The following is a 72,089-nucleotide window of genomic DNA, read 5'->3' on the forward strand; positions in this document are numbered from 1 at the left end:
ACACTTAGTGAAAACTATATTTGTAAGCTCAAAAACTGTGGAGCAAAATCATGCATGTAGAGAGTGAAGTCAAATATGTGTGTCTAAATTTTGAAACTAAGATATGTGCTTTTGTAATCTGTACAAAATCATAAACTAATTCAGGTTGTATACCAAGTTCAAAAATTTGGAACTTAAATACGACGATTGTGATCTTATGATTTTTGCATTGTTCAAACAATCTAAACTTGTTATGAAAATTTTATACGAGTACATTTCTACCCCATATCTGTGTGTTTAACATTTTCGTTAATTTCTGAAACTTACAAATATGTTTTCCACTTTGGTTATAAAAATTAAGTTCATATATACCTAGGTTCTATTGATGATTTCTATATTGATGTTTGTTTCTCTGAACCAAGATTCTTATGACTACAGTTCCGCTGCCGAATATTCTGTTTATGATGCTGCAGATGCATAAATTATCAGGATGGGAAGAGTTACAAAATGGAACTGAAAGTATCGGCTTCGTGTGTTAAGTAGCACCTGACATTTTGTGAACCTTTACTCACAACTTCCATACCTTTCCTCTTTGTTATTTAATTTAGGGATCGGCTTCGTGTATTAAGTAGCACCTGACATTTAGTGAACCTTTACTCACAACTTCCATACCTTTCTCTTTGTTATTTAATGTAGTATCGGCTTCTTGTGTTAATTAGCATACGGTTTCTAAATATGTTCTTTTTGTGGAAGAAGAATAATTGTTGTGTGTGCTACCAACAACTGAACAGATGAACAAATAAAGCTAACAATCTGGATTTGGCCTGTGTGTGGTTATGAGTATATACAAGTTGTTGCTCTGCACACCACGTCACTCTAGCGAGATGACTCTATCTCTTTTCATAAGTACAGAAATTTCGGGCATCAACGACAGCGGTACTGAGACGGAATGTCAAGAAAGGACCAAATCAATGGCTACTACACTGACCCGCCTATAAAATCTATTGACATGGCTAGAACCGACATGAAATGAAAGAGAGGAAGGTGGAAGCTGTTGTTGACTTGTGTTTTGTATATATGACCAAACTATTCTGAGCAAGTTTATATCCCTAGAAATTTGATTTGTCTGTTTTGTTTCTCTTATCTAGTATTCCAGTGCATTATCGCCAATCTAGGAGAAAAAAATATGTACAGCTATATGGTTATTTTCAAGTGGATAAAAAAAATAAAACATCCTTAACAAAAAATTTAGTTACTTTGCACATAGATGAACTCATTTATATTATTTGAATAGAAAATCTTTATTTTATACTTGTCTTCTTCCAATCAAAAATTTACAATCCAAATTTAATTTGGAGTTTAGTCACGAGCTCAATATCGCAGGGCATTCGATCAGCCAGACATGCTAAACAAATACTGGATCCGTGTACAATCCTATTAGATGGGAGGTTGATCCTCTCTAGAATACCACCTACTACTAAAAAGGCAAAATTTGCTTGCTTCTGGACCAAGCAATCAATCAGGCAGTGGTACAGAAGCATATCCATGATACATGTACTAGAGAGGACTTAGAATAAATAAATTTTATACTGAACTTTTGTATATTCATTTATGTCTCAGTTTTATTGTATTACAATCTCTATGAACTATAATGTTTTATAGCTAGTTGCCAATAGTTAACCATATATCAAAGTTGCTATTGTTCATAAGATTGTTTTTTCATATATAGTTGTAATGCATATCATTGAAAGTTTTGTATATAATGTGCTGAATTTAAATCATATGTTATTAAAAAGGGTTTCTTTTAATTAATATTCTGATTATTGTATATATTATAGTGTATATCTATGTAGGTATGTGTGTATGTGTTCATGTCTATTTTAATGTCTTTAAATATTGTAGTCGAGATATACAAAGCATATGTTCTAACAAATATCTTAATAGTGTCTTCGGGTGTATGATTGAACATATTTATGTCAACTTTTAGAGTATGAATTGCACCATTGATAAATGTGTCTTGCAAGTTGGGTTGTAGTAAATTAAATATATTTGAATGCTTTGTACATGGAATTAGAAAAAGTATTGATTGTAGTATTCGCCGACAATCTTGCCTGATATATGATTTACTTATTTTATATGCTCATCTACACCGCACTTAGCATCATCAGGGTGTATCTAGAACTTCATATCAATTTCTCAAATAAAAACTCATGCATAAAATTAAACATGTAAATCTAGTGACCATAAATTTGAGCACATCATGGAGAAGTCCACCAAAGAGAGAAAACAACCTAACTAAAACTCCATGTTGCTGATCGGATGGGTTGTGTTGCATACGTTGCTGTTTTGCTACAAGAGTGTTCGAAATGTTGAAAACTTTTTTCCTCAAGCTTTATAGATTCGCATAAAAATTGTTGCAAAGAATGTTACATGCTGACATGGATATACTATATCGGGCTATGAGCGTTGCTATCCTTGTTACAAAGCCCAGGAAGGTATACATGAAATCTCATGAAGAAGTTCAGAGGAATCCGAAGAAATCTCATTAGAAAGGATAAGCCTATATCGGTGAACCGACATGAACTGTAACTCGACCTCGAGGTGGACTCTAAGACCTAGCCCGCTATATAAGGGCTGGGAGGAGCCACCGAGGGGGACACATCGAATCAGAGCAAACACCCATGTAACCTTAGTTCCACATATTGTAATAGTAATATTCGTCGGCTGCCTAAGTTTAGCTGACCAGTCTGTTGATTCGCCGGTGTCCTCCTTTCTGAAACCCAAATCTATCATAATAGGCATTGACGAAGTTAACCCTTTGTCACATGCTGAAGAAATTTTGCATGAAATTGTTTCGTTGGTTAGACACACGAGATTTCTCCTGTAGCTGGATGGCTGGCCAGTTGGCTAACACCCCCTATCAGCCACCTGACGCCTAGCGAGTTGGCCCAAGTTTATATCCTAATTATTTTTTCATTTATGTTATTCTTATGTCCAATTTATTGTCACCAATCCAAAAAAAAAAAAAATCTTAGTGACCACATGGTTGTATTCAAATGTATCGAAATGGTGAGTTTATCTATCTTTGACTTGCTGATCATGTGTTGGACTTGTCTTCCTTCTCTTTGTTCTCCTTCCGGTTCCAATAAGTTTACGAGACGTCCTGGCATCATGCATGGCCAAGATAAAGAATTGATCTTAATTTGAGCCCTTAGAGGGAGAGTGATCCCATGTGGATTCCGCGCTTGGCTTTGTAAACGTTATTTGTGTATATACTATTCTTTTTACGCATAATCTATCTTAATTTCATTTTCTTCCAATCTAGGAAAAAAAAACTAGCAATTTGGCTCCCTCGGATGTTTGTTCTCTATATGACCAAATGTTCCCGGAGCAAGAGGTTTTTAATTCAGTACACACGTACAGTAGGAATACTAGCTCAAATGATGATGGTATTCAAATGGATAAAAAACATAAGTTTATCGTTAACAAAAACATGGGCCACCTTGCACATAGAGAAGCTCATTTTGTAGTCTTTGACTTGCAGATCCTGTGTTGGACTTGTCTTCCTCCTCTTTGTTCTCCTTCCGGGTCACAATCCGAACTTAATTTGGAGTTGCGCAGGTAGTAGATCACAAATTCAGCAGCAGTATCATGGAGACAGCCGGTCGGCCGAGGGTCTAAACAAATACTTACACGGTACAAGATCCCAATCAGGATCAGAAAGGTTGATCTCCTCTAGAATATCCCTGGTATAGAAGGCAAACTTTCCTTGCTCCTTGACCAAACAATTAACCAGACAACGAAAACAAGTGTGGTAATTCGAAGTACCACACAAGAAAGAAACTGGCAGAAAAAAAAGACAAGAATTCGCCTCTTGGGAAACAGGAAAGAATTGTTGCAGAGTAGACGAAAACTTGGAGAAGAGAAAGGAACTGCCACAGAAGGGGGAAGAGGATGGCTGAAGATGGATTTGACGACCGGGGCACCACCAACGCCTCTTCCCCCTTCCCTCCTCCTAAATGGCGACATCCTCCCCAAATCTTGCCTCCTCCTCTTCATTATTCCACCATCGGCCCCTCCTCCTCCTCCCCGGCCCCGCTCAAAACCCTAACCCTAGCGGCGGCGCCGCCGGCCACCATGGCCGCCGACTACCGCACCCCGGACAGGCTCCTCCCCTCCGCCGCGGCCGCCGCCACGGAGGAACCGTCCCAAGATCCGCCCAAGCCGGTCCTCGGCGTCGCGGGGCCGGCCGCCGCCGCGACCCACGACGGCCTGCGGTTCTGGCAGTACATGCTCGCCGGCTCCGTCGCCGGCGTCGTCGAGCACACGGCCATGTTCCCGGTCGACACCCTCAAGACGCACATGCAGGCCGCCTCGCCGCCCTGCCGCCCGACGCTCTCGCTGGGCGCGGCGCTGCGGGCCGCCGTGTCCGGCGAGGGCGGCGCGCTGGCCCTCTACCGGGGCCTCCCCGCCATGGCGCTCGGCGCCGGCCCCGCCCACGCCGTCTACTTCTCCGTCTACGAGTTCGCCAAGTCGCGCCTCTCGGACCGGTTCGGCCCCAATAACCCCGCGGCGCACGCGTCCTCGGGGGTGCTCGCCACCATCGCCAGCGACGCCGTGTTCACGCCCATGGACACGGTGAAGCAGCGCCTGCAGCTCACCAGCAGCCCCTACTCGGGCGTCTCGCACTGCGTCCGCACCGTCTTCCGCGACGAGGGCCTCAGGGCCTTCTTCGTGTCTTACCGGACCACGGTGCTCATGAACGCGCCCTACACCGCCGTCCACTTCTCCACCTACGAGGCGGCGAAGCGAGTCCTTGGGGACATGGCGTCCGATGAGGACTCCCTCGCTGTGCACGCCACTGCGGGTGCTGCGGCCGGTGCGCTCGCCGCCGCGTTAACCACGCCGCTTGATGTTGTCAAGACGCAGCTGCAGTGCCAGGTGAGGATCTTATGCAATTGTCTTGTGCGTCGCTCAAAGACGCAATCTTTAATGACGTACATAGCTGATTTTAGTAGGATCTTGTGCAATTGGTTTGTGCATGTCTCAAAGACACAATCTTTAATGACCCACATAGCTGATTTGAGTAGGATCTTATGCAATTGGTTTGTGCATTGCTCAAAGACACAATCTTTAATGACGTACATAGCTGAATTCAGTAGGTTTGTGTGGCTTGCTCAGCAGGAGGAGATATTTGTATGCCTCTGCTGTTGTTTCTTTCCATCTCCAAGATTATTGGAGTGGCTCCATAAAAAAAACAAATTTATGGAGTGACATTTTGAACAGTAAAAAATCTAGCTGCTCCGGTTCTTTAGTCTGTTAGTGACTCAGTGGTGATCACTGTTCTTATGCAATTGACCTGTGCATTGCTCAAAGACGCAATCTTCAATGACGTACATAGCTGACTTGTGCATCCGCTCAGAAGAAGGAGATACTTGTATGCCTTTGCTGTTGTTTTGTTCCATCTCCAAGATTAATGGAGTGGCTCCATAGAATAAAGATTTATGGAGTGACATTGAACAGTAAATAATCTAGATGCTCTATTCCTTTGGTCTTTGTAGTCACTTAGTGGTGATCACTGTTCCTATAGGGTGCTCTGTACTATTAATGTTAAAGCGTAGTACTAATAATATATGGAGAAACTTTACAGTCGTGCTAAGTGCTAACAAGCCAGTTAGATTGTAGACGACTCCAGGCTCAGGACTTCCATATCACTAGTGTAGACTGCTAGATATAGCGTGCGCTAATCATGGCCTCCCTAAATCTGCAGTCTTTTCACCGTGGATTTTCTCTTACAAACTTTTGGATCTGGGGTTTTATCTGTCTGAAGTGTTGTGGCACTTCCTGCTAGGAAAAATTGAAGCAGATTAGTATGAGCTCAAGGCGTAATTCTTTTGCCACCTTATCCTGGTTGTAATAATATATCACCAGTCAGCTGCTGACCTCTCAAGGATTTGAAATTTTGCTGAGAAGTTTAAATGGTTGGTTGCAAACGTTAATAATTGTAGTCATGGATTGCTTGAACCTTACATTGCTTGAATCTTAGTGCTAACTTAGTGTAAAATCAAAACATATGTGTAAACTCGAGGTGTAATTTTTTCGCCCTGGTTAAACGACATATCCACAGTGAACTGCTCACCTCACAAATTTTTGTTGAGAACTTCAAATTGTTGGTTGCGCACATGAATAATTTAGTAGTCATAACTTGCTCTGAACCTTAGTGCTAATGATATCTTGATATCCTCAGCTCCTCAGTATCATCTGTAGTACGTTAATAATTTTGTAGTTGTCAATTGCTTGAACCTTAGTGCTAATAACATCTTAATATCCTCTGCACCTCACTATCATCTGTAGTAATTCTGTTTGACATGGCAAGCAAATTATCTTGCACATACTTATGTGTTTGTAGATCGAGTGTCATATCGATCTATCACGGTTAGTTCGGGTTATTGATTTTTTACCTTTATTAATCATATGATGGGTTAAGACTATTGATAACTCACTTTAAAGTGTTATTCTTATGTTATATACATGTATTCTGTTGGGTTTCATATCTAGCCTACCCCAACTTGCTTGGGAAAAAAGGCTTTGATGTTGTTGTTGCGAGTGGGGACGTTTGGAGCGCAGGTGACATAGACCCCTTTTTTTTATCAATTCAAAAATGGTGTTTTGAAATTTCAAAAAATTCTGAGCAAAAATTCTGTATGTAAATAATATAATCTACCAACATGAAAAAATCTCTAACTCGAAATACTTTGTATTTGGGCTGCACAAAATGACAAAATCTGACCTCTAAATTAGTGAACAGGGCAAAATTTTAAACCTCAAAATGCTTTCGGATTTTTTCATTTTTTTAAGCCCAGAATATTAGGTACTTCTGGTTGAGATTTTGTATGTCGGTAGAGTACATCATTATCTACGTCCAGAATTTTATTTATTTATTTTTGAAATTTTGAATATGTTTCCAAATTTTGAACAAAAGGGGTCCATGCTGCCTGAGCTCTGAAGTGAATTTTTGTTGTTCTTGTATGTTACATCAGAGCAATTATCAGTAATCTTCTCCGTCTTCGGGAGAAACGGCTTATTAGACTCGCCCTCTATGTGTTCGACTAATCGTTGTTTACCAATATGAACCTCAATGGTCTACAGTGGTCCTGTCAGCCCACAACAAAGAGAGGAACACAAAAGATTATACCTGATGGAAGATGCAATTCATAGCCACCTTCAAATCTTCCCAGAACCTTGCACTTCTTGACCATCATGAGACCTCGGTGGGCTGTATTTATTGTTTAAATACCGACGGTATATTGTAGGCCATTTGGTACAACCATACAATAATGTCCTGAAACTCTTTTTATGTAGCTTACAGGTCAGGTTAATTATACTTTGAAACTAGATTTGCTAGTGATACTACTACACTTGTTCTCATCAGCTAACTATAAGTAGTGTACTGAAACTCTTCTTATGTGTGATCTAGTATACAGTTGCTTCTATATGTATCACGGAAATATCATTGACCAATAATGCTGTGCATATTGTCTCCCCATATTTTCAACTTCACTTTGAATGTATTCTTTATATTTTTAATATGAATATCGTTGGCCTACTTTCAAGGAAGTAACAGTGATCTTTGTTGTCCAGGGTGTATGCGGTTGCGAACGCTTTGCTAGTAGCTCTATAGGAGATGTGTTCAGAACAATTATAAAGCGTGATGGATATATTGGGCTCATGAGGGGATGGAAGCCAAGAATGCTGTTCCACGCACCTGCAGCTGCCATATGCTGGTCCACATACGAAGCCTCGAAGTCATTCTTTGAAAGATTCAATGAGAAAAGGAGAAAATAGTTGGAGCATTCTTTGAGGGTGCGTGTATTTTCCTTCGAAGTCAAGTACTTCCATACTGCGCTGTGCTTCCGCAGCTGACAGAAAGAGGCAGCGCCTGGACGAAGCTGTTGTGTGCAAGCAGAGGATCCGCGTGGAATGATGCGATGTGCATCGAGATCTGCCTAACGACGATCTGTCTGTACCTTGTATTTCTTTTCAGCTAAGTTATGTGTATCATTTTTCCAAGCCCGGTCTGGGGATAGAAGATGCTAGAAATAATTTCGCCCGAGTTTGATCTCAGCATATTGTTATGGCTTGCTTTGTGCCAGATTATTCATAAAATGAAAGGAGAATTTTGTTCTTGTTTTTTCCCACGGCCATATCTTGTGGTGAACTCTGATGTGTCTGAGATTTTGGTTTGATGTGTGTCTGGATAGTGGTGAACTGTGCTGTGTCTGTATAGTGATGAACTTTGATGTTCTTCACGAATACTCTGGCTGATTAGGCCGAACAAATGGTTTATTAACCGGTTACTTGAACACCTCATGAAAGCACCAGTGGTCTAGTGGTAGAATAGTACCCTGCCACGGTACAGACCCGGGTTCGATTCCCGGCTGGTGCATTTTTTGCAGTACGATTTTGCTGTACTTGACTAAATGCAACGAAATAGTTCGGCACAGGATAGGTCAACGCGTCCGAACCACGTCATATGCACATGGAACCTTATCATCCAAATGTATATGCATATTTGTATAGTGGCAGGCCAGGCTAAGCCGTTATTCCTGGTCAATGCGCTGAACAAGAAATTGCTCGGAGATTGCATTGGTCAATTGTAAAGGCAATTCCTTGAAATGAAGCTTACCTTATAAAACTCGTGAAATGGTCGCTACACGAAACTACAAGCCCTTCGTTCATCGTCTACGGAATGATTGCATCAATATGGAAACGGAATTGCCAGTTTCTCAGTAGACTGGGAACAAAGCTGATGTTCAACACTCTTTGTAGCATGGATTTACATTATGAATTTATGATTCATGTATGTAAATTGTAAGTTGGGTTGTAACTTAGATTTTTTTAGTTGTAAGTGAAGTTACAACTACAAAGAATATCTATAAACTGTTAGATTTACTTTATGATCCATACTAATGGCGAGTTGCAATATGGGTTGCAACTAAAATTCGATAATGTCATTATAGTGAGAAAGAAGATAGATTTTAGTAGACCGAAAACTAGTCACACTCATACGAAAATGTATGTGCCTATTCAGAGCCATGATATGGCAGGCTATGTTAAGTTGTTGGTCTCGCATTCTCGTCAATGTACCTAGAAGAGCAAGAAACTCCTCGGGGTCGGGGATCAGTCAAAATGAAGGTAACTTCGTGCAACGAGGCTTTTTTTTTAAGGATGTGATTAATTTTCAGTCCAATGAAAATTATTTTAATTCTCAGTTAGTCAATGTCATCTTATAATTTTATACTATGTGAATAAATTTTTTTTTTTTACTTTGCGAATTCTTTTTGGTACTGAAACTATTTTTCAGTTGCAACTCTATTTATAATTGAGAAATCTTAGTTGTAAGACTTGTAACCTTACTTTTTCTTTTCAGTTATATATATCCTTATTTGCAACTAAAAAAAATAGGTGTAACCCAACTTGTAGCTTCTAAGACGTTTTAATTGTGCTACAAATTTAACTGTTCTGGAAGTGAATGAGCTCTAACTTAATTTTCAGTCCACTGAAATTTAGCAAAACCATATATTAAAAATCTTTGAAAACATTCGCTTCTCTTTCCGTGGACCCTAGCTTCACGGAACAACATTTGGTCGTCACAATCTATATCGGCTACCTATATCGAGGGAGTATTATATATGGCCTTAGACAAGAGACAAGATTAAGGATGACAATGGGCAGGGTATGGTCAGGGTAGAGCAATACCATACCCATACCCGTATAGTTAATGGGTACAAACTTCTACCCATATCCGTATCCATTGGTATAAAACTTTACCCATACTCATATCCGGCGGGTGCCCGTACCCACTGGGTACCCGGTGGGTAGGTTAAATTGTACACAAGTCAATCACAATTTTATATTTATCGATAACAAATTTGATTAAAAAATTTAATTATTTGAACTCAATAACATGTAGTTGAGTATATAACAATTAATATAATATAAAAATCACATTCTCGTATTCTAACTCATAAGTCAACAAAAATAGACGTGTCACGTAAGAATTTGATAATAAACGAGCAGTGCATAGGTATACCCGCGGATATGAGGCTATGCCCATACCCTGCCCATGACTTAACGGGCAGGGTATGAGTACTACCCACGGGCATAAAAGTGTACCCATACCCTGCCCATGCGGGTATGGTAGCCGCAGGTACCCGCACCCGTGGGTAAAATTGCCATTCTTAGACAGGATGGAGTGTCAACTGTTGCGATTCAAAAGGGTAAGAGCAGAAGCGAGTACCGTACGTTCGTTACGTCCCATAGATGGACCGTCGAAGCAGCATGTCGTGAGCTAGCTGCGACTCTGCGACTAACTAATTCCATCGGAGACGCGTTTTCTTGGTCAAAACAACTCGCTGGTTTCTTCCCGCGATAACATCAGAAAACATTTCCTTCGCAATCATTCAACAACGATTGCCATATAACAGTGGCACCATACTGCAGTATATATACAGATGATCAAGTGTTCATCATTATCAACCGAAGTACACGTGGAAGATGTACACACAAGAAGGAAGCAGAAGAAATCAAGGCTGCCATGTAAATCCTAGTACCACTAGCAAAACCCTATCTTCAAAAACTCTGGAAACGGTCGCTTCTCTTTCCGTCGACGCTAGCTTCAGCAAACTACATTTTGTCGTCACAATCTATACGGACTTGCATATAGGCTGATAGGTACTTATTATAATTTATATATGCCCTCATATAAGAGATAAGATGGAGTACTTAGTGCAAGGTAAGTAGTTGGTGAATGAAGATCTGGTCTCATCTTTATCGAATAAAAGATCTGGTCTCGTCAGTTCTTGCAATTCAAAAGGGTAAGAGCAGAAGTGCCCTATCGTACCGTACGTCCATTACGTCCCATAGATCGACCATCGAAGTAAATTTGATAAAATTTCCAAATTCTTAGGGAAAATGAAAATGTTTCAGTAATTAAAAAATCATGAACTAACAAATCTACTCCCTCGGTCTCATTGAACTTGTGTGATGTTCCCGTAAAAGATCTCTTTTTCCGAGATTGGGCAAATTTAATGAAAATTTTCATTTCAAAAAAATGGAAAACAAAAGTAGGAATTGGAGCATAAATAAACCGAAAAAGTTTGACATAATTTAGGGAAGCAAATTATGTAGAAGATAAAGTTGAAGGGTTAAGCATATTAATTCTAGATTTGGATCCCCATGCAACATATTTTATACAGTCTTTGTATTTTGTGTAAAAATATAAAATAAGTAGTTTGTGCAACAGAGACATCAATAGTAAATGTCTTGTGCATTTTCCTCGTTAACTAGCTGCGAGTCTCCTAGTAATACCATCAAAGATGCGTTTTCATGGTGAACGAACCACTCGCGGTTTTCTTCCCGTCTGATTTTACTAATCCCACGATATTACCAGAAAGGGTATAACTATTTCTCAGTTGACTGAGAATTAACTTCGTCCTGAGTTAAATTATGTCATTAAATTTAAATTACAACTCATGTTGCAACTGATGACTAGCACAAATCACGAAGCAAATCTAACATTTCAAATAATTTTTCTTAATTGTATCTCCACTTGCAACCGAAAAATCACAGTTGCAACTCCACTTGCAATCGAAAAAAATCTAATTACAACCTAACTTGCAACTTATATGACCGAATCACAATGCAATCAACTGGTGCAGGATTTAACTAAACACGAACTAAGTTGTCAGCTCAGAACTAGCAAATCCCTATCAGAAAACATTTCGTTCGCAATCATTCAACAACGATTGCCATATAATAGTGGCACGGTACTGCAGTATATATACAGATGATCAATTTTGCATCGTTATCAACGCAAGTACAGCTGGAAGACATATACTACAGAAGAAGGAAGCAGACGAAATCAAGGCTGCCATGTACGCGACCAAGCCGCTGTCTCTGTTCAAGAGCCACCCGGAGGCGGCATCCCAGCCGCCGCCGGAGGGCTCGAACTCGGGCTACATCGTGGTGAAGGGCGACGACGACGGGGAGGACGGCGAGACGTGCTGCTGGGGGCAGTGTGGCGGGACACGCGTGCGGGACCTCCCGTTCCCGCAGGACCGCGTGCTCACGCTCCGCTACACGGAGCACCACGGGGAGAGCAGCACCACCTACACCGACTCCGTCGTCTTCGTTCCCGTCCCCGACGCGCCCCTCGCCTCCAACCGCTACTACGCCGTGATCGCCACGGGGAAGAACAAGGGGCTCGTCAGGACTTGCTCCAGCGAGGGTGACATGGCCGCTTGCTGCTTCTGCCGCTGCATCAGCGACGTGGAGCCGCGCCCGTTCGACCCCGCCGACGTCTACCAGCAGATCGAGATCGTCCAGCGACGTCGCGGGCGGTTCACGGCCAGGGCCGTTGCGGCCGACGGCTTCCCGCACTTCCTCTACCGCAAGAAGTACTGGCGCGTGTACGCCTCCAAGGCCAAGAACCACTTCGACCTCCGCGACGCGCCGGGCATCAACGCGGCGCTCCGGTCGCGCCAGCTCGCCGACGCGAGCCTCCCGACGGCGATGCCAACGGTTGTCGGGAAATGGTACTGCCCGTTCTATCTCATCAAAGAAGACTGCATGTCCCGGTCGGAGCAGATGGACCGCGGAGTGTTCTACGAGGTGGTGCTGGAGCAGCGCTGGGAGCCGGTCGGGGACGAAATCCATGGAGGATCGAGGCTGTGCAGCACGAGGGTGCTCTACTGCGGGGACGTGAAGGCGAGAGGCGCCCACCTGCACACCGACGGTTACGTGTTCTTCAGGGTTGGGCCCGCGCTGAGCGTGATTGTGCACGCGAGCCTGTGGGACAGGATGCGATGCGAGGCGTACAGGGGCGGGTGGGTCGACGAGGACGAAGAGGCCGGGAAGGTGGCCGGCCGGTCGGTGCTGGTGGAGAGGTTCGTGGTCAAGAGGATGGACGGGAGCGTGGTGGCGAACTTTGACTTTCTGCACTTCAACAAGGTCGGAGGAATGCAGACGTGACATCCCTGACTGCAGAAGTTTAGAGTATGTATATATGCACCCGTCTGAAAATCTTAAGCTTGTTTTGTGTGATAGTGTAGTACTTTATTTTTCCTAATGCTGCGACATGTTCCGCGAAAAAAGAAAATTCAGATGTGGGTTTCGCTGTTCAGACACGTTTTCAGTTTTTCTTACTTTTTGTAAGGAGTTGTTTGTATGTAAATTAAGATTTGTGTACTTGTGTACCACATAAATTCAGAAATGTTTCTCTCGGAAGAAGATCAGCAATTCAGAAATGTTTCTCTCGGAAGAAGATCAGCAATTTCCCTTGTGTACCACAAGGGAAAAGCTTTGCATGTTTCATTGATTAAGAAGAAGATTGCTGCCTAAGTGCGGAAAACCGGGTGAAGATTGTATGGTTCATTGATTAAAAAGAAGATTGTTGTCCAGTCGGCTCACTTCGGTGCTCGTAGTTGTTGTTAGGTGGTTTAAAGATCTATTTGTAATTTTAGTTATTTTTGGTATTCTTTGTACTGTTGTTGATGATGATTAATAAATCGGTGTTTTTTTAAAAAATGCGGAAAACCGGTTGAAAACCAATATAACTAGGGCGAAATCCACCCTCATCGTTGCTGGGACTAACAAAACAACAAATCCCAACCGCACAAACATAAACCAACGGGAGAGAAGAAGTCATGTCTACTATGAGAGGAGAAGTCGTGTCTACTATGAGAGGAGCAGACTTGGAACTCTTCCGCACCACCAAACTAGCCAGTCTCCTACCTCTACGGAAGAAAGAAGTCATGGTTGCTATGGGAGGACAGACTCTTCAGACTTCAACGGGGGTGAAGCAACAAGCTCTCCACACCAAAAAAAAAAAAAATCGGTTAACAACTTTTACCGGAGGGCACCGGAATTAATGGTTACCGCGAAATCTCGAAAATCTCATTAATTTACCGAACGAATTAATTCAAACAAATTTCACTAAAGTGGTTTCTAGGCAGAGCAATTATGCCCTCGCCCTTTCCTTCCGCCAGGTCGGGGTTCGAATCCCCTATATTTTTGTTGTTTAGCCATACAACAGATCATGTAAACCTTTCAAAATAAAATAGTTCGTGAGTGGAACTCGAATCTCCTACCTCTACCAGAAGAAAGAAGTCATAGCTGCTATGGGAGGGCAGACTCTTCAGCAGAGGTGAAGCAACAAGCTCTCCACAGTCCACGCAAAGCTACATCAGTTTGAGGATTATTTGCATGTAAATTAAGACTTGTGTACCACATGGTCCACATCTGCACATGCAAGGCCACCAAGGAGGCACGGGACAATCTTGACAACCTATTCATCGGAAACGAAAGCATTCAAAGCTCAAAGTTTGACGAGGTCAATACTGCCGGGTTCGTCATGAATGAAGGGAAAACCGCCAAAGACATGTACCAGCGCCTCACCACCCTCGCCGTGCAAATGAGGGACGTTGGAGCATCCTATGCGGATGAAAAGTGGGTGAAGAGGAAATTATATAATGCCCTCTTTCCATATGAAGAACCTAGGTTGAATGCCATCCGGCAAAAATTCTGACTACCGCAAGATGACATCCAATGAATTGCTTAGTCATGCTATAGACATCTCCAAGAAGAATGCCGATGAGCTTGTTACATGTGCCCACAACGCACGTAAGAGCAATCATGTCTTGAAGGGCAAAGTGTCGAAAGAAAGTGAAAGTGATGAGGGCCCAATGGATTGGTGATAACTGCAAGTACACAGATCAATTGTAGCTAGTTTCGAAATAAGAGTACTGAACCGCGAGGAGCTACTAGTTAAAGTCTTAATGCCCATTGCTACTATATATTAAAAGCTACTTATAAATATTTTTAAATCTCAAATAAAGTTGTTTTAAAATATTATTATAATTGGTTGTTAGAAAGTAAACAAAGCAATATGTAAAAGCGTAGTGAGAAATGGGTTGAAACTTAATAAGACAAAGTGTTCTCAGAGATTATTAGATCCACCTCTATCATTAGAATTCATGTTAATCAAGATAAAATATGCTTTTAAACATATTGTATGTGGAGAGAGCTCCATAACAAGATGCGCCCAGAAAGACATCGGTCATCTCATCTCTAAATAACCGCTGCGGCTAGCCTTATGCAAACCACATATTGACCATCGCAATTAAGGGTTTTACCGCATGGTTATCGATATGATTTTGGTGAGTCTCCCGTTATCCCCCTCTTCCATGTGTTAAAATGCTGATACGGTAATGTTACTTCTCGCCATACACTTTACCACACTTCAAAAGGTAGTTCCCTCTCGAGACCATAAGGCAAATATTACATGGTGCACAATACATAATATCAAGAGAGAGAACTAACACACATTAATAAATTAAAACCATAGATCATGTTAGATTCATCTCATATTCATGCTAGGTTTTCTCCATCTTCCCAAGCACAAAAGAAACTACTCACACATAGAAACAATCAAGAACATCATCATATTCTTATGGATGGGATGAAAGTAATGGTATGAATTCGAATACAAATCCACAATAGCAATCAGGATTACAACTATGGTTGAAGAAGAATGGGATCGGTGATGATGATGGAGATGCAGAGGTTAATGATGAAGGGGATGATGCCTTGTCCTCCGATGATACGTGTAGCATCCTAGATGATGTCTTCTCCAAAGTTCCTCCTCCAGATCTATCCCAGAGGGGGTGTTTCTGTGTTTTTGAAGCTGTGTGTCTCAGATCTCTCTGTCGTCTATGCGGGATGAAATTATTTGACGAGGTGGTGCTCCTGGTATGGTGTACGGGCAGATGGTACGGGCGGGGACCCCCCTTACCAATGCCCGCTAAACTTACTGGAACTTGTCCACGCATTTCCCTTTCACCCAGGTGCATGGTTAAGTGCTTAGATGATTTTTATCACGTCAAAATACCATAAAAATGATAGTTTTTATTAATATTTCATTGTTTCCTTAATATTTTAAGATCGTGCGTAGACAAGCATAAAAGGGTGCAGAAGCAAGGTAAAATATAAAAATCTTATTGCAACTCGTAATAACAGTGTAAACACAAGCTGAAAATGCACTCATCAATTAAGCAGCCGAATACGTGAAGTATAGTTACCATGAGCATATGGCGCTAGCGGCCAAGAAGTTTTTTGCGAGGCAATAAGGCAAGGGGTCCCAAGTCAAGACACTACTCCCTAAGAGACTGACCAAGAAAAATGCAAGATACTCTCCTCGAGATTCCTCAAGAAGCTTCTGAAGTGGCCCAAGAGAAGGGAAAAATTATAGGGCGGGCTATAATTGCGGTGACAAGAATCACTTCGTCGCCGATTGCCACTTTGAGAGAAAAAAAGAATGTTGGAAGGATTGTACTCAAAGACAAGTCCAAATCTCTCTCCAAGGGCTAGACCAAGTACTCCTCCACCAAGCACCTCGACAACAAGATCCCCCCTCCCCCCCCAACAAGAATATAATGGTCTTCGTGGCTGATGCGCGTGATTGACGTATTGTCTTTTCGTTCGACACGCGTCCGTTGGGAACCCCAAGAGGAAGGTGTGATGCGCACAGCGGCAAGTTTCCCTCAGTAAGAAACCAAGGTTTAATCGGACCAGGTGGGAGTCAAGAAGCACGTTGAAGGTTGATGGCAGCGAGATGTAGTGCGGCGCAACACCGGGATTCCGGCGCCAACGTGGAACCCGCACAACACAACCAAAGTACTTTGCCCCAACGAAACAGTGAGGTTGTCAATCTCACCGGCTTGCTGTAACAAAGGATTAACCATATTGTGTGGAAGATGATTGTTTGCGAGAGAAAACAATAAAACAAGTATTGCGAGTAGATTTGTATTTCAAGTAAAGAGAATTGGACCGGGGTCCACAGTTCACTAGAGGTGTCTCTCCTATAAGACGAACAGCATGTTGGGTAAACAAATTACAGGTTGGGCAATTGACAAATAAAGAGAGCATGACAATGCACATACATATCATGATGAGTATAGTGAGATTTAATTGGGCATTACGACAAAGTACATAGACCGCCATCCAACTGCATCTATGCCTAAAAAGTCCACCTTCAGGTTATCATCCGAACCCCCTCCAGTATTAAGTTGAAAGATCGAGATGTCGCCTAGAGGGGGGGGGGTGAATAGGCAATTACAAACTCTTGCGGATTTGTCTTGTAAGAATGCGGAATTAAACTAATGTTTAGTTTACAAGCACAAACCCTAAATATGCTAAGCTCAACTAAGTGTGACAATGGCAACTAGAGCTAAGCAAGATAGGCACAAGATATATGTAGCACAAGTGATAGCAAGATATATGTACTTCAAGCACGATGGCTATCACAAGGAAAGAGAGCTCGGGTATAGAAATAACCGAGGCACGCGGAGACGAGGATGTATTCCCGTGTTCCCTTGCTTTGCAACAAGGTACGTCACGTTTGGAGGGGTGGAGGTCCCACGAAGGATTCCCCACGCCACGAAGGCTCACCCTATTCTCCGAACCACACCCACGAAGGATAATGGCCCTTTCCTTATGGTTAGCTTTTCCTCCGCTCCGGAGATGGCAAGCTCCACAACCACTTCACAAGCTCCACGAAGGAGAAGTCCGGGCCTCTTCACAATCTTCTTGAAGAGATCACCGGAGCACCAATCACCAAGCCAACTAGGAGGTCACCCTCCAAGAGTAACAAGCTCACGGTCTCTCACTCGAACAAATCGTGGTGGAGAGCTCAACACTATGCAATGATGTAAAGCAAGAACACCGGAGGTGTTCAAGTCCTTCACACTCAAATCCCACCAAAGCAACGAATGCTAGGGTGAGATTGGAGAGGAAGAACAAGGGGAAAGTCAACCAAAGACTCCAAGATCTAGATCCCAAGAGATTCCCTCACTTAGAGAAGAATTGGTTTGGTGGAAGTGTAGATCTAGATCTCCTCTCTCAAATCCTCAAATATGAGCAAGAATCATGGGGGGGAACAAGAGAGAGAGAGCAACTTCTTCAAATGCAACAATGGAGGTGAGAGAAAGGGAAGAAGTAACTTGGCTCAAGGTGGAAGAAGCCTATTTATAGCAAAGGGAGAAATAGAGCTGTTGGGGAAAAAGACAGGAAATAAACAAAGGAAAACGGGCTGAAAAACGCTCTAAAAAGATGCCCAGCCCGGTTGCCGAGCCGGCTGACCGGCCTGGGCACTGAGGAGCCCGGTCGGCGGCCCGGTCCGACCGGCCCAGCAACCGGACTGGGCAGCGGCCGCGCTGGGCGGCGGATAAGGCCGGAGGCCGTGTGGGGCGAGCGGCCCAGTAGGGGCTTCGGCCCAGCGAGGGCAGCGGCGCGCGGGCGGGCAGGCGGCCGCGGCGCGCGGCGGGCAGGCGGCCGCGGCGCGCGGGCGGGCAGGCGGCCCATTACGCGCGGGCGGCGCGGAGGCTGCGGAGGCCGAGTGGGCCGGTGGGGCGGAGGCGGCCCAGGTGTGGTATCCGGTCGGACCGGGGGGCGCGCCGGGCGGGCCGGTCGGCCACCGGGCCTCCGACCGGTCACGGGCCCAATGGCCACTGGACACAGGCCGGATGGCACCGGTGCCAAGTCCGGTCCCGGACCGGGTGGGCCGGTTGCCGGTCCGGTCAGACCGGCCGGTCGGCTGGCCCCTCCTTTTCCTTTTTTTCTTTTATTCTTTTCTCCTTTTCCTTTAATAACTATTGCTCCCGAACTCCGAATCGCATGAAACCAATTTTGTTTGGAAGATAACAACAAATGCTATCTAATAGAAAGTGAAAACCCAAGAATCTGTAGGAGGGGATTTTATCATGAATATAAAAGGTAGAACCTTATATCATGAATAACCGGTAAAATCACCCAACCTCGAAAACGCAATAGAAGATGCATGTGAACTCCGTTTTCGATGAACTTGGGCTTGTTGTAAAGCTAGCAACAAGCTCAAGAACCTCACACCGAGAAATACCAAGAAGCAATAAGAATATGCAACGCATGCAAGGATTGAGCTCCCTAAGACGATGTGATCAAGTTAACCAACCGAAAGCCCCTCTTGATAGTGCGGCTATCTATCCTATAATCCGGTCTCCCATCAACCACCTCGAGACCGGTAAAAGGAAAACCTATCAAGGTCATACCTTTGCCTTGTGCATCCCATCACTTGATCATTGTCGCTTCGTGTATACTCACAAATGCTCCCCCACACACTATGATGGGAAAGGTTCATTGATGCACATCTTCACTATCACCAAGTGGACGGCAAGCTTCAAGCATGTGATCCACACAAGATGCTCATCTTGAACTTGCCCAACTCAACCTTGTATCTTCTCATACTCACTTAAGATAGATCATGGATAATATTGAGTTCCACATAAGAACTCCATCTTCATTTCTTCTTCTTGATCATATCACATATATATCTTCATACCGATGATCTTGATGCCAATACACAAGGTATATCTTTATCTTCATGGCATCCATACTTGAATCCAACACATGGAGAGCAAGTAGTACCTATGGAATATTCCTTCATATAAACTCAATGAAAACATTAGTCCATAGGGGTTGTCATTAATTACCAAAACCACACATAGGGGCAATGTACCCTTACAATCTCCCCCATTTTGGTAATTGATGACAATCACAATAAGAGGGTTTATATAATGAATATTAGGAACAAGTACGCAACTTATCCGAGGATAAGTTGTATACAAGAGGTTGTATTTGATATCGTCAAGTAACACAAAGCTACTAGCCCATATCAAAACCGGCTCTACTCACACAACTACAACAAATGCAAGAGATGTGAGTAGAACCAATATATATAGAGAAAACTCCCCCACAATGTATGCACGTGTGATGAACATGAATTCATTGCATATATTGTCAAGATTAACCTTTGGGGTAGTTTCCACTATATATACACAACCATGCAAGGCATATAGATATGGAATGCATGAGAGGCAAAACACTTAAGCACAAACCAAGCTTAAGTATAAAACCAATCCCTTAAACCCTCTAAACTTCTCCCCCATTGGCATCGATTGTCAAAATGGAAGAAAAATTTAGAAGGCCAATATAATGTGAGTTCCTCCCCAAAGTGTGCACTTCTCATAATTTGAGTGGAATCAAGTGCACATATCCAATGATGAATACTTGAAGGAAGTCAAACTATATTGAGGATCAAAGATTGCATAAAGATAATATGGTGAAGTGAGCTTCAACAAATAAAGGCAAGCAATCAAGGATCCAATTGGACAAACAAAGATATCATGATAAGATAGATATGGTGCTCTAAAAATAAGAAAGCTCCCCAAGGTTCGTGCACAATTTATAATGTTTGCATTTGAATACAATATGCACAAACATGGAATCCTCACTCCCTATATATCATTTAGAACACAACTAAGATAAAGAGAGTATGCTTATCAAGAACAACTTTAGTCCAACAATTACGAGATATGAGTGCAAGAAGGAAAACAAATAAACTAAGCACTCATAAATCTTCTTTACCAACAACACTAAAATCAAAATGATAAGAAGATGGTTGGCAAAGAACAAGGATATCAAGGTGATGGATTAGCGCTCTTATGTATATGAGTTTCTAAAGTGGACAAAGTGATCCATAAAGAAACATGCACACACAAGAGGTTAACAAAATAGATAAGACAAGATATCCAAGATGAAGTCATAAGATATACCAAAGGATGTTTGCTTAAGAAGCATATATAGCCTATGGCTCCAATTTTCACTTATGGTATATGAATGAACTTCAACCAAGTTAAATCTCAAAAACATCACAACTAACAATAAGGGAAGTAGAGCTAGTTGGAGTGTTTTGAGAAAGGCAACAAGTATCATAAATATGGATTTATTTCGCAATTTCATCAATATTGCACATAAGAGCTCTTTGAGGAATTGATATGCAATAAATTGCTAGAGGGCATATTTGGGTAGGTGAATCATAAACATGATGTATATATATATATTCCCAACATATGCATCTTCTCAAATTACTCAAATGTACAATAAGAAGTTTCGCTTTAAAAATGATTTTTCAAGAACCGCAATATTTTTGAAATAAATAATTTCATGCCAAGATACAACCTACAAGAGGTTGGATGCTATATGAGAGTGCATGAATAAGATACTTGTTACCGAGATGGCAATGGCTTGATGTAGTAGATAAGAGTTCATCGATCATCCTAGCTTGACTCCAATCCTCATATGGTGACAACACCTTCCTTATAGATGAGACAAGCCTCCATTGCATCTCCAATGTACCTAAAACATCATTCAAGTACATCTTGGTCCCCAAACTTATTGGGTCCAACATGGTTAGACTAACCACAATATATAGGACACACTCCATATAAACATGTGCATATTTAGATGAAGTTTGAATTTCATGCACATCTTAGCCATTTAGGATTTGATGGAGTATATCCTACATAATGGATCGAAAGAAAGCAAGCATGCTACAAGTATAAACAAATTACATATAAGCATGCACCAAAACTTTTAAAGATCCAAGAAAGATATACTTTGGACAAAACACCAAAGGAATTAAATAAGGCATAGAGGTGTCACAAAACAAATTTGTTGTCCAAATTATATCTAAGAAGCAAATCACAAAAGATTTGTTCAACAAAGTTCAACAAATGAACTAAGAAGATACCATTGAGCATAAATGATGAAATAAAGCAAACACGCTCAAAGATCTTATCTCATTCAACATATAAAGCATAGAAGAAGGAATGAGATAGCAAAACTCCCAAAGGAGCAAGGTTCGAACAAATAAACCAAACCCACTACACTTTTCACAATGGCACAATGTACCAGTAAGGAAAAGGTATGTATTCCAAAACAAACACTTTATATGAATCAAGGGGATTTATCAAAAGATTTTTCAAAGGGACAAGGAAGACATATGGGAGTTATAAAGATTTCTTGGAATAAAATAAGGAAGTAAGAAACAATCCAAGGTGAAGATGATCCAAAAATTCAACCACATACAAGGTTATCAATTGTCAAAGACAATGAGTATATTGGAAATAATTTCCGGTGGAGTATTGACAATGATAGTAAGGATCAACTTCACAATAAAAGGCATAGGATAAGTATATAGAATTATGCACTATGCACGGATGAAGATTCTTGATAACTTCAACTAGTCACACAATCACGCACGGCAATGATTAGAATAACTTGAAGCAAACGGTATCCCAAATAAGATATAGAGATATGTATTTGAGGAAAAACCGCACCAGGAATTTCATATTCAAACAAGAGCCCACAAGATGAGTAATAAAATATTTTTATTAGGAATGGAGCTTGTTTGAGCAAACATGCCACCTAGAAGCAAGATAATTAAGAGCATCAACTCTAAGTGGCATAACCTCATATGTTCACATTTTCTAGGCTTGTGATATGTACAAAACATATTACTCCCCCATAATGTGATAAGTCATTTCTTCTAAATAAGAGGCAACTAAAATTCAACTAGAGATGATTAATGGATATTTAGAATTTGAATTTCTCATGAGTATGGCACACCACATAGTGACTAGATAATCTTGCAATATCAATACTAAGTGGTGGTACCCATGTACACACATTTTAAAGAAAGAGAGATGCACAAAGCATATCACTCCCCCAAAATGGGATGTTCCATTAACCACTTCAAAGAGAGCCAAATAAGATATCATCAAGGTGCATTAGGCTCAAAACAATACACAAGTATATGGTGAGTCAAACAAACATACTTGAATACACAAGATAAGCAAGTAAGACACAACACATACATACACATATTTGGTACAAAACCAAACATGCAAAGGGGCAAGTAACTTACAACAAACATGAAGAGTTGAAGTATAAGTTACCGCAAAGAGGAACATTGGATATAAGATATAGATGATAATCCATACGACTTGGCTTGGTAAAAATATAATATATGAAGATCCCTTAATTCTTCATGAAGTAGCCAAGTCTCCAATGCCCTCCAATTGTACCTATTGATCAAGTTTGAGATTGTTGGTCCCCAACCAAGTTGGGTCCTAAGAGATTAGTCACAATAGGCTTGGCAACCCAAATGGTTCTTTTCTTGAAACCACTTTGAGTTCCAACAAACTTGGCAAACACATTGCCATCCTTATCCTTCCCTAGAGAATAATCATCATCAACAATTATAGGGTTAGATAAGGTACCACCTAAGCAAGAAGAAGCAAAGTGCCACTTCTCACGGCATAAGTAGCAAGTGTTCCCCTTTCTCTTCTTTATTGATTTCTTCTCTTGGGGAACATTATCTTGATTCTTCTTGGGAAGTGGCCTATCTTCAACTTGAGGTCGAGCATGATCTTGACCTTGACCTTGTGGCCGTTTCCCTTGTTGTTTCTCACTCAAGTGCTTCTTCTTCTTCAATGGGCATGATCTAACATGATGCCCTTCAACCTTGCACTTGAAGCAAACCAACTTGGCCGAATCCTTGACTTTGTCTTGGCCCTTCTTCTTGTTGCTCTTGCTCTTGGACTTGTTCTTGTTATTGGAGTTGAATCCAAGTCCACTCTTGTCATTGGGGGATTGTTGCACACTTAGCATCTTGTCAAGTGCGGATTTCCCTTCATGACGCTTTTCCAAGTCTTTCTTCAAAGAAAGGACTTGAGCCTCGAGCTCTTTTATTTCCTCTACATGGTTAGTAGAAATACAAGTACTAGAGGAAGTAGAAGCTTCATTGTTAGAGCAACAAGGCAAATCAAGTAATCCAACACAAGGTGTATCACTAGTTTGACTAGATGGATTACAAGGACTAGCACATGGCAATATAACATTTTGGGTAGAGATTGTGCTAATGTCCACATGAGGCTCACAAGATGTTACCTTAGTGACACTAGCCTCATGAGCTAACTTTAGCTCATCGTAGGAAGTTAGAAGATCCTCAAGAGAGTGTGGGAGCGTTTTATTGTTTTCTTCCAATTCCCTACAATTGCTAGTTAGCAACTCAAGTTGAGCCCTTAACTCAACATTCTCCTTTAAGATAGATGCTTCACAAGAAGTAGAGTTAGTAGCACAAGCATCAACAATAGTTTTCTCATTTTCATGCATATAGGATTCAATTTTTTGTGTAAGCATGAAATTAGTATGCTTCTCATCTTTTAGCTCATGCTTGAGGAGAGTGAATCTCATTTCCCCATTTTCAATATGGGACTCCAACTCCACTATGGTTTCCCTATATTTATTCAAGGTATCCATAGAGTGTTCGAGATAAGCACGAGCTTCTTTATTACCACGAAGAGAAGCATATACCATTGCCATATCATGCACCAAGGTATTATGTTCTTCATCATTATCATCATCATCACTCTCATCATTAGAGGATGTGTTAGGAGTCAAAGTAGGAGATACCTTTGATCCATTTGCCATAAGGCACATGTGCATACCGGAGGATGAAGATGGAGGTATTCTTGAATCCTCATTTGAAATCATGTCTTGATCCATAGAGTGTTCGGTTTCCTCTACATTGTTAGTCAACAAGCAACTAGAGGAAATAGAAGCATTTTGATTATGGGAGCAAGACAAGGCAAGCATATCCTCATGAGATCTATGTAAGCAATTTACACATGATATGCAAGAACTATCAACACAAGCATGTAGATTATTTTCAATGCAAGATGTGTTTAAGTCCAAAGAGGAACCATTGCAATGAGATAGAGATGAAGAGTCATCACTAATGAGCACAATATCAACATTGCAATTTCCCTCACCACTCACCATATCATTACCTTGTGTCTTGCAACACGTTGGTGAAGTGGAAGAAGATGATATATCATCACGGCCGGAGGTGGAAGCAACTTGGAGCTCTTCATGATGTGAAGGGGAAGAGAGCTCCTCGGAGACACCACCGACCAAATGAGAAATGGATCCACCAAACATTTCTTTAAGCTTGATCCACATCTCATGAGACGACTTTCGCTTTATATATATCAAGAACCTACGAAAATCGGGTCTCAAGGAAAATAAAAGCTCATTAGATACTAGAGCTTCAAGATGTAAGTTTTTCTCATCCTCTAAAGATAGATTTTGAGGATCCATCGGAGGAGAAAAGCCTACATCTAGATATTGCTCAATGTTTGGACACAAGGTCCGAAGATTGCAAAGCAAGCAATTTCGCCACAAAAGATAATTTGTGCCATCAAAGATAATTGTGTCATTGTGCACTATATTACTAGCCGACATCTTTACTCTCAAGGCGGTGAAGCCTTAAACAAGGAGAGACCTTGCTCGATACCAATTGAAAGATCGAGATGTCGCCTAGAGGGGGGGTGAATAGGCAATTACAAACTCTTGCGGATTTGTCTTGTAAGAATGCGGAATTAAACTAATGTTTAGTTTACAAGCACAAACCCTAAATATGCTAAGCTCAACTAAGTGTGACAATGGCAACTAGAGCTAAGCAAGATAGGCACAAGATATATGTAGCACAAGTGATAGCAAGATATATGTACTTCAAGCACGATGGCTATCACAAGGAAAGAGAGCTCGGGTATAGAAATAACCGAGGCACGCGGAGACGAGGATGTATTCCCGTGTTCCCTTGCTTTGCAACAAGGTACGTCACGTTTGGAGGGGTGGAGGTCCCACGAAGGATTCCCCACGCCACGAAGGCTCACCCTATTCTCCGAACCACACCCACGAAGGATAATGGCCCTTTCCTTATGGTTAGCTTTTCCTCCGCTCCGGAGATGGCAAGCTCCACAACCACTTCACAAGCTCCACGAAGGAGAAGTCCGGGCCTCTTCACAATCTTCTTGAAGAGATCACCGGAGCACCAATCACCAAGCCAACTAGGAGGTCACCCTCCAAGAGTAACAAGCTCACGGTCTCTCACTCGAACAAATCGTGGTGGAGAGCTCAACACTATGCAATGATGCAAAGCAAGAACACCGGAGGTGTTCAAGTCCTTCACACTCAAATCCCACCAAAGCAACGAATGCTAGGATGAGATTGGAGAGGAAGAACAAGGGGGAAAGTCAACCAAAGACTCCAAGATCTAGATCCCAAGAGATTCCCTCACTTAGAGAAGAATTGGTTTGGTGGAAGTGTAGATCTAGATCTCCTCTCTCAAATCCTCAAATATGAGCAAGAATCATGGGGGGGAACAAGAGAGAGAGAGCAACTTCTTCAAATGCAACAATGGAGGTGAGAGAAAGGGAAGAAGTAACTTGGCTCAAGGTGGAAGAAGCCTATTTATAGCAAAGGGAGAAATAGAGCTGTTGGGGAAAAAGACAGGAAATAAACAAAGGAAAACGGGCTGAAAAAACGCTCTAAAAAGATGCCCAGCCGGTTGCCAGGCCGGCTGACCGGCCTGGGCACTGAGGAGCCCGGTCGGCGGCCCGGTCCGACCGGCCCAGCAACCGGACTGGGCAGCGGCCGCGCTGGGCGGCGGATAAGGCCAGAGGCCGTGTGGGGCGAGCGGCCCAGTAGGGGCTTCGGCCCAGCAGGGGCAGCGGCGCGCGGGCGGGCAGGCGGCCGCGGCGCGCGGGCGGGCAGGCGGCCCATTACGCGCGGGCGGCGCGGAGGCTGCGGAGGCCGAGTGGGCCGGTGGGGCGGAGGCGGCCCGTGTGTGGTATCCGGTCGGACCGGGGCGCGCCGGCGGGCCGGTCGGCCACCGGGCCTCCGACCGGTCACGGGCCCAATGGCCACTGGACACAGGCCGGATGGCACCGGTGCCAAGTCCGGTCCCGGACCGGGTGGGCCGGTTGCCGGTCCGGTCAGACCGGCCGGTCGGCTGGCCCCTCCTTTTCCTTTTTTTCTTTTATTCTTTTCTCCTTTTCCTTTAATAACTATTGCTCCCGAACTCCGAATCGCATGAAACCAATTTTGTTTGGAAGATAACAACAAATGCTATCTAATAGAAAGTGAAAACCCAAGAATCTGTAGGAGGGGATTTTATCATGAATATAAAAGGTAGAACCTTATATCATGAATAACCGGTAAAATCACCCAACCTCGAAAACGCAATAGAAGATGCATGTGAACTCCGTTTTCGATGAACTTGGGCTTGTTGTAAAGCTAGCAACAAGCTCAAGAACCTCACACCGAGAAATACCAAGAAGCAATAAGAATATGCAACGCATGCAAGGATTGAGCTCCCTAAGACGATGTGATCAAGTTAACCAACCGAAAGCCCCTCTTGATAGTGCGGCTATCTATCCTATAATCCGGTCTCCCATCAACCACCTCGAGACCGGTAAAAGGAAAACCTATCAAGGTCATACCTTTGCCTTGCGCATCCCATCACTTGATCATTGTCGCTTCGTGTATACTCACAAATGCTCCCCCATACACTATGATGGGAAAGGTTCATTGATGCACATCTTCACTATCACCAAGTGGACGGCAAGCTTCAAGCATGTGATCCACACAAGATGCTCATCTTGAACTTGCCCAACTCAACCTTGTATCTTCTCATACTCACTTAAGATAGATCATGGATAATATTGAGTTCCACATAAGAACTCCATCTTCATTTCTTCTTCTTGATCATATCACATATATATCTTCATACCGATGATCTTGATGCCAATACACAAGGTATATCTTTATCTTCATGGCATCCATACTTGAATCCAACACATGGAGAGCAAGTAGTACCTATGGAATATTCCTTCATATAAACTCAATGAAAACATTAGTCCATAGGGGTTGTCATTAATTACCAAAACCACACATAGGGGCAATGTACCCTTACATAAGTTGCAAGCAACAGACAATTGCATTAAGTATGGTGCGTAATGTAATCAACAACTACATCCTTAGACATAGCATCAATGTTTTATCCCTAGTGGCAACAACACAACACAACCTTAGAACTTTCGTCATCTGTCCCGGTGTCAATGCGGGCATGAACCCACTATCGAGCATAAGTACTCCCTCTTGGAGTTACAAGCATCTACTTGGCCGGAGCATCTACTAGTAACGGAGAGCATGCAAGATCATAAACAACACATAAGCATAACTTTGATAATCAACATAACAAGTATTCTCTATTCATCGGATCCCAACAAACGCAACATATAGAATTACGGATAGATGATCTTGATCATGATAGGCAGCTCACAAGATCCGACAATGATAGCACAATGGGGAGAAGACAACCATCTAGCTACTGCTATGGACCCATAGTCCAGGGGTAGACTACTCACACATCACACCGGAGGCGACCATGGCGGCGTAGAGTCCTCCGGGAGATGATTCCCCTCTCCGGCAGGGTGCCGGAGGCGATCTCCTGGATCCCCCGAGATGGGATCGGCGGCGACGGCGTCTCTGGAAGGTTTTCCGTATCGTGGCTCTCGGTACTGGGGGTTTCGTCACGGAGGCTTTAAGTAGGCGGAAGGGCAAGTCAAGAGGCGGCACGGGGGCCCACACCATAGGCCGGCGCGGCCGGGGGTGGGGCCGCGCCGCCCTAGGGTTTGGCCACCCCGTGGCCCCTCTTCGTCTCGTCTTCGGACTTCCGGAAGCTTCGTGGAAAAATAGGCCCCCGGGCTTTGATTTCGTCCAATTCCGAGAATATTTCCTTACTAGGATTTCTGAAACCAAAAACAGCAGAAAACAAGAATCGGCACTTTGGCATCTTGTTAATAGGTTAGTTCCGGAAAATGCACGAATATGACATAAAGTGTGCATAAAACATGTAGATAACATCAATAATGTGGCATGGAACATAAGAAATTATCGATACGTCGGAGACGTATCAGCATCCCCAAGCTTAGTTCTCGCTCGTCCCGAGCAGGTAAAACGATAACACGGATAATTTCCGGAGTGACATGCCATCATAATCTTGATCATACTATTTGTAAAGCATATGTAGTGAATGCAGCGATCAAAACAATGTGTATGACATGAGTAAACAAGTGAATCATAAAGCAAAGACTTTTCATGAATAGCACTTCAAGACAAGCATCAATAAGTCTTGCATAAGAGTTAACTCATAAAGCAATAATTGAAAGTAAAGGTATTGAAGCAACACAAAAGAAGATTAAGTTTCAGCGGTTGCTTTCAACTTGTAACATGTATATCTCATGGATATTGTCAACATAGAGTAATATAATAAGTGCAATAAGCAAGTATGTAGGAATCAATGCACAGTTCACACAAGTGTTTGCTTCTTGAGGTGGAGAGAAATAGGTGAACTGACTCAACATTGAAAGTAAAAGAATGGTCCTCATAGAGGAAAAGCATCGATTGCTATATTTGTGCTAGAGCTTTGATTTTGAAAACATGAAACAATTTTGTCAACGGTAGTAATAAAGCATATGCATCATGTAAATTATATCTTATAAGTTGCAAGCCTCATGCATAGTGTACCAATAGTGCCCGCACCTTGTCCTAATTAGCTTGGACTACCCGGATTATCACCGCAATACATATGCTTTAACCAAGTTTCACAAAGGGGTACCTCTATGCCGCCTTGTACAAAGGTCTAAGGAGAAAGCTCTCATTTGGATTTCTCGCTTTTGATTATTCTCAACTTAGACATCCATACCGGGACAACATAGACAACAGATAATGGACTCCTCTTTTAATGCTTTAAGCATTTGACAACAATTAATTCTTTTCTCATTAGAGACTTGAGGATATTTGTCCAAAACTGAAACTTCCACCATGAATCATGGCTTTAGTTAGCGGCCCAATGTTCTTCTCTCACAATATGCATGCTCAAACCATTCAACTCAGTGTAGATCGCCCTTACTTCGGACAAGACGAACATGCATAGCAACTCACATGAAATTCAACAATGAGTTGATGGCGTTCCCGATAAACATGGTTATCGCACAACAAGCAACTTAATAAGAGATAAAGTGCATAATTACATATTCAATACCACAATAGTTTTTAAGCTATTTGTCCCATGAGCTATATATTGCAAAGGTGAATGATGGAATTTTAAAGGTAGCACTCAAGCAATTTACTTTGGAATGGCGGGAAAATACCATGTAGTATAGGTAGGTATGGTGGACACAAATGGCATAGTGGTTGGCTCAAGTATTTTGGATGCATGAGAAGTATTCCCTCTCGATACAAGGTTTAGGCTAGCAAGGCTTATTTGAAACAAACACAAGGATGAACCGGTGCAGCAAAACTCACATAAAAGACATATTGAAAACATTATAAGACTCTACACCGTCTTCCTTGTTGTTCAAACTCAATACTAGAAATTATCTAGACCTTAGAGAAACCAAATATGCAAACCAAATTTTAGCATGCTCTATGTATTTCTTCATTAATGGGTGCAAAGCATATGATGCAAGAGCTTAAACATGAGGACAACAATTGCCAAGTATCACATTACCCAAGACATTTATAGCAATTACTACATGTATCATTTTCCAATTCCAACCATATAACAATTTAACGAAGGAGAAACTTCGCCATGAATACTATGAGTAGAAACCAAGGACATACTTGTCCATATGCTACAGCGGAGCGTGTATCTCTCCCATAAAGTGAATGCTAGGATCCATTTTATTCAAACAAAACAAAAACAAAAACAAACCGACGCTCCAAGAAAAAGCACATAAGATGTGATGGAATAAAAATATAGTTTCGGGGAGGAACCCGATAATGTTGTCGATGAAGAAGGGGATGCCTTGGGCATCCCCAAGCTTAGACGCTTGAGTCTTCTTGATATATGCAGGGGTGAACCACCGGGTGCATCCCCAAGCTTAGAGCTTTCACTCTCCTTGATCATGTTGCATCATACTCCTCTCTTGATCCTTGAAAACTTCCTCGACACCAAACTCGAAACAACTCATTAGAGGGTTAGTGCACAATATAAATTGACATATTCAGAGGTGACACAATCATTCTTAACACTTCTGGACATTGCATAATGCTACTGGACATTAGTGGATCAAAGAAATTCATCCAACATAGCGAAAGAGGCAATGCGAAATAAAAGGCAGAATCTGTCAAAACAGAACAGTTCGTATTGACGAATTTTAAAATGGCACCAGACTTGCTCAAATGAAAATGCTCAAATTGAATGAAAGTTGCGTACATATCTGAGGATCATGCACGTAAATTGGCATAATTTTCTGAGCTACCTACAGGGAGGTGGACCCAGATTCGTGACAGCAAAGAAATCTGGAACTGCGCAGTAATCCAAATCTAGTACTTACTTTTCTATCAACGGCTTAACTTGGCACAACAAAACACAAAACTAAGATAAGGAGAGGTTGCTACAGTAGTAAACAACTTCCAAGACACAAAATAAAAACAAAGTACTGTAGGTAAAAACATGGGTTGTCTCCCATAAGCGCTTTTCTTTAACGCCTTTCAGCTAGGCGCAGAAAGTGTGTATCAAGTATTATCGAAGGGTGGTACTTCTACAGCGGGGTGCGGAGTTTTCTCAACCAGGCATAGTATATTAGATACATAAGTGATAGCATCTCCCTTTTCATTAGTTTTAGGCGTGCTACTCTCATCAAACAAATTTTCGGGAACAAGCCAAGCATAGTTATTTTCTAGCGCATCATTCATAGCTAGGAGCTTACATGGTATTGGTGCTTTGATCTCCCCACCATCATCAATATTATTAGTGTATCTTATTCTATCCATATCCATCTTTTCAAGGAGACTAACAAAATTAGTAGGAGAACCAAGCATATTAAATTTAGCAAAGACCTTTCTAGCTTCTCTTGCTAGACCACCAAATTCTATAAGAAGGGTTTCTAAAACAAAATCTTTCTTTTCCCCTTCTTCCATATCACCAAGTGTGAAAAACATGTGTTGGATTATAGGATTAAGATTAACAAATTTAGTTTCCAACAAGCGAACTAAATGCGCAAGCAGCAATTTCATAAGTAGGCGCAAGGTCTACCAAGTGTCTATCTTCAAAATTTTCAATGGTACTAACATGGTTGAAGAATTCTTCTATATTATTTATCCCAACTATAGACCCACGTCCTACCGGTATGTTCTTTGTGGTAAAATTAAAAGGAAACATGATGAAATAAGTAAAGTAAATGCTAGTAACTAATTTTTTGTATTTTGATTTAGTGCAGCAAACAAAGTAGTAAATAAAACTAAGCAAGACAAAACAAAGTAAAGAGATTGAGAAGTGGAGACTCCCCTTGCAGCGTGTCTTGATCTCCCCGGCAACGGCGCCAGAAATTTGCTTGATGCGCGTGATTGACGTATTGTCTTTTCGTTCGACACGCGTCCGTTGGGAACCCCAAGAGGAAGGTGTGATGCGCACAGCGGCAAGTTTCCCTCGCAAGAAACCAAGGTTTAATCGGACCAGTAGGAGTCAAGAAGCACGTTGAAGGTTGATGGCAGCGAGATGTAGTGCGGCGCAACACCAGGGATTCCGGCGCCAACGTGGAACCTGCACAACACAACCAAAGTACTTTGCCCCAACGAAACAGTGAGGTTGTCAATCTCACCGGCTTGCTATAACAAAGGATTAATCGTATTGTGTGGAAGATGATTGTTTGCAGAGAAAACAGTAAAACAAGTATTGCAGTAGATTTGTATTTCAGTAAAGAGAATTGGACCGGGGTCCACAGTTCACTAGAGGTGTCTCTCCCATAAGACGAACAGCATGTTGGGTAAACAAATTACAGTTGGGCAATTGACAAATAAAGAGAGCATGACAATGCACATACATATCATGATGAGTATAGTGAGATTTAATTGGGCATTACGACAAAGTACATAGACCGCCATCCAACTGCATCTATGCCTAAAAAGTCCACCTTCAGAGTTATCATCCGAACCCCTCCAGCATTAAGTTGCAAGCAACAGACAATTGCATTAAGTATGGTGCGTAATGTAATCAACAACTACATCCTTAGACATAGCATCAATGTTTTATCCCTAGTGGCAACGAGCACAACACAACCTTAGAACTTTCCGTCACTCGTCCTAGGTGTCAATGCGGGCATGAACCCACTATCGAGCATAAGTACTCCCTCTTGGAGTTACAAGCATCTACTTGGCCGAGAGCATCTACTAGTAACGGAGAGCATGCAAGATCATAAACAACACATAAGCATAACTTTGATAATCAACATAACAAGTATTCTCTATTCATCGGATCCCAACAAACGCAACATATAGAATTACGGATAGATGATCTTGATCATGATAGGCAGCTCACAAGATCCGACAATGATAGCACAATGGGGAGAAGACAACCATCTAGCTACTGCTATGGACCCATAGTCCAGGGGTAGACTACTCACACATCACACCGGAGGCGACCATGGCGGCGTAGAGTCCTCCGGGAGATGATTCCCCTCTCCGGCAGGGTGCCGGAGGCGATCTCCTGGATCCCCCGAGATGGGATCGGCGGCGACGGCGTCTCCGGAAGGTTTTCCGTATCGTGGCTCTCGGAACCGGGGGTTTCGTCACGGAGGCTTTAAGTAGGTGGAAGGGCAAGTCAAGAGGCGGCACGGGGGCCCACACCATAGGCCGGCGCGGCCGAGGGTGGGGCCGCGCCGCCCTAGGGTTTGGCCACCCCGTGGCCCCTCTTCATCTCGTCTTCGGACTTCCGGAAGCTTCGTGTAAAAATAGGCCCCCGGGCTTTGATTTCGTCCAATTCCGAGAATATTTCCTTACTAGGATTTCGAAACCAAAAACAGCGAGAACAACGAATCGGCACTTCGGCATCTTGTTAATAGGTTAGTTCCAGAAAATGCACGAATATGACATAAAGTGTGCATAAAACATGTAGATAACATCAATAATGTGGCATGGAACATAAGAAATTATCGATACGTCGGAGACGTATCAGTGACTCATGAAGAGTACTCATCCAGTGACGATGATGATGAGAAGAAGAAGAAGTCCACCAAAGAGGATGAGGGAGTGGCCCCCATCGCCATTACCACTCCCTCTATCTCGCGCTCGATGCTCTAAATGAGAACCTCGTCATCGGCTCTCCATGGTGCGTTAACAGTGGTATCTCCTTCTTCCAAACCCACTCTGACATATAACACTTCCAATATTATTGATGTTGAGAGCCTCACCGTAAAACGTGAGGTTGTGTGTTTGAATGTGTTCTTGAATAACATGCAAGGGGAGACCAAGAAACATGTTGAGGCTCTTATGGCTCTACTAGGTGAAGCACAAGACCTCCTTGAGGATAAAGAGAGGATTGAGAGGAAGGACGCCGATGAGATTGTCTTTCTCACTCAAGTCCATGAAGAAGAACACAATTTGAGGCTCACTCTTGAGGAGAGTGTTCTTAATCTAGAAGTGTCTAACAACCAAAACATTTCCGAACCCAGTAAGGAAAGATAACATGCTATTTCCTTAGTTAATGTGCTTAAAAATGAAAGGATTGCTTTCGATGTTGGCCACACCAAGCTACTTATGGACTCGGCAATCCTCGATGAGGCCCACAAGGCCTTGAAGAGAGAATTTTCTAGTCTCTCAAAGTCTTGTGGGCAACCTCAAACGCAAGCATCTAAGGAGAAAGAAGTTTAAGTGCTTGATTCCACTAACCCTTGTTGTGAGCACTTGAAGGATATTGATATTTTGTATGCCAAGATAGCGGGGCTTCTCACCCTCTCCTTAGCCAAGGAAGGCTCGAGCAATGAACGACTTGTGGATGATCCCAAGCCTAGGAGGAAGAAGAGAAAGAACAACAAGAAGAACAATAAGAACAAGTGTGTTGCTGGTGAGGCCGGTATCTCTAGCCCAAGGAGGGGTGGAATGCCCGGTCCCATGTCGTTCTTTGAAAGGTTCAATGTGAAAAAAGGAAAAAATAGTTTGAGCATTCTTTGAGAGTGTGTATTTTCCCTGAAGTCAAATATTACCTCAGTCCTAAAATATAAGCCATCTAAGAGAGCTAAATTAGCTTTCTAGGAAGTCTTATATTTCGGTACCGAGGTACTACGTCCACGTTCGTTTGTACGTCCGCAACTGACAGAAAGAGGCATCGCCTAGGGAAGTTGTTGTGTGTAGCAGAGGATCCGCTTTGGAAAGGTCCTCTGTACATTGAGACTTGTCTAACGACGGTTTGTTTGTACCTTCATTTGAGCTAAGTGTTTTAAAGCTATCTATTAATAGTCAATCATAGTTGTATAAATAACCCCAAAAGAAATAACAATTATAAATTGGTTTTTATATCACCTAGCGACAACTAGATGCACCAGCGTGAGCAAAAGCCCGCCGCTGTCCTCGCCCCTCTATCACCAGAGTTGGACAAAAGGTATTGTACTAAAATTTGTTGTAGTAGATAAATTGAAAGCCGCCCTGCTAAGCGCCAAATGACCATCACACCAAAGAAGCAACCATTGACAAAGATGAGATCCGTAAATCCGAAGAGACAAACATGAAACCACACCAATGGACACGAACACCGATAGGATTCTAGAAGATCTGTGCGACGCACAACTGCACACCCCCTCTGCCAACGCTAGATGCGCAACCGGAGTGAGGATAGGGCCTGGAGGACCTTATGTCGATTTCAAGATGTAGCCGGCGTCTCATCATCTCAAAGAATACATTGAAAAATAACTTAAACAAATAATGGGAACTCTCCCGCCAGTGAGAGGTCGTGGTCTTCCATGCATCCAAGGTCCCAAGGCCACGGGAGGCAGTGCTGGTAGGCGGTGTCGCCAGGGAGGGGGATAGAACCCTAGATGGGCTTTACTTCACGATCGCTTCGCTCGGTCTCTCTTGCGCCACGTACCAGTTTGGTCATGGCATTCTTTTTTTCCCCACCTATGTTATGTACCATTTATCTGAGCCTGGTCTGGGGATTGCAAATACTAGGAATAATTTTGCCTGAGTGACTCAGAATATTGTTATGACCTTCATGTGCCAGGTTATTCATAAAAAATGAAATAAGACTTTTTTCCCGTTTTTCCCACGGCCAAATCTTTTGATGAACTATGAGATTTTGGTGTTATGTGTGTACTAGTAGTGATGAACTTTGACATGTGTGATTGTGTGTGTGTGAATAATATTAACTTTAATGTTGTGTCTGCATACCGTACCCAGCCAGAATAGATAGCACAAATACAAGATAAAAAAAAGACCGTGGAAACTCACAAACATCCAACTAGTTCCTTTTAGATATTAGAGGTAATAAGATTATAGCAGATGGCGTCCTTACTGTAAACTAGTAAGCTAATTTCGAAATTTTTATATGCAAGCACCAGTGGTCTAGTGGTAGAATAGTACCCTGCCACGGTACAGACCCGGGTTCGATTCCCGGCTGGTGCATTTTTTGCAGTACTGTTTTGCTGTCCTTGACTAAATGCAACGAAATAGTGCGACGTGACGTGACCTTAAGCTAAACTATTTTCGCCACTACCAGTACTGCAAAAAAAAATTATTGGATAATGATTTGTGTCTCTTCCTTTTTTTTGCGAAACACAGTACAATCAAAGACGCTCATACATACGCATACACACTCACCCCTATGAACGCACACACGCACACCCTACCCCTATGAGCACCTCCAAGAGACTGCGTTGAAGAACTGATTCGGCGGGTCTTGAGATTGACGAAGTCACCACATGCGCCTCGCTATCGACGGGAACGTCGCCTCCCACTGAAGAATATTCCGCCTTTATGAGACACCAAAGTGTCAAATCTGGGATTTGAACTCTGGTGGGTTGGGGGTGCCACTGCCCTCCTAACCATCCAACCACATATTGGTTCTCATTTGTGTCTCTTCCTCGATGTCCTAAACTGCCACTACCAGGGTATCTGATTTGTTGGATAATGCAAAGGAAAATTTCGTGTACTGGCATGCACCAGAATCATGAACATGCATGCGCCAAGGATGTTGGAATTTTTATGGTTCCGTGAACTTGTTCCCTGTGCTGCTATGCACTCATATTTTTCTCCAGCTCGTTTGTAAGAGCATCTCCACTCGTTTGCCCTCCTCACGCTGAAATCCAGGGAAATTTACGTTCGGATTGGACGTAAATTTGGCGTGGGGAGGACTAGTTTCCCAGCCGCAATTTCAGGCGAAGACGCCGATCTAAATTTGAAAAACGAAAACTTGATAAAATACGGCTTAAAACGATTGAATTTAGACTAAATTTAATGATATTTACTATATAGAGGGTGAAGTTCATACATAGAGGTCGAATTCGAAATGGCGGTAGAACACCGTGTAGTCGTCGTCGCCGTCGCCGCCATCATCGGAAGGTGGCGCCTGGCTGCTGGTGCCCTGGCCGGGGTCTCCCCACCGGCCACCGTCGCGCGGCGGGGATGGCGAGGGCTTGTACCATTCGTCCTTAGACTCCTCGAGGTCGATGACGGGCACGGGGACGCCGGACGGAGGAGTCGCAGGTCGGCGGTAGCGAGCGACGTCGTCGAGGAGCCTCGCCTGCCGCTCCGCCTCCTCCTTCTCCCACTGCTCCCTCGACCAGGCGCATGGCGTTGTCGGCGGGGACGAGGTCCTGGAGGGACCTCACCATGACGGCCTCGAGGATGGCGGCGTCCTCGGCGCTTTCGGCCTCCTCCACCTTCACCTTCGCCGGCTTGCGCTTCCGCTCGCCGGAGGTGTCGGGTTCGCGCTTGGGGCGGAGCCGTCCTTGTGTCGTAGAGGGCTCACGGATGACGATGCCGCCGCCGCGCGCGCGGTTGCTCGGCGGGGAAGACGGCTCCTTTTTCAGCGGCGCCCATGATGGCACCGACCTGGAGATCGGCGTCGACCTCGACGCCGAACCTGACGACGAGGAACTGGCAGCCATGCGCCGTGGCTGCCAGCTGTTTACCCGGCGGCGGCTGGCCGATGCCCTCGACAGCGGGGGCATCGTCAGAAGGGGGAAGTTTCCGCCCTCGATGTGCTCGAGGACGGCCTCGAGCGTCCGTCCCGGCACGCTCCACCATCGCTTGCGTCCGGTGGTGTTGTTGCGCGGAGGCGGAGGCGGCGGACCGTCGTAGGAGGCGAGCTCCTGCTCCTAGCGCCGAAGGAAGTAGGAGTTCCACGCCGTGTAGTTGTCGGGGTGGTAGCGTGGCTCGGCGCGATCCTGGTCCGACAATGTTAGTCGGACCTCCTCGACGGCGACATCGAGGGCGCGCCCCTGGGGCGGCGGCGGGATTGGCACGCCGCCCGCGCTTATCCGCCACCCGCCGCCGGGAGGCCTCGTGTCCGGCGGGCAGGGGTACCCCGCCTGGTGGAGGAGGTGCCCCTCCCACGCGTGGAGCGAGCGGCGGGGAAAGCCGTTTGCTGGCCGCACCATCTTCGTCGTTGAACGCCATGGATCGCGTCGAGGGTCGAGGGAAGAGGAAGAGGAAGAGTGGTGCGACGCGTCGCGGCGAGCGGGGTATTTAGGCGGGGCTAGAGCCGGCGATTTAATGCCGCGTGGATGCTACACGTCCGCGGCGAGCTGACCGGCGGCAGCCTTTACTGCGCGCGGAAGACGATGCGTCTGCCGCTGACCGGCCGGGTCCACCTCTGCGGCGAAGACGAAGCGAAAGCGCGGGAGAGATTTCTCGGCGTTTCGCTCGCTTTCGCTTCGTCCGGAGTCCCCGAGCGCGCCTCGGGGACCGGGGATGGCATGGGCTCGCCGGATGGATTTAGGCCCAAATCCGTAGAAAAACAAGGAATCAGGGGTGCGACTGGGCCGAAATTCGCCGACCGGATGAGAAAAACGTCGCTCGGGGGCCTCTTCGGGGAGACGAGTGGGGATGCTCTAAGGCGCAGGATAGAGCCAACGTCAGGCGTACCCACATTAAACTAGCAGGTGTCACATGACACCAGGTAAATTCCATTTTATTTGATGTACAAGAGGGTGGCGAGGGAAGGAAGAAGCAGCAGGGAGGTGCTGGCGACTGGCGGCGCAACCCACGTGAACGGCGACGGCGGACGGCGGCTGGCGGCGATGGGAACAGGAAGAGACAACCTCTCCCGATGGACTCTGGGCCGCATGTTTCACACTTTCGGCCCGATTAGTTATAGGGAGCTGCGGTCGTTTCCCGGAGTAGCAGCCCTTTACATTGGCTCGTTCAGTTCGTGCGGATCCAGACGGTGAAGAAAGGCCCAAGCTGTGTTGCGGGACGATCAGCCAATCTTATCCGTCTATAAGTCTAATCGAACGGCTAACATTGCTAAATTACTGTGGTGGCTCATAGCTGGTTCAGTTTTACAGTTAACTAATTCTGTAGATTTCCAGTGTATGATACCCTCAGCTGTAGGTGAAAAATCTATGTGCTTCATACAATAACACCGGGTTTATTTTGCTCTGGATCCGCCCCATGGGATCGGATCATGGAAATGTATGTTGCATGTGCATATCGTGCCGTGAGCGTGGCAAGTCATGTTAAGCTGTCTATACGCTGAACAAGAAATACCTCGAAGATGCCAGTGGTCAAAATAAAAATGAAGGTAATCCATGGAAAAAAACTTATCTTTCAATACTCTGAAAAACGGTGGCTTCTCTTTCCGTAGAAGCTAGCTTCACGAAAGAAGCTTAAGAGAAGAAGCAGTGACAGTAACGTACACTTTACCTTGCGTTAATTATTACGTCCCACAGATCGACCGTCAAAGGAGCACTCCTTCCGATCATCAATAAACTTCTAACTTCATTTTAGATTAAAATTTAAAAAATAGAAAGAAAATGTGGCAACATATATGATAAGTAGATTAATATCACTAGATTTGTCTCAAAAAGTAGTTTATGATATACCAATAAGTATTCCCTCCTTAACTGGTTTTCATCAAAGTCAAACTGCGTTAACTTTGACAGGGGTGAAGCTGAAGCAAAGGTCTCTCTGATGCATATGTATACAATTTTCAACGTTTGAACCCTTGCTAGCTTGAATTATTGCCTCCCTGATGCACCTTTCTTTGTCTACCCACTGGTAGAAAAACGCTCATCTATACCGGTTCCAGAGGGGCATTCGTACCGGTTGCTCAACCGGTATAAATCATCCGGCACTAAAGGCCCCCCCCCTTTCGTACCGGTTGCTTACGAACCGGTATAAAAGGGTCCTCCACGTGGGCCACCAGGAGAGCTCGGGGCCAAGGAGCTTTGGTACCGGTTGGTAATACGAACCGGTACCAAAGGTTCCCACCCGCGGCAGGGAATTTGCTCGAATCTCTCGCCGCGGCGAGAATTGAAGTTTTAGGGTTTTGGAGGGGTTTAGGGATATCGCGGTTTGTTTCATATCGCGTCGATGCACCAGAAACGCCTTTGGGTTTAGGTAGTACATGAAGATCAAGATGATGCATAGCAAGTTGGTGCATACAATATAACACACATGTAATTGCATAAGATCGCAAATTAAGAAGCGTATGCATGAAGATCGATCTTCATGCATAGTGGTACTCTCCGAGGCGTACTCTATATATGTCTATTACATGTAGCATAGTGGTACTCTTCGATTCAACTATATATGTAACATGTACATCTTCATTCATAGTGGAACTCTGCGAACATGTACATCTTCATTCATAGTGGAACTCTGCGAATGGTGGTATGACTTCCCGAAGGAAGAATCCCGCCAATTCCTCGCCTATTGCTATGAAGCGGTCATCGATTGAGAGCTTGTTCCGCTTTCTTGACAACTTGTTGACTGCCAAAACCCACCGGCGGGCAGCGGCCTTGTCAACACCGTAGAGCCGGGAAGAGCCTAGAGCTGCGGCTGGCTGAGACCCCTCCGAGCGACGGCCCGCAATGCTCTTCTGGTCACACGCGGCGTTGCGAAGTGCAAGGGCGTGCCACCCGACCTATACCCGGTCGGGAAGGTGATGAGGATGCCTCGCTTAGTTTCTCCGCAGGGCATACATGTAAACGTTAAATACGAGCCTCGATCGGCTCTCGGGTTATCTCGTGAATCGGCTCAAAGAGCCGATCCACCCATGATCCGTGCGGGGTGCACGAATACTTGGTGGTCCTTCTTGATCAAGATAGAGCTAATGAGATCTACGACGATTTAGGGTTTTCACCGCATAATCGGATCATCCTACTCCAGGTTGGGCCTTGCGGCCACGCACGGTGCTCGTAAGCCGATCCTAAACAAGGCCAAAAAACCAACATGAAGTTGATCCTAGGAACATCCCGTTTAGGACTTGCGAACGCCACCCTACGTGCCACCGGATCCTCCCCCTTTGTAAGGCCTAACTATTGCAGATATTAAACTAATCCTTGTAGAACAAGGAGCAATCGTAACGGATCAGATCTACTAAATAATGATCAAGCGGGGTGCCGCCCCACACCCGAGACAGGCGTGAGGGCGGCTAGATATGCAAGGGTTGCACTACGTAAGCATGCTTAAACGAAGAACAATGCTAACCCTAACACATCTAATGATAACTACGTTGCTCGCCATCAAAAGCGCTTCGATACGAGCAACGCATGAACAACGTGGGGCTTGTGCTGCCTAGATCGCAAGATGCGATCTAGGCAGCATGTCGCTTACCTGATAGAAACCCTCGAGACGAAGGAGTTGGCGATGCGCCGAGATTGGTTTGTTTTGGGGTTGAACGTGAGTTGTTGTTTATTCCATAAACCCTAGATACATATTTATAGTCCAGGGGACTTTCTAACGTGGGAACATCCCCTCGTGCACGATACAAACTCTAACCCTTATCTAAAAGGGTAAACTACTAAATAAAGATACACGGGCAATTCAGCCCAAAACCCTTCGTGCCAGGCCGCTTCAGAAATCTTCCACATGTAATCTTCCAAGCCCGGCCCACCTCCGGATTTGTCTAAAATCTGGTGATAACACATGCTCCCCTCGGTTTTGGAAATAACATTTCCAAAATCATTATGCTTTCCCTTCGAAGGGTCATGTCGTGGCAGAGCAGAACCGTTACAGCATCCGTCATCATTATGCCCTGTCTTCTCAGCTTCTCCAAAAATTCTGACAGCTTTAGCATCGATCCCTCGGAAGCTGTAATGGCATTAAACCTTCACCAGATTTCTCATTATTTAACCGTGCCGACTGGTTAGCTCTCTCTATCCTCTATTCCATCCCAGCTATCGGCACCAAAAAACCCTCTCCTCCTGGTAGCAATGTCTTCCTCTTCCTCTTCCTTCTCAAAACTCTTCCCCCAATCTTCGCCGAAGAAGAAGAACGAGGACAGCCTCCACCCCGCAGGTGAATCCCTTCTCCTCCGACAAGGAGGAGAAAGAAGGAGAAGCAGCAAAGGCCAAGGCCTCCCTTCCGCCCAGCTCCCGCCGAAGAAGCGCCCCCGCATGTGGGCGGACAGCGAGGACGAAGATGATGACGAAGAGGAAGAGGAGGAGGATGACTCCTCCTCCTCCATCGGGTATCCGCCGACCAAGCGCTTCCGCTCCCGGGCGGACAGCGAGGATGATGATGATGACGAGGAGGAAGAGGCTCCGGCCAAGGGCCGGGGCAGCGACGACGAGGAGCTCCCCGGGAGCAGCGCCGACGACGTCGACGGCGGCGATGACGAGGACAGCGACGACTAGTAGTATAGGACTAGTAGTAGCAGGTGCACTAGGCACCAGATCCCTCTTTTGAGAGCCATCGGCTCTTTCTTGTAAAGCCGCTCCTTGGAATTAATGAAATTGTTCTTTCCATTCATCTTTTAATCGCCCCAATTTCATTCCTTCCGTTTGTCATGCTAAGACCGATAGCAACGCGTCGGACTTCTTTCCTTTTCTTGCAGCAACAGCACAGTCCAAGCCCTGTACTAGACGACAGCTTTTCCTTCCCAGTTCCTCCCTGAGACGACCATGATGCAGCCGCAGCCGAGGTGACTCTAATCGGCTCTTAAAAACAGGGCATCTTCCAGGCTTGTTGCCCCCCGAGTCTTAGCCGAGGCAAAAACAGAGCTATATGGACCTAGGCTCGATCATGTCTGAGGGAGCTCCTTATGCCGAGCTAGCCGATTAAACATAAATCGGCTTCCCAAAGCAGAGAGCCCTCAAGGTGAGCTGCCCCCCGAGTTTCTTCAGTTCCTGCCGGCCAGATAGGCTCCTTTCCTTTGATGGACCTGATGCAATCCATCCTTGACCCGATCCGCACGCCCATGCTGCTCCTGACATTGTTCTTGAAGAAATCTCCCTTGAGTCGATGGCCATGCATCGGCTGTTATATCCTTAAGTCGATGCCTGCTGCATCGGCTATGCTCGAAAATTTTCGAATTTTCACTTTTTGTTTTTACGGCCGACCTGTGCATCGGCCCCCATATTCCAATACCCATCGACAGCAGATGAGAGGCTTCCGTTGCATATCCTCGTATTTTATCTACCTGGGTGCCCCCCCGAGCCGATTCTGTTAGGAGAATTGATGGTATCGGCTCGTGTTGGATAACATGTTGAACCCAGGCAGAATGGTAGGTGAGGATAATTTTGGCCGATTGCTAGAATCGGCCTCCACGCTGCTTGCTCGTTGAAGGTTTTGTAAGTTCCCTTCATAAGTTTTTTGGGGCCGATCACAAGGATCAGCCTCTCCTGGTTTGCTCATTGGTTTGATCTTGCTACTTGGTCGAGCTGGATAAAACCAACCCGACCTCCGACTTGATGCGCTTGCCTGTCGTCCACCTTGAGTGCTCCGTAGAGTCGTGGAGCGCTACGCTCCGTCGGCAAGACGAGTACCATGTTTGTGCCAGCCGATGTCTCATCATCGGCTTTCCTCCGTTTAGGGCGCCACTCCATTTTCCGTGGACGACCCTCTTCATCCGGGGTTCGCTGAACCTTTGCAGCCGGATCAGGCCGTGCCTTCCTTAGCGTATGCGGTACAACCTCTCGGCTTCCTCTAGGCCGCGCAATCGCTGAACCCTGCGCTTTTGGGAACGGCTGAGTCCGTCAGGGCACCACCTTGGCCGGTGGTACCTATCTTCCTCCACTTCTCCCTCGTCTTCTGAATCTTCCAGATCTGCCCAACGAGGTGACTCAGCGCGTTTGCTTTGTGGCGGGAGAGGCCCTAGGCGCTTGAACACAGACACATTGGCTGCCTCCTTCTTTTTCTGATTGCATTCGGGCAATTGCCGATTGTGGGCAATCGGCTCATTCCTGAATCCCAGCAGTGTCTGAAGAAAGGGCAGTCCCAGTGTCTGGCGTTGTTATCTTGCTCCCTTGATGCTTCCGTGGCACAACGCTCGTGCTCCTCCTCATCGCGATTCTGCCGACGATATCTTCTGGCCTCCCTAGCCAGACGGTCTCCTCTATCATCATAATTGGACCGTCGGCGTTGGTCGCACTGACTCACATATTTGTTGAGGAGGTGATCAGAGAGGGGTCGCTGATATCTTATATTCTTCACCTCTCCCTCTGTGACATAGCGCTTGCCATCATGACGGAGCCGATCGCGTGGAGCGGCCTCCTCTCGTATCCTTGCTATGAGAGCAGACTGCCCTCATCTCCATCTTTGCCGCAGTGGTTTCCAGGTCCTACCATGTTGATGCTGAACGAGGGACCTGGCCGGCAACCTTCGGGGTAGGTGATTTCCACCATGTTAACGGCGGGGAAGGGTTGGGTGTCGACCTTCATGGCGTACTCGGTTGAAAATTAGCCGCCCCTTCTCTATCGCCGCTTGGATGTGCCGACGCCACACCCGGCGGTCGTTGGTGGCATGGGAAAGCGAGTTGTGGAACTTGCAGTACGGCTTTCCGTTTAGCTCCTTCGCCGTGGGGAACTTGAGACCTTCGGGAATCGTCAACTCGTTTCTCCTTGAGCAGGAGGTCGAAGATTTGTTCGGTCTTGGTCACGTCAAAATCAAATCCCCGGGCGGCCCCGGTGGCTTTACCCATTTGCGGGCCACGGGGTTCCCCCCGAGTCCACTCAGCCACTCGCTATCTCTTGGCCTCCCGCGAGCACTTCATCTTCCTCTCGTATCGACCATAACTATCGCACGCTTGAACTTGTCTTGGTACGAGTCGGGGTGGCGCTGTTCATATGCTCGATAGTTTCGAACCATGTGCGCCGGCCGAGGGATAATCTGCTTGGGAGGCCATGTCCTTGAGCTGTGTTGCAAGGCCTGCTATCGCCAACTCGATCGCTTCCTTTTCAGCTTATACGAACCGAATAACATCGGTTCCTAAGATTCCTGAAGCGCCGGATGTACTCGCCACCGTTTCCCCGCGCTTCGACGTAGTTGTGCTAGATCGGCAATGCCGGACTCGGAAGCTTCTGAATGGTATTGCATATGGAACTGTTCTTCCAATTGCTTCCAAGACTCGGATGGAGTTTGCCGGCAAAGAGGTGTACCATCCAAAAGCCGATCCCGTGAGGGACTGTGAAAAGAGCCTCACGCGTAGCTGATCCGACACTGAAGCCGGTCCTAGTTGCGCCAAATATCGGCCGATGTGCTCGATGGAGCTGGAGCCATCCGATCCACCGAATTTGGAGAAGTCGGGGAGCCGATATTTAGGTGGCAGCGGGATCATCTCGTAATCGTCGTGGTACGGCTTGGAATAGCCGATCGCCCTTCTTTTCGGCATCATGCCGAACCGGTCTCTCGCATGGTACCGATCCGATCCGCCGTGCTGGCCGTAGGAGTTGCACTCGAAGATTCGCCGGGGTGGCGTACTTGGCCTGCCATGTTTGCTTTTCCAGCTCCGAGCCATCTGCAGGAGCCGGGCTCGGGAGTTTCGTCGGCGTGGCGTATTTAGTTAGCCACGTCCGCTCCGTCGCCGACTTTCCTCCTCGCCTTCGCCGGAGTCCCCGATGTTGTGGCCTGGTTTGTGAGTGCCCGGTCACCACAATCCGGCACATACATGCACGCGTATCCTTGAGGGATCTCCTTAGGCGCCTCCATTAAGAACTCGGTAGTCACTAGGGTCGCCACCAATCCCGTAGACGAGGAATGCCGGTGTAGTCGGCACTTCAGCAGAGTGCTGCCAACGCATATGGCAGCGGTGGACGGGACTCGGAATGGCAACTCTCCTTGATGAGTCCCGAGAGCTGGTCCCGACGGCGAGTACCGGTGGCTCATGATCTCCTCGGATCACGCGCAGAGCGACACGCTCCAACACGTTGACCAAGTTCTCGGAGTGGCGGTGTAGTGAGTGAGCCACCGGGTAGTTGATCTCCTCGCCGCTGACCCCCGGTGCGTTCCTCCGACGGGGTAGAGAGGTCTATCCCATCGAGCGCACCTTGCGGTGAGAACCCCTTCCATCCGATGCCACCGGAACGGGTTCTCCGAAAAGAGCCGATGAGGTCGGCTTCGAGGGTAGCCTTGATCTCGTTGTATTGCTTCTTGAGGTCGTCGGGCGGATCCCCGTAGGTGATCGGGCGTGCCGTCCGCCATCTCGGATGTAGATGGCGATGTGGTTGATGTAGACGATAGTCCCACCGGGCGTGCCGTGAATGTGTTGACCGCCAAAACCCACCGGCGGGCAGCGGCCTTGTCAACACCGTAGAGCCGGGAAGAGCCTAGAGCTGCGGCTGGCCGAGACCCCTCCGCGACGGCCCGCAATGCTCTTCTCGGTCACACGCGGCGTTGCGAAGTGCAAGGGCGTGCCACCCGACCTATACCCGGTCGGGAAGGTGATGAGGATGCCTCGCTTAGTTTCTGCAGGGCATACATGTAAACGTTAAATACGAGCCTCGATCGGCTCTCGGGTTATCCCGTGAATCGGCTCAAAGAGCCGATCCACCCATGATCCGTGCGGGGTGCACGAATACTTGGTGGTCCCGCTTGATCAAGATAGAGCTAATGAGATCTACGACGATTTAGGGTTTTCACCGCATAATCGGATCATCCTACTCCGGGTTGGGCCTTGCGGCCACGCACGGTGCTCGTAAGCCGATCCTAAACAAGGCCAAAAACCAACATGAAGTTGATCCTAGGAACATCCCGTTTAGGACTTGCGAACGCCACCCTACGTGCCACCGGATCCTCCCCCTTTGTAAGGCCTAACTATTGCAGATATTAAACTAATCCTTGTAGAACAAGGAGCAATCGTAACGGATCAGATCTACTAAATAATGATCAAGCGGGTGCCGCCCCCACACCCGAGACAGGCGTGAGGGCGGCTAGATATGCAAGGGTTGCACTACGTAAGCATGCTTAAACGAAGAACAATGCTAACCCTAACACATCTAATGATAACTACGTTGCTCGCCATCAAAAGCGCTTCGATACGAGCAACGCATGAACAACGTGGGCTTGTGCTGCCTAGATCGCAAGATGCGATCTAGGCAGCATGTCGCTACCCGATAGAAACCCTCGAGACGAAGGAGTTGGCGATGCGCCGAGATTGGTTTGTTTTGGGGTTGAACGTGAGTTGTTGTTTATTCCATAAACCCTAGATACATATTTATAGTCCAGGGGACTTTCTAACGTGGGAACATCCTCGTGCACGATACAAACTCTAACCCTTATCTAAAAGGGTAAACTACTAAATAAAGATACACGGGCAATTCAGCCCAAAACCCTTCGTGCCAGGCCGCTTCAGAAATCTTCCACATGTAATCTTCCAAGCCCGGCCCACCTCTGGATTTGTCTAAAATCTGGTGATAACACAACTATAAAAAAATAAGATACAAATGAATACATGAGCTATGTGTGTGTGTGTGTATATATATATTCAAACCACAATGAAACAACTATTATTGAAACTCAGCACAACTTATGATAAGAAAACAAATTTGTGAATACTGTTTTCGTACCTCTTTATTTCTTTCATTATTCATTCTCTCGCTGACAATTCTGTGGATGTTCTCGCAAATGTAGAATCCACAGAGATCAGTCCCTTGTGGTTGTTGCGGGCATTTCTTTACAAGAATATAATTCAATCAAACAATAGTCAAGTATGATAATTAAAGGTGTGTGGACCTAGGTAGTACTACTTACTTTCGCCTTCCATCGCAGCTTCGGTGGCCATTCATGGGACTTATCTTCCTTGATGAAAGTTTCCCACACGCTGCCCGACAAAAGAAAATGCATAAAAGAGTTATCAATTAGTTCATAGCAGGAAATTAACGAAACAAACCGATAAGAATTAAAATTACCTTTTGAGCATTAAATAACAAGACAAGTATAGTTCCGGTTTTTTGCTTAGTGAGTCAAAGACTTCAACTTCTCCAATTTGCATATTGATGACGAGAAGAATAAAGTGAAATATACGCACGTTTAAATATGTAGTGTCATATATATAAGTCATTAGTTAAAATTTTGACATAAGGTGAGCAAAATATAATGTGTTATAAGACAGTAAGACTCACTTGAAGTTGTAAGGCCAAATTATTAGCCTTTTGTCATGTTGTCGCTTCAAAAACCTTAGCAAAGTCTCCGGTGTATCCTTGTTATAGACGGGATCTTCTATGGTTTTAACATGCATTGTGTGCGGGTCAATAAACCCAATGTTCGTGATTTCGTCCCTTTTGCATTCGAGCATCTTCGATCTGCATAATATAGCGCACAAAGGATTATAATCTGCGAGACAATGAACGAGCTGAGCTAAAGACTTCTCAAATTAAATAAATCACTTACGTACAATAGGAACCGATGATAGATTTGTCGAGAGCCCGGAGATTGTATAACTGGAAAAGCTTGTTGAAGTCAACGTTCACACAGTATTCCTGGAAGTAGTGCTCTTCACTAACTCGCACCATGATAGTCTCGATCCCTTCCTTTGAGGCATTAAGGTACCACGAATGCAAGTTACGCATACGTGTTGGTAGCTTCCTGAGATTCTCGACGAAATCTTTCCCTTGAACAAATTGATATGCTCGTTCAGCGAAGGCGTAATCGGTTGTGTCTTGTCGAGAACTTTCAACGGGCTTCCCGTCAAACACCTTGAGAGGGTCGACCGATTGAACGGGTTGTTGTCCGAGCTGGTAGACTTGGTGTATCCCTTTTATCTCCCTGATACCCGATTGAACGGGTTTTGTCGCCTCGATCATCTTGTCATACGACCTTTCAATAGAACGCCTATAGTCAGATGGCGGCGATGGTACAAGGTCATATAGATTCTCAACGGTACGCACAACTTTCGCCGGATCTAGTGTCTTCTCGAAAGGTATCTCTGGCACTTTCGGTGCAAAATTTTTTTCACCTCGGCCTCGAACGGCTTCCCGGTTTTCCTCGGGAGTTTTTTCCCAAGGTAACTTCTCAATGGGCGGCGAGTGCTTTCTCCTTTCTAGCTTTCTTCCTAGGCGGCGTACCGTTCCGCTTAACCGGACGCGGTCTTACGCGGAGGATATCGAGGTGGTGGACTCACACCGGGGTCCCTCTCGGGTAGGTGTGGACTTTGTCTGCTCACGAGGATCGCCACCGGGACTGCCACCGGGAGGAGTCGATGGCATTTGCTGCTCATGTGTAGGAGTCGGTGGCCTTTGCAAAAGGACGACGTACTTCTTCGGCCATAGGGCGAAACCGTGCTTGACATCGGCCGGTGTCCTCTCATCTTCACCTCTAGGAATATCAAGCTCCACTGTTTCAAAACCCGGAACAACTTCATCCACCCCGACACGAACACAGCCAGGTGGAATGGGCATATGATGGTGCATTGCTCCATCTTCACTTGGGTACACATAGCCGACCGCCACCTTAACGGACGCGGTCCCGAATAACATATGTAGCTCGCAATCTGTCTTCTCCGTGACATAATCCACGGGGTAGCTTCCTCCACACCCGTCAAGATGCGAGGAACCGACACCGCTTCTTCGCCGAGATGGGGCAGCATCGCCATGTGGATCCTGTAGAAACAGCGGCTGATCAGGTGCCCTCTGATTTCTCTCAAGAGCCTCCACCCTAGTTAACAATTCTGTTACAATGTCGGCGTCCTTCTTCTTCTTTCGCGAACGGCTTCTATAAGTGTCAGCGCTGTCCGGCCACGCTTCCTTCATGGTGAGACCTGGGCGAGCTCGTACCCGTCCAACGTGTTCAGGGTTCCCCAGAGCGAGTGTCGGCTCGTCATTCTCTCGATCGGGAATGTACTCTCCCTTTCGACCTTATTAATTGCATCTACAAGCTTCGGTACAATTGACTCAATTTTTTCCTTCCATTTTCCCTTCGCAACGATCAGCCCTGTCTTTGGGTCCAACCCTGCCCCATGAGCGAACAACCGAACTTGGACCGTTCGGGCCGGTCCCATGTCCGTGGAGTGATTCCTGCATTCATCGGTTTATTTTCAAACTCTGTCCACTTCGGAATGGCACTCTTGTAGCCACCGACCCCAAATGATGCGGAAGTTTCTTCTTTGAAGCATTTTCGGTATTTATCTTCGATCGGGACACAAAAGTAGACGATTGCTTATACCTCTTAAATGCGGGCCAGTGATCTTTTATCTTCACTAGATTACTGGATCTTTTATCATCGAATACTGGATCTTCTTCCTTATATTTGTCCCATAAATTTTTCTTCCAGGTCTGAATTGTATGGCCATCTTCTTCCATGTCCATTCCTTGACTTTATCCTTCTGGCCTTCCGTCATGTCTTCCGGTAGGCTGAACATTGTCAGTAGCGTGTCCCAAAGAAATTGTTTCAGCGTGTCGTTGACATAACTAGCACCACTCTCCGCGTTCTTCGGCTTATGCCACTCTTGAATGCTGATCGGTACATGGTCCCTAACAAGAACTCCGGATTGACTTGTAAATTTGCGGCGGTGCTCTTTCGGATGCTCCGGTTCACCATTAGCCTTGAATGCCGTGAGGGCTAACCTGCCCTCGCCCTTTAGCACCCGCGTCGGGCCTCGTTTTGATCTAACGGACTTGCTCGATGATCCGGAAGGCTAAAAGAAAAAATTATTCGTTAATAAGTGCAATACAAATAAATGAATGCATCTAGGGATGAACACAGACTAATTGATACATAGATATACACCTCGCCGGAGTTTGTGATGGACACTTCGTTGTCTTTTCTAACTTGTTCAGACTCAAGTCCCTCGCAAAAAATCATTCAGAAAGTCTTGGAACTCGTTGTCATCTCCATCGTCGGGTTCCGGACCACGGGCACTCTCATAGATCAATTTCTGCACCGCTTCTTCCCCCTCATCATCTCGGACGAAGGTGCCGTCCTCCATACCTCAATGTCACTACAAAATTAAGAAAGCAATTGTATAACAATTGAAATGAAGAAAGCAATAACCCTAACCCTAACACTCGGCGCTACTCGTCTCGCTCTTCTCTCTTTTTCTCGACCCTAACCCTAACACTCGGCGCTCCTCCTCTCGCAAGCTCACAGACGGCAACAACAACGGAGCGAGGCGACTATTTCTGCAAAGAAGGACCTCCCATCTAGGCGGCCTGTATAGGAGAAAATGCCCTACACTGCTCATGTTACCTGCATTTTGCCCTATCAATCAACAACAAAATTACCAATATGTACAAATTCTTTCCAATTGAAAGAAATTTAAGCTTGTTGGGCTCCTGCTGAGGGGGGCGGTGCGAGGCGGCGTGATTGGGGGCTACCTGCAGCGTGTGCGGCGGCCGGGCAGCGTGCTTGGGGGCAGCGAGCGCGAGGGCAGCCTCCCGTGCGCGACGTGATTGGAGGCGGCCTGCTTAGGGGCGACGTGCGCGGGGTGGCCTGGCAGCGTGCGGCGGCCAGGGAGGGGAGGGCGCGCGGCGGCCAGGCAGGGGAGGGCGCGCGGTGGCCAGGCAGCACGGCGGCCAGGCAGGGGATCGAGGGCGCGCGGCGGCCAGGCATTTCGTCGAACGGCTTGCCCGCGTGCGTGAGGGGAGGGCGCCAGCGGCGCCTGCCGGCAGTCGACGCGCGCGCGCGGGCTCCTCCCGGCGAGGCGCGCGGCGGCGAGGGAGGCGAGGCGAGGGAGGGCGGCGAGGGATCAGGAGCTCACCTCGGGTTGGCGGCGGCCGTTGTGGCGCGTGAGGCGCTGCCGGCCGGAGGAGGGGACGCCGACGTTGTGGCGCGGGAGGCGCGGGAGGGAGGCGAGGCGAGGGGGAGCGGCGGGTGACAACGGCGTGGTCTGGCGATGGCGAGGGGGAGTGGCGCGTGGCGACGACGGCGGACAGCGCGACGTGGTCTGGCGACGGCGAGAGGCTTCTGCGCGCGGCAAGTGTGTTGATTTGGGAAATTTTTCCCCGTGCGGCTAAGTGTGAAGGAGGAGAACCCCTTTGGTACCGGTTGGTACCACCAACCGGTACGAAAGGCCTTTCGTACCGGTTGGTGGTACCAACCGGTGCCAAAGGTTTTTTTTTGTTTTTTCTTTTTCTTTTTCTGTTTTATTTTCTTTTGCTGTTTCTTTGCTGTTTCTTTTCTTTTCTTTTTCTTTTCTGTTTCTTTTCTTTTCTTTTTCTGTTTCTTTTTCTGTTTCTTTGCTGTTTCTTTTCTTTTCTTTTCTTTTCTGTTTCTTTTCTTTTTTTATTTTCTTTTCTTTTTATTTTCTTTTCAATTTCTTTTCTATTTATTTTCTTTTCTGTTTCTTTTCTATTTATTTTTTCTATTGCTTTTCTATTTATTTTCTTTTGTATTTATTGTTTCTATTTCTTTCTTTACTCCCGCCACGACGCTGTTCGCGCGGGAAAGTTTCCCGCCCTGACGTCGCGCGGGAAACTTTCCCGCCACGACGCCGCGCGTGGGAGAAAAAAGGCGAGAAAGAAAGGGCGGGAATAAAATTTTATTACGATTGAACTCGAATTAAAAGTACATAGCTCAACTGAAAATTAAGATACATGGCCACATTTTACTGTTGGAGTCATTCAGTCATACTCCTGCCTAGCCCTATAATACTCGCCACTGTAGTCGTCGTAGTCGCCGTCATCATCGTCGCTGGCATCGGGGTCGCGGTAGTCGAACCTCGGCGGGAGAGCACGCGTGGGCTGGGACTGAGGGTAGCGCAGGCGGGGGCCACGGTAGGCCATGACGCCCTGGAGAGTCCGGTCGCGCCACCACAGCCGACGCCAGGCCTCGTTGAAGTTCGAAACCGCCCTCCTCGTGCCTGGCAAGCGCCCTCTCACGCCGATTGATGAAGAAGCTTTCCCAAGTCGGGCTATAGTCGGGATGCCACTGGGGATTCCTCCGCTGCTCTGGCGTGAGCTCGAAGTAGTAGTGGTTCGTGATGGCCATCTCGCGCGCCACACCTAGAGGGACCGGAGGGACCGGTACGCCTCCGACGCTTAGCAACCAGCCGGTCGGGACGCGGTAGCCCGGCGGGCAGGGGTAGTTCGAGGCGCAAAGCGCCTCCGCCTCCCGGGGGGTTAGAGATACGATGGAAGCCATGGGAGAGAATGATGAGGTTTGCAGATATGAGTCTAGATCTCCCATGGCGGAACTTGTCGAAGATGCCCTTGGTGCACACGCCCTATGGCATCTTCGGAAGTTCCGCCTCGGAAAAATTTCCCTGCAAGCCCGTGAAAGACTCCATCTCCTCTAACAATGTTGGGGAAAGGGTTGGGAAATCTCCCGTGGCGGAACTTGTCGAAGATGCCCTTGGTGCACACGCCCTATGGGATCTTCGGAAGTTCCGCCTCGAAAAATTTCCCCGCAAGCCCGTGAAAGACTCCATCTCCTCTAACAATGTTGGGGAAAGGGTTGGGAAATCTCCCGTGGCGGAACTTCTCGAATATGCCCTTGGTGCACATGCCCAATATATGGCATATTCGGAAGTTCCGCCTCGGAAAAATTTCCCTTCAAGCCCGTGAAAGCTACTTAACTAGTAAAACAATCCAACCATCTCCATTGTTAATATCTTACATACAGTAACATCATTACACAAAAGTGATTTCCATATTGAGATACACAAGTTATGATCCCTATATCTAGCTAGTCTTCCGAGTTTTCTTCGTCCGTTTCCCTTTCTTCCGATCGCGACGCAACCATGGACAATCTTCATTATTTAAGATGATGCTTGGGTCAATTTTTACCTTGAAGGGTGGAATATCATCAAACTTATTATAATCTTCTCGACATGTCTGTCTTGTCCTCTACTCCCACGATGTTTCTTTTTCCTGAAAGAACTATGTGCCGCTTTGGCTCATCGTATGATGTGTCCTCTTGCCTTTCTTTTCTTTTTTTTTCGGTTTGCTAGACATGTCCTTCACATAAAAAACCTGAGCCACTTCACTGGCTAGGATGAATGGTTCGGTGTCGTACCCTAGATTCTTGAAATCCACTGTAGTCATTCCGTCATCGCGGGTCTACCTGTACCCCGTCTTTCAGGTTGAACCATTTGCACCGGAACAAAGAGACCTTGAAATTAGGTCCATAGTCAAGTTCCCATATCTCCTCTATGTACCCATAATATGTGACCTTGTTCCCATTGCCATCTTCTGCATCAAAGCGGACACCACTGTTTTGGTTGGTGCTCTTTTTGTCTTGGGCGAACGTGTAAAATGTGTTCCCATTAATCTCGTTCCCTTGAAAAGTCGATATAGTCAAAGATGGTTGCTTGGCCAACAAGTACAGCTGCTCGTCATCGGTGACATTCATGAGACGTGTTTGCAACCAACCGCCGAAAGTCTTCATGTGTTCTCCAAAAATCCAATCTTCACGTTGCTCCGGGTATTTAGAGCGTAAGATATCCTTGTGTTCCTCTTTGTACGGAGCCACCAAGATGGAATTATGTAGAACTGTGTAGTGTGCTTGACTGAAAGAATGTCCGTCCATACACGTTGTTGATTTCTTTCCTAGCGTGCCTTTTCCACGCAGTCTCCCCTCATAGCGCGATTCAGGAACACCGATCGGCTTAAGGTCAGGAATAAAGTCAACACAAAACTCAATGACCTCCTCTCGTTCCATAGCCCTTGGAGATGCTTCCTTCTGGCCTAGCACGGTTATGAACGTACTTTTTAAAGACTCCCATGAATCTCTCAAAGGGGAACATGTTGTGTAGAAATACAGGACCGAGAACGCCAATCTCTTCGACCAGGTGAACTAGGAGATGTGTCATAATATTGAAGAAGGATGGTGGGAACACCAACTCGAAGCTGACTAGACATTGGACCACATCCTTCTGTAAATTTTGTAGAGTAAGTGGATCGATCACCTTCTGAGAAATTGCATTGAGGAACGCACATAGCTTCACAATGGGTACTCGAACATTTTCCGGCAGAAGCCCCCTCAATGCAACTGGAAGTAATTGTGTCATAATCACGTGGCAGTCATGAGACTTTAGGTTTTGAAACTTTTTCTCTGACATGTTTATTATTCCCTTTATATTCGACGAGAAGCCAGACGGGACCTTGATGCTACTCAGGACTTACGTGATGTTGTTTTGGAAGAAATCGACGATGCCCCAGGTACACATTCTTGTTTCCCAAATAATTACTGTCAGTCTCACCTAAACAGTGTGTGCATGCATTGTATCCCTTGTTTGATCGCCCCGAAATGTTACCAAGAGCAGGCCAATCATTGATGGTTACAAATAACAACGCTCATAGGTTAAATTCCTTTTGTTCGTGCTCATCCCACACAGGTACACCTTCGTCACGCCACAACTCTAAAAGTTCTTCAACCAATGGCCTCGGTACACATCAATGTCGTTGCCGGGTTGCTTCGGGCCCTGGATGAGCACCGGCATCATAATGAACTTCCGCTTCATGCACAACCAAGGAGGAAGGTTATAGATACATAGAGTCACTCGGCCATGTGCTATGGCTGGAGCTCGCTCCCCGAAAGGATTAAAGCCATCCGTACTTAGACCAAATCTTAAGTTCCTTGCGTCATCTGAAAATGACTTGAACTCTCTGTCGATTTTTCTCCACCGCGACCCGTCGCGGGTGTCTCAAAGCATCACATCTTTCTTACGGTCCTCTTTGTGCCATCGCAACAACTTGGCATGCTCTTTGTTCCGGAACAAACGTTTCAACCGTGGTATTATAGGAGCATACCACATCACCTTCGCAGGAACCCTCTTCCTGGGGGTGGACTCGCCCTCAACATCGCCAGGGTCATCTCGCTTGATCTTATACCTCAATGCACTACATATCGGGCATGCATTCAAATTCTCGTACTCCCCGCGGTAGAGGATGCGATCATTGATGCATGCATGTATCTTCCGCACCTCTAATCCTAGAGGGCAGACAACCTTCTTTGCTTCGTACGTGCTAGAGGGCAACACGTTCTCCCCGGAAGCATCTTCTTTATTATTTTCAGCAACTTTTCAAATCCCTTGTCGAAGTACCATTCTCTGCCTTCCACTCGCAAGCAATTCCAGACGTGGTACCCAGCTTTTTCCGACCATTTTCGCAATTTGGGTACAACAGTTTGTTGTGATCCTCTAACATTTTCTCCAACTTCAACCTCTCCTTTTCATTTCCGCAGCTCATCTTCGCATCAAGAATGGCCCGACCCAAATCGTCATCCGGGTCATCAAAAATCGGCTCATCGAAAATGGGCTCTTCTTCAGCTTCGTCTTCCCCCATTCTACTATCACCGTCTTCAGTGAATAAGGGATAGTTGTCACTATCCTCTTCTTCTTCGTTGTCTTCCAATATAACCCCTCTTTCTCCGTGCTTGGTCCAACAATTATAGCTGGGCATGAAACCGTTCTCCAGCAGGTGGACGTGAAGGGTCTTCGAGGTAGAGTAATCCTTCATATTCTTACAGGAACTACATGGACAATACATGAAACCATTCGACCGCCTGTTTGCCTCAGCCACGTTGAGAAAATAATGCATGCCATTAATGAACTCGGGATGGCACCGGTCACCGTACATCCATTGTCGACTCATCTGCATTTTATATGTATATAAAAAATCATTAAGTACACAACATCGTGGATATATGAGTGACCAACTTAATTAATATTCAAGTTCATCACATAAAACTAAGTTTTTTTATAAAAAAGAAGAGGCTCACCGAGGTTGTACGGTGCCGGCTAGGGGACGACGCTGGCGATCGACGGCGGTGAGGACTGGGATGATACTAATTAAAACCTACAAAATATACCATAATTTCAGCTCAAATTGATTATAAAAAAGTAAAATCCCTAACTTAGGCATTTCATCAAACACCTTGCTAGCACTAGAAAAATAGTACGAGTTAAACTACCAAAGAAATGAGCTAAATTAGGAACGCAGGAAGAAAGGATGATATTGCTAACCCTTGGATAGATGGAGGTCGTTAATCTTGTTAAAATGGTGGAGAAAAAATGAAAATTTGTTGGAGTGTGAGAGGTGCAAAAGTTTTAGAAATGTGAGAGAGATGAAAAAATGAGAATGGATCGGGGCGGGGGAGGGGCAGTGAGCATATGAGGCACCCTTTAGTACCGGTTGCTAACACAAACCGGTACCAAAGGTCCAACCTTGGCCCCACCCTCACCTGCTATTCTGGCCGAAGACCTTTCGTACCGGTTCCTAACACGAACCGGTACGAAAGCAACCGGTACGAATGCCTGAGCGTCCGAACCGGTACAAATGCCACCTTTAATACCGGTTCGTAAGGAAACCGGTATTAAAGTCTTAGATGGATGAGAGGTTTTCTACTAGTGACCCTGATGCATAGGCCCTATTAAGCTCATAAGCTGGACTAAAAAAATTCTTTGACCCTCATGCCTATGCATCAGGTATAGACTGTTGAGAGCTCCGCCCATGAACTTTGATCAACTTTATTGAGAAAATTATCTATATCTACAATACAATATGTATGATATAATAAAATATACTTCATGATATTTTTAGTGGTATTTGTTTGATATCTTAGATGTTTATATTTTTCATATAAACTTTGTTAAAATTTACACTGTTTGTATTTGAAAAAACCTAATACACATTATATTTGGCATAAAGGTAGTATGTTAATACTTATTGTTATTAGGTTAGTTACTCCCTCCTTTCACAAAAGCATGTCTCAGCTTTGTCTAAATTTACATTTATGTACACGCTATAACACGTTTAGATACACGTATATTTTGAAAAATTTAAGATATTCGGAGGTAGTATTAAATTTAAAAAGTTTCACTGGATTTCGTGGATACAGAGAATATGTCGTCAACTAGCTGCGACTAGTCCCACCAAAGACGCGTTTTCTTGGGTCACTGGACAATTCATGCGAACTTTCTTCCTGTGATTTTACTAATCAGCGTGATAAGATCAGAACATATTTTCTTCACGATCAGTCAAGATCGATTTCCATATAATACTGGCAAAAAAGAAGTCAAGATTGATTTCCATATAATACTGGCACCGTACTGCAGTATATATACACTGCTCATTGTTATCAACGCAAGTGCACCTGGAAGACATACACAGAAGAAGGAAGCAAAGGAAAGCAAGGCTGCAATGTACGAGACCAAGTCGCTGTCCCTCTTCAAGAGCCAACCGGAGGCAGCATCCCGACCGCCGCCGGAGGGCCGGAACTCAGGCTACCTCGTGGTGAAGGGCGACGAGGACGGGGACGACGACGAGACGTGCTGCTGGGGGCACTGCGGCGGGACGCGCGTGCGGGACCTCCCGTTCCCGCAGGACCGCGTCCTCACGCTCCGCTATACGGAGCACCACGGGCAGAGCAGCAGAACCTACACTGACTCCGTCGTCTTCGTTCCCATCCCCGACGCGCCCCTCGCCTCCAACCGCTACTACGCCGTCGTCGCCACGGGGAAGCGCAAGGGGCTTGTCAGGACGTGCTCGAGCGAGGAGGACATGACCCCGTGCTGCTTCTGCCGCTGCATCAGCGACGTGAAGCCGCGCCCGTTCGACCCGGCCGACGTCTACCAGCAGATCGAGATCATTCAGCGCCGTCGGGGGAGGTTCACGGCGAAGGCCGTGGCCGCCGACGGCTTCCCGCACTTCCTCTACCGCAAGAAGTACTGGCGCGTGTACGCCACCAAGACCAAGAACCACTTCGACCTCGGCGACGCGCCGGGCATCAACGCGGCGCTCCGGTCGCGCCAGCTCGCCGACGCGAGCCTACCGACGGCGATGTCAACGGCTATCGGGAAATGGTACTGCCCGTTCTATCTCGTCAAAGAAGACGGCGTGTCCCCGTCGGAGCAGATGGACCGCGGCCCCTTCTACGAGGTGGCGCTAGAGCAGCACTGGGAGCAGATCCACGTCGGCTCGAATCTGCACAGCACGAGGGTGCTCTTTGGCGGGAGCCTGGAGGCGAGGCAGGTGGTGTCGAGCGGCGCCGAGCGGCACGGCGACGGCTACGTGTGGTTCAGGGCAGCGGCCGGGCAGAGCGTGGGTGTGTGCGCCAGCGTGTGGGAGAGGATGAGGTGGGAGGAGTACAGGGGCGGGTGGGTCGACGAGGAGGAGGAGGCCGGGACGGTGGCCGGCCGGTCGGTGCTGGTGGAGAGGTTCATCGTCAAGAGGATGGACGGGAGCGTCGTGGTGGCCTTTGACTTTATGCATCTCAACAAGATCAGAGGAAAGCAGGAGTGACATCACTTACTGCAGAAGCGCAGAGTATGCACCCGTTAGAATATCTTCAGCTAATTTTGTGTGATAGTACTAGTACATATTTTTTTTCCGAAAGTTGTTATTTGTTCCAAAAAAAAAGTGTATTTTTTCAGATATTCTTCCTATTTTTTGAGGAATTTATTTGTATGTGAAAAAGGAGTAAGATTTATGTTTTTGTGTACATAAATTCAGCAATGTATTGTCACCTACATGTCCGATTTCGGGAACAATGTGTCATTTGGGTTGCCTGGACATCATTTTCTCAATCGGCTTATGTTCATATTTAACAAGTTCAGCACAAAACCATGAGCATATCGTTAAAGAAATGCATGTCATAGTACATGTTTAGACTCAAATTAATCGTGTCGTTCATCAATCCGGTACCAGCATGATCATAAATGATACATAAAAACAAATCGGACATTGAGTGCTCAATCAGTGCGAGAATTTTTTTTGGCATAAACTTATTCATATCACAAGCCTTCCTCATGTCGTCCATGATAATTTGTGGACCAACATTACATTGGCCTCCTCGGTGAACAACTTGAGATCACCTCCTTCACATTCATTGTCGCTCTCAACATGTCGGTTGAGGCCTTTTTCTATTTCGATCATGAGCTTCTCCTTCTCAATCACTGCCTTCTCGGCTTGTACCTCAATGAAACTCTTGAAGTGTTTATCTTCCTTTTGCTCCCTCATCTCACCTTTCTTTCCACTTGACACCTCCTAGACACATCATTTCAGCCAAGGATTCTTGAAATGAGCTTGATGTAGCAACACATTTTGCCGCATGTTTCTCAAACTTCCTTCACATCAGGCGTGCTTCTCCCCAGGGGCGGCATCTTAATCTACATTGCTTGTTTGGGAGAAATCATTGTTTGCACACTTCTTTTCATAAGAATTTTCATTGGTGGCTTTGGAGTTGAGTGAAGCGACGAGATATTTTCACTTGGGACACATATGGATCCTTGTCCAACTATGTATCAAGGTCAAGACTTTGTTGTTGTGCATCTTCTTGAAGAGAGATGAACCCATGGTCTCGTATAGGAAAAAAATACATGTATGGGATGCATACAACATAGGTAACAACTATAACATGGTAAATAAATCTAAACCCTACTTGGTCTGTCACTCCTATGCCACTCGTGGGCTTACTCTTTTTTAAGGGATTTTTTTTAGTAATTTTTACTATCATTAGGGAGGGATCAGTATAGTCTATCCCAAGCTTTGATTATATTCATACTACACCTAGGTGTAGTTACACCCACGCGTGTTTCTCATAATTTAGAGAGTATTTATCATACCGGAGAGTATGTACATGTAATATGAAGTATATAAGATTATTTCGGTAGTATATATATTGTTGGCCTTATGCCGGACCCCTATGTCAGTTCCAACAAAGTATGTCGGTCTTTGTTCCTTAGCGCCTTTCGAGCTAACCGAGTTAGGCCAAGTTTAGATCTTCCCGCCATGGCCTACCGACATAGGTATGTCGACAGGGTATGTCGGCATGGCTAACCTAGTCAGTTTAACCATTACCTGCAAAACAAGGTTTCCCCGACTTGCCCATGTAAGTCGGTCACACCGAGTTTAACCTAGTCGTTTAGGCCACCATCTTAGCCTACCGGGGGTCATCCACCGACAAGCTACAAGGCTTTGTCAATAAGGTGGTGACATCGCCAAAGTTGTTCAAAATTTGCGCAAGGTTGGAGATATCCGAATTAATGGGGGCCATGAAAATGGACGCATCATCGGCGTAAACGGAGGTCCAAAACCTAGCTCCTCTGCAGGGGAGGTGGCTAAGAAGAACATGCTCGGTGACGTCTTCAATGATGTGTTGGATGGGGTCAATAGCGATTTCGAAAAGCAAGGGGGAGAGTGGATCCCCTTGCCGTAAGCTGCGTTGGGTCATGCCATCGAGAACTCTTGAAGATGAGGTGCAAAATAGGGCTGTAAGCCAATAGCTGAAGTGTGGTGAAAATGCAAGGCGTTGAAGGAGTTCAAGAATATAATCTCAACATACATGGTCAAAAGCCGTCCTAATTTCGAGCTTGAAGAGGAGGGCCACTTTTTTTCCTACGGCGAAGCCGCCTAGCGTAGTTACAGGCAAACATGATGAAGCTGTCATGGAAGTTTCTAAACTTGATGAATTGGGAGAAAATATCGTTCATTCCAGGGGCCAAACAATGAGATAGGATTTTGGCCACAATCTTGACAAAGCTGTGGATGAGGCGACTTTGGATCTACGAAAATGGATGTTGGAAAAGTATACGCATGCGGCATGCCCATATAACGCCGTGATGGCGTGATCGTGACAGGCCACTAGGCTAGTTTTGAGCAGCTGTTTCTTCGGTCAATATTAGGCAAACACAAGAAACTCCTCGGAGATTCCAGTAGTGGTCAAACCAACGGTAATTCCTCGGAACAATCTAAGGATTTGCACAGACAGAGCCGCACAGGTGTGTGGTGTAGGAGTAGGAATTCTTGCTATCGAAAAGGATAAGAGCTGAAGTGGTAGTTAACATGTGTGCACTTTGTACGCTACGCCCGGCGCTTCTAGCTGCGACTAATCGCATCAAAGACGTGTTATCTTGTTCCGTGAGTAACTCATGCGAAACTTTCCTCCTATCAAATTTTTCGATATAGGGAATATGTTAATATCAGAAGATACTAATTACACCAACTGCAATAACGCAATGTCTTAATAACATTACGGCCAAAAAAGGAGAAAAAAACTAAGAAATAAAAATCCCGCTATAGTATCCTAGCCCTAGCAACAGTAATACATCCATCACCAAGACAACACCTAAAATTCAAACTCTTCAAAAGCAACGCCTCCAAGAAGAAAACAGTGCACCAACACCGTCGTCGCCCGATCGAATAACTTAGGTTTTTACCCTGAACATAGTCTTCGCTCACAAAACAATACCTTCAACAAGGACATTATCAGGCACAACCAGTTAAGGCCAGATCTTGGATTTTCACCCTGAAAGGTAAGACTACGAACTTCACATGTGATGCCGCCCCCACTTTCATACCACTATTGCAAAGTTTGGAACACCAAGCAAGCCCCAGAACAACGCAAAGACTTGAACCTCCATTGGCTAGTCCTCCAAATCCGGTCTTCATGATATTCTGTTCTTCTGACTTCACCATGGATCAGCTGTCACTTGGTGTCAACACAGAAAAGAGCTTCGCGTAGCACCCTCCAAAATCAAACGGCCGGAATAAAAGTATGGGCGCGCACGACTGAATACCATCGATCCAGCAAACTCCAGGCAATAGAAGCACTATTACATTCGCCGTCGGCGCCTTCCAGAACTCAACACTCCAGCCAGATCATGAGGGGCAGGCCTCAGACGGGTCTTCATCTTCGCCCAAGAGAGACCCTAGGACCACCGCCTTTATTCAGGTCGGGTCCCCCACGCCGGCGACCATCCCAGGTTGGCCATGGTTTCCGGCGGAGACACCAAGCAGATCGCGTAGTCTGAAGACACCGCACGCGCCTGGGCACCGCCGCAGCTGAAAGCCAGCCCTCCACAGTCGGCCACCGAGAGGTGAGGAGAAGGGGACCTAGGGTTTCCCCTTGCAGCCCGCCCCCACCCCTCCCTCCGTCTCCGGCAGGGCACTCCACCACCTCGTCGTCCGTCATGGTGTCTGATAACGCGTGAAGCACACGTCCGTTGGGAACCCCAAGAGGAAGGTGTGATGCGTACAGCAGCAAGTTTTCCCTCAGTAAGAAACCAAGGTTATCGAACCAGTAGGAGATGAAGGCCACGTGAAAGTTGTTGGTGAAGGATTATAGTGCGACGCAACACCAGGGATTCCGGCGCCAACGTGGAACCTGCACAACACAACCAAAATACTTTGCCCCAACTTAACAGTGAGGTTGTCAATCTCACCGGCTTGCTGTAAACAAAGGATTAAACGTATGCTCGTGGAGAATGATGTTTGCTTGTGAAGAACAACAGAGAACAGAGATTGCAGTTGATTGTATTTCAGATGTAAAAGAATGGACCGGGGTCCACAGTTCACTAGTGGTGTCTCTCCAATAAGATAAATAGCATGTTGGGTGAACAAATTACAGTTGGGAAATTGACAAATAGAGAGGGCATAACAATGCACATACATATCATGATGACTAATATGAGATTTACTTAGGGAATTACGACAAAGTACATAGACCGCTATCTAGCATGCATCTATGCCAAAAAGTCCACCTTCGGGTTAGCATCCGCACCCCTTCCAGTATTAAGTTGCAAACAACAGACAATTGCATTAAGTATGGTGTGTAATGTAATCAACACAAATATCCTTAGACAAAGCATCGATGTTTTATCCCTAGTGGCAACAGCACATCCACAACCTTAGAACTTTCTGTCACTGTCCAAATTCAATGGAGGCATGAGCCCACTATCGAGCATAAATACTCCCTCTTGGAGTCACAAGTATCAACTTGGCCAGAGCCTCTACTAGCAACGGAGAGCATGCAAGATCATAAATAACACATATATGATAGATCAATAATCAACTTGACATTGTATTCCATATTCATCGGATCCCAACAAACACAACATGTAGCATTACAAATAGACGATCTTGATCATGATAGGCAGCTCACAAGATCTAAACATGATAGCACAAGAGGAGAAGACAACCATCTAGCTACCGCTATGGACCCATAGTCCAAGGATGAACTACTCACGCATCAATCCGGAGGCGGGCATGATGATGTAGAGTCCTCCGGTGATGATTCCCCTCTCCGGCAGGGTGCCGGAGGCGATCTCCTGAATCCCCCGAGATGGGATTGGCGGGGACGGCGTCACAATATGTTTTCTCGTATTATGGCTCTCGGTACTAGGGTTTTCGCGACGGAGAGTTTATATAGGCGGAAGGGCAGAGTCAGGGGGCTCACGAGGGGCCCACACCATAGGGCGGCGCGGGCCGCTCCTTGGCCGCGCCGCCATGTGGTGTCGCCACCTCGTGGCCCCACTTCGTATCTCCTTCGGTCTTCTGGAAAGCTCCGTGGAAAATAAGACTCTGGGCTTTTATTTCGTCCAATTCCGAGAATATTTTCTGTGTAGGATTTCTGAAACCAAAAACAGCGAGAAAACGAGAACCGGCGCTTCGGCATCTTGTTAATAGGTTAGTGCCGGAAAATGCATCAAAATGATATAAAGTGTATATAAAACATGTGAGTATTGTCATAAAACTAGCATGGAACATAAGAAATTATAGATACGTTTGAGACGTATCAAGCATCCCCAAGCTTAGTTCCTACTCGCCCTCGAGTAGGTAAACGATAACAAGGATAATTTCTAAAGTGACATGCTGCTAACATAATCTTGATCAATACTATTGTAAAGCATATGAGATGAATGAAGTGATTCAAAGCAATGGTAAAGATAATGACTAAACAACTGATCATATAACAAAGACTTTTCATGAATAGTACTTTCAAGACAAGCATCAATAAGTCTTGCATAGGAGTTAACTCATAAAGCAATAAATTCTTAGTAGAAAGTTTTGAAGCAACACAAAGGAAGATATAAGTTTCAACAGTTGCTTTCAACTTCAACATGTTTGTCTCATGGATAATTGTCAACACAAAGTAATATGATGAATGCAAATAAGCAAGTATGTAGGAATCAATGCACATAGTTGACACAAGTGTTTGCTTCTAAGATAGAAAGAAGTAGGTAAACTGACTCAACATAAAGTAAAAGAAAGGCCCCTTCGCAGAGGGAAGCAGAGATTACTCTTGTGCTAGAGCTTTTTATTTTGGAATCATAGAAACAATTTTGTCAACGGTAGTAATAATTCATATGTGTTATGCATAAGACATCCTATAAGTTGCAAGCCTCATGCATCGAATACCAATAGTGCTCGCACCTTGTCCTAATTAGCTCGGATTTCCATGGATTCTCATTGCATTACATATGTTTCAACCAAGTGTCACAAAGGGGTACCTCTATGTCACCTGTACAAAGGTCCAAGGAGATAGATCGCATTTGATTTCTCGTTTTTGATAGATCTCAACTTGAGGACATCCGTACCCGGAAAACATAGACAACAAATAATGGACTCCTCTTTAATGCTTAAGCATTCAACAACAGATAATATTCTCATAAGAGATTTGAGGATTAATGTCCAAACTGAAACTTCCACCATGATACATGGCTTTAGTTGGCGGCCCAATGTTCTTCTCTAACAATATGCATACTCAAACCATTTAATCATGATAAATCACCCTTACTTCAGACAAGACGAACATGCATAGCATCTCACATGATATTCAATAAAGGTGTAATAGTTGATGGCGTCCCCAGAAACATGGTTACCGCTCAACAAGCAACTTATAAGAAATAAGATACATAAGTGACATATTCAATACCACAATAGTTTTTTAAGCTATTTTCCCATGAGCTATGTATTGCAAAGACAAGGAATGAAATTTTAAAGGTAGCACGCAAGCAATTTACTTGGAATGGCAGAGAAATACCATGTAGTAGGTAGTTATGGTGGACACAAATGGCATAGGTTTTGGCTCAAGGTTTTGGATGCACGAGAAGCATTCCCTCTCAATACAAGGCTTTTGGCTAGCAAGGTTGTTTGAAGCAAACTCAAGTATGAACCGGTACAGCAAAACTTACATAAGAACATATTGCAAGCATTATATGACTCTTCACTGTTTCCTTGTTGTTCAAACACCTTTACCAGAAAATATCTAGACTTTTAGAGAGACCAATCATGCAAACCAAATTTCAACAAGCTCTACAGTAGCTTTCCACTACTAGGTTCAACACTACATGATGCAAGAGCTTAAACATGATCTATTTGAGAACTCAAAACAATTGCCAAGTATCAAATTATTCAAGACAATATACCAATTACCACATGGAGCATTTTCTGTTTCCAACCAAATAGCAATGAACGAAGCAGTTTTCAACCTTCGCCATGAACATTAAAAGTAAAGCTAAGAACACCAGTGTTCATATGAAATAGCGGAGCGTGTCTTTCTCCCACACAAAGAATGCTAGGATCCGATTTTATTCAAACAAAAACAAAAAATAAAAGCATACAGACGCTCCAAGTAAAGCACATAAGATGTGACGGAATAAAAATATAGTTTCACTAGAGGTGACCTGATAAGTTGTCGATGAAGAAGGGGATGCCTTGGGAATCCCCAAGCTTAGATGCTTGAGTCTTCTTGAAATATGCAGGGATGAACCACGGGGGCATCCCCAAGCTTAGACTATTCACTCTTCTTGATCATATTGTATCATCCTCCTCTCTTGATCCTTGAAAACTTCCTCCACACCAAACTCAAAACCAACTCATTAGAGGGTTAGTGCATAATCAAAAATTCACATGTTCAGAGAGGACACAGTCATTCCTAACACTTCTGGACATCACCCAAAGCTACTGAAAGTTAATGGAACAAAGAAATCCATCCAACACAGTAAACGAGGCAATGTGAAATAAAAGGCAGGATCTGTCAAAATAGAACAGTCCGTAAAGACGAATTTTTTAGAGACACTTAACGTGCTCAGATGAAGAAGCTCAAATTGAATGAAAGTTGCGTACATATCTGAGGATCACTCATGAATTTTCGCTGATTTTTCTGAGTTACCTACAGAGAGATCTACTCAAATTCGTGACAGCAAGAAATCTGTTTCTGCGCAGAAATCCAAATCTAGTATCAACCTTACTATCAAAGACTTTACTTGGCACAACAATGCAATAAAGTAAAGATAAGGAGAGGTTGTTACAGTAGTAACAACTTCCAAGACACAAATATAAAACAAAAATTGCAGAAATAAAACAATGGGTTGTCTCCCATAAGCGCATTTCTTTAACGCCTTTCAGCTAGGCGCAGAAAGTGTAACTCAAGTATTATCAAGAGATGAAGCATCAACATTATTACCAGGGGTTTTGCGCCTACCCTTCTTACTCTTATTCTTACTCTTTGGTTTAGGGAATATATGACCGCATCTGTGTGTAGAGGAAAATTTAGAGTACCTTTCCCCACATCTATGGTTGCTCCCAGGAGTTTCAGCAGGGATCTTCCAAGTGTGATTTGTCCTGTCCCTACACATTCAATAACGAGATAATCAGTGGATACCGTTCTTCCAAGAAAGGTTGTGAACACACCTTCAGCTATTCCCTAGGAATTATAGTAGAGTTATCAGTAAGAGTTATTCCTTCTCCTCCTTCAGTAAGTCCCCATAGTGTCAAAGATTCATAAATACTTTTAGGCATAAGGCAAAACTCAGTCATAATATCACAACGGGCTTAAAAAGTTTTGCCATCAACATCAACTTTAATAGTAGGGTCCCACATTGAAGGTTTAGAGTTTACTGGAACATAATCAAAATGCTCACGAATCCGACTATACCCTTCTTTTAAGCAAGATATATTTGTCTCGAGAGTGTTTAATCTATTATAAATACTAACAAGAGATGAATCAAAATTATTAGCTGAGCTAGATGATGCAACCAATTTTTTTATGGCATTAAAAGCTTGATCCCCATCGCAATGAAGGAAATCTCCTCCTACTAAAGCATCCAAAGCATATCTATAGCGAACAATAAGCCCAAAATAAAAATTACTAAGAAGCAAACTTAGAGTCATTCTATGTTCAGTTTTACCATAAGAATCAAAAATTCTAGACCAAGCTTCTTTTAAACTCTCCTCACTCCCTTGTTTAAAAGTAAATATCAATTCCTCGGGTGATGGAGTAACAAGTGCAGGACTAGACATGATAACAAAATAAAGTAAATGCAAGTAACTAATTTTTTTGTGTTTTTGATATAGAGAAAGCAAACAAGACAAATGAAATAAAGTAAAGCAAGTAGCTAATTTTTTTTGTGTTTTTCATATAAAGAAAGCAAACAAAACAGGAAATAAAATAAAGTAAAGCAAGACAATAAACAAAGTAAAAAAGATTGGATGTGAGAGACTCCCCTTGCAGCGTGTCTTGATCTCCCGACAACGGCGCCAGAAAAAGAGCTTGATAACGCGTGAAGCACACGTCCGTTGGGAACCCCAAGAGGAAGGTGTGATGCGTACGAGCAGCCGTTTTCCCTCGGTAAGAAACCATGGTTATCGAACCAGTAGGAGATGAAGGCCACGTGAAGGTTGTTGGTGAAGGAGTGTAGTGCGGCGCAACACCAGGGATTCCGGCGCCAACGTGGAACCTGCACAACACAACCAAAATACTTTGCCCCAACTTAACAGTGAGGTTATCAATCTCACCGGCTTGCTGTAAACAAAGGATTAAACGTATGGTGTGGAGAATGATGTTTGCTTGTGAAGAACAACAGAGAACATAGATTGCAGTTGATTGTATTTCGGATGTAAAAGAATGGACCGGGGTCCACAGTTCACTAGTGGTGTCTCTCCAATAAGATAAATAGCATGTTGGGTGAACAAATTACAGTTGGGCAATTGACAAATAGAGAGGGCATAACAATGCACATACATATCATGATGACTAATATGAGATTTACTTAGGGCATTACGACAAAGTACATAAACCGCTATCCAAGCATGCATCTATGCCTAAAAAGTCCACCTTCGGGTTAGCATCCTCACCCCTTCCAAGTATTAAGTTGCAAACAACGGACAATTGCATTAAGTATGGTGCGTAATATAATCAACACAAATATCCTTAGACAAAGCATCGATGTTTTATCCCTAGTGGCAACAAGCACATCCACAACCTTAGAACTTTCACGTCACTGTCCCGGATTCAATGGAGGCATGAACCCACTATCGAGCATAAATACTCCCTCTTGGACTCACAAGTATCAACTTGGCCAGAGCCTCTACTAGCAACGGAGAGCATGCAAGATCATAAACAACACATATATGATAGATCAATAATCGACTTGACATTGTATTCCATATTCATCGGATCCCAACAAACACAACATGTAGCATTACAAATAGATGATCTTGATCATGATAGGCAGCTCACAAGATCTAAACATGATAGCACAAGAGGAGAAGACAACCATCTAGCTACTTCTATGGACCCATAGTCCAAGGATGAACTACTCACGCATCAATCCGGAGGCGGGCATGATGATGTAGAGTCCTCCAGTGATGATTCCCCTCTCCGGCAGGGTGCCGGAGGCGATCTCCTGAATCCCCCGAGATGGGATTGACGGCGACGGCGTCACAGTATGTTTTCTCGTATCGTGGCTCTCGGTACTAGGGTTTTCGCGACGGAGAGTTTATATAGGCGGAAGGGCAGAGTCGGGGGTCTCACGAGGGGCCCATACCATAGGGCAGCGTGGGCCCCTCCTTGGTCACGCCGCCATGTGGTTTCTCCACCTCGTGGCCCCACTTCGTATCTCCTTCGATCTTCTGGAAAGCTCCGTGGAAAATAAGACTCTGGCCTTTTGTTTCGTCCAATTCCGAGAATATTTTCTGTGTAGGATTTCTGAAACCAAAAACAGCAGAAAACAGGAACTGGCGCTTCGGCATCTTGTTAATAGGTTAGTGCCGGAAAATGCATCAAAATGATATAAAGTGTATATAAAACATGTGAGTATTGTCATAAAACTAGCATGGAACATAAGAAATTATAGATACGTTTGAGACGTATCAGTGTCCCCGAACCAAGGCTAGGCGCCGCCATCGAGGTCCCCAACGAAAGGGCCGCGCTCCGGCCCAAGGAAGACGACCCACGCCCGACCTCCTCGCGCGAGATGACGAAGAATCCCCACCGCCGCCGGCCGGCCTTTGCCAGACCGCACCCCTGGCGGCGGCAAGGGAGGGTAGGGGGAGAGGGGGGAGACGGTGATGGCAAGGTAGAGTTCCCCCTTTCCGCCACGCGGGGGCGGCTCGGGAGGAGGACGCCAGATCTCCCTACGATAAGATCAGAAAACATTTTCTATCATTCAACAACATTTTTCATATAAGTATTAGCATAGTATGTACATAAAGGATCAAGCAATTGATCAATGTTATCAATGCAAAGACAAATACAAAGGGTGTCATGTACTCTAGCAAGCCGCTATCTCTCTTCAAGAGCCACCCGGAGACGGCTCCCCGGCCACCACCGGAGGGCCGAAACTCGGGCTACATCATCGTGAAGGGCGACGAGGACAACGATGACGAAGAGACGTGCTGCTGGGGGTCGTGCGGGGTGACGCGCGTGAGGTACCTCCCGTTCCCAGAGGACTGCGTGCTCACGCTTGTTGGAGATATGCCCAAGAGGCAATAATAAAATGGTTATTATAATATATCTTTGTGTTTATGATAATGTTTACATACCATGCTATAATTGTATTAACCGAAACATTGATACATGTGTGATATGTGAACAACAAGGAGTCCCTAGTAAGCCTCTTGTATAACTAGCTTGTTGTTAATAGATGATCATGGTTTCGTGATCATGAACATTGGATGTTATTAATAACAAGGTTATGTCATTATATGAATGATGTAATGGACACACCCAATTAAGCGTAGCATAAGATCACGTCATTAAGTTATTTGCTATAAGCTTTCGATACATAGTTACCTAGTCCTTTCGACCATGAGATCATGTAAATTACTTATACCGGAAAGGTACTTTGATTACATCAAACGCCACTGCGTAAATGTGTGGTTATAAAGGTGGGATTAAGTATCCGGAAAGTATGAGTTGAGGCATATGGATCAACAGTGGGATTTGTCCATCCCGATGACGGATAGATATACTCTGGGCCCTCTCGGTGGAATGTCGTCTAATAGCTTGCAAGCATATGAATGGTTCATAAGAGACCACATACCACAGTACGAGTAAAGAGTACTTGTCATTAGACGAGGTTGAACGAGGTATAGAGATACCGATGATCAAACCTCGGACAAGTAAAATATCGCGTGACAAAGGGAATCGGTATCATATGTAAATGGTTCAGTCGATCACTAAAGTCATCGTTGAATATGTGGGAGCTATTATGGATCTCCAGATCCGGCTATTGGTTATTGGTCGGAGAGAGGTCTCAACCATGTCTACATAGTTCGCGAACCGTAGGGTGACACACTTAAGGTTTGATGTCGTTTAAGTAGATATGGAATATGGAATGGAGTTCGAAGTTTTGTTCGGAGTCTCGGATGGGATCCGGGACATCACGAGGAGTTCCGGAATGGTCCGGAGAATAAGATTCATATATAGGAAGTCACTTTCCAAGTTTGGAAATGATCCTGTGAATTTATGGAAGGTGGTTTCTAGAATTATCCGGAATAAATCACTATGGAAGGAGGAGTCCCGGAGGGACTCCACAAACCCTAACCAGCCAACCAAGTGGGAGGGTGGAGTCCATGGTGGATTCCACCTCCTTGGCCGGTGATACGTCTCCGACGTATCGATAATTTCTTATGTTCCATGCCTCATTATTGATGATATCTACATGTTTTATACACATTATATGTCGTATTTATGCATTTTCCGGCACTAACCTATTAACGAGATGCCGAAGAGCCGATTCGTTGTTTTCTGCTGTTTTTGGTTTCAGAAATCCTACAAAGGAAATATTCTCGGAATTGGACGAAATCAACGTCCGGGGGCCTATTTTGCCACGAAGCTTCCGGAAGACCGAAGAGAAGACGAAGTGGGGCCACGGGCGCCGCCACACTAGGGCGGCGCGGCCCGGGAGGGGCCCGCGCGGCCCTGCTGTGTGGGGCCCCGTGACCCCTCCGACTCCGCCCTTTCGCCTACTTAAGGTCTTCGTCGCGAAACCCCAGTGCCGAGAGCCACGATACGGAAAACCTTCGCGAGACGCCGCCGCCGCCAATCCCATCTCGGGGGATTCGGAGATCACCTCCGGCACCCTTCCGGAGAGGGGAATCATCTCCCGGAGGACTCTTCACCGCCATGGTCGCCTCCGGAGTGATGAGTGAGTAGTTCACCCCTGG

The 72,089-nt window shown here is 45.4% G+C and overlaps 3 protein-coding genes and 2 non-coding genes across 5 annotated transcripts; all 5 read left to right on the top strand.

The window, feature by feature from the left end:
* The first annotated feature begins 3,696 nt into the window (after positions 1 to 3,696).
* On the top strand, positions 3,697 to 8,170 carry LOC124702182 (mitoferrin-like). The gene is made up of 2 exons (XM_047234302.1): positions 3,697 to 4,920; positions 7,621 to 8,170. The coding sequence occupies exons 1-2, from the start codon at positions 3,934 to 3,936 to the stop codon at positions 7,822 to 7,824; spliced, it is 1,191 nt and encodes a 396-aa protein (XP_047090258.1). The 5' UTR covers positions 3,697 to 3,933; the 3' UTR covers positions 7,825 to 8,170.
* A 184-nt stretch (positions 8,171 to 8,354) lies between these two features.
* TRNAG-GCC lies at positions 8,355 to 8,425 on the top strand. The gene has a single exon. It is a non-coding gene; the product is annotated as a tRNA-Gly (tRNA).
* Positions 8,426 to 11,913: 3,488 nt separating this feature from the next.
* Positions 11,914 to 13,011, top strand: LOC124695364. Its single transcript, XM_047228219.1, has one exon. It carries the CDS (start codon positions 11,914 to 11,916, stop codon positions 13,009 to 13,011), a length of 1,098 nt encoding a protein of 365 aa, XP_047084175.1.
* Positions 13,012 to 36,151: 23,140 nt separating this feature from the next.
* On the top strand, positions 36,152 to 36,222 carry TRNAG-GCC. Its single transcript has one exon. It is a non-coding gene; the product is annotated as a tRNA-Gly (tRNA).
* Positions 36,223 to 58,031: 21,809 nt separating this feature from the next.
* Positions 58,032 to 59,443, top strand: LOC124698018. The gene has a single exon (XM_047230541.1). The coding sequence runs from the start codon at positions 58,059 to 58,061 to the stop codon at positions 59,157 to 59,159; it is 1,101 nt and encodes a 366-aa protein (XP_047086497.1). The 5' UTR covers positions 58,032 to 58,058; the 3' UTR covers positions 59,160 to 59,443.
* Positions 59,444 to 72,089: the final 12,646 nt, after the last annotated feature.

This window comes from Lolium rigidum, chromosome 3, assembly GCF_022539505.1.
Source record: "Lolium rigidum isolate FL_2022 chromosome 3, APGP_CSIRO_Lrig_0.1, whole genome shotgun sequence".
Lineage (NCBI taxonomy): Eukaryota > Viridiplantae > Streptophyta > Magnoliopsida > Poales > Poaceae > Lolium > Lolium rigidum.

Excerpts from the sequence above, each read along its gene's own strand:
- LOC124695364 (XM_047228219.1), top strand. The coding sequence starts at position 11,914 with ATGTACGCGACCAAGCCGCTGTCTCTGTTCAAGAGCCACCCGGAGGCG.
- LOC124702182 (XM_047234302.1), top strand. The coding sequence starts at position 3,934 with ATGGCTGAAGATGGATTTGACGACCGGGGCACCACCAACGCCTCTTCC. Across the intron at positions 4,921-7,620 it reads AGACGCAGCTGCAGTGCCAG|GGTGTATGCGGTTGCGAACG; the intron begins GTGAGGATCTTA and ends TTTGTTGTCCAG.
- LOC124698018 (XM_047230541.1), top strand. The coding sequence starts at position 58,059 with ATGTACGAGACCAAGTCGCTGTCCCTCTTCAAGAGCCAACCGGAGGCA.